The sequence below is a fragment of the Somniosus microcephalus genome, chromosome 5 (genome assembly GCF_052327205.1).
Source record: "Somniosus microcephalus isolate GS21.2 chromosome 5, FLI_Smic_1.0, whole genome shotgun sequence".
NCBI lineage: Eukaryota > Metazoa > Chordata > Chondrichthyes > Squaliformes > Somniosidae > Somniosus > Somniosus microcephalus.
This window is the reverse complement of record NC_140991.1, coordinates 69267530-69339326: the sequence shown is the minus strand read 5'-3', so window position 1 is coordinate 69339326 and position 71797 is coordinate 69267530. Positions and strand designations below refer to the sequence as shown.

The following is a 71797-nucleotide window of genomic DNA, read 5'->3' as shown; positions in this document are numbered from 1 at the left end:
CATTACAGGAACGATGGGTGTGGCCCACTCACTCCAGTCCACCTTGGACAGCACACCCGAACGCTCCAGACTCTCCAGCTCTGCTTCAACGGCTGGGCGGATCGCGTACGGTACCGGTCTGGCCTTAAAAAAATTTGGGTTTGCGTTATCTTCGATTTTTATCGTTGCTGTTACTCCTTTTAGAGTCCCAAGTCCTTGTTGGAACACCTCTTTCGCGTCAGTTAGAATTTTTGACAGTCGTCCAGGTGTGACGTCGTCATCCTTTTTGTCAGCCACAGTTAGCGCCTGAATGGAATGCCAATCCAATTGTATTTTTCAGATCCATTCACGTCCCAATAATGGTGGTCCTCCATCTTGTAGTATATATAGATACAGTTTCTGTGTTTCCTTGCCGTTGTATTTAACTGGCACCCTTATTTTTCCTCTGGGGTAGACTTTTTGCCCCGTGTATGTCTTCAATACAATGGACGTGTTCTTCAAGGGTATGTGTGAGAATAGCCGCTCATTGTCTCATCGATTCATGACAGTTAGGGCTGATCCTGTGTCCAATTCCATCTTTACTTGGGACCCTGCTATCATGAGGGTGACCCAAATGGTTTGGTGATCCTCCTTTGTGATCATGTTGTGTAACTTTAGACAACTTAGTCTCCTGCTCCCGGAGTCATTATCACTCTCCTGACCTTCTGAACTACTGTCTGTCATTTTTTTTACTTTCTTGTACTTTTCCTTAGTAGTTCTTTTAGTGTTGGTTTTCTTTACCGGCCTGCAGACTCTTGCTATGTGTCCCATTTTCCCACATTGCCTGCATACTTTGTCCTTAAACCAGCAGTCCTTCTGATCATGGGTTGTCCTGCCGCAGCGATAGCACTTTTCTGGTCCATACGCCATTTCGTTAGCGCTGTATTCTTGTGGTTTCTGTTGTATTTCCGCAGCTCCCCGTGCTGCTGCTTCGTAGGATACTGCCACGCTGAAAGCCTGTTCTAGCGTCAGGTCCTTTTCCGAAAGTAGTTGTTTCTGGGTTCCTTCACTCTGGAGCCCGCAGACAAACTTATCCCTTAAGGTGTCTGCCAGTCCTGCTCCGAACTGGCATTGCTTCGATAACTTGCGTAGTTCCGTAAGATAGTCAGCATTGCTCTCATCTTTGTGCTGGTTTCTTTTATGGAACTTGAATCTTTCTGCTATCAGCAGCGGTGTAGGGTTTAGGTGTTCCTGTAAGATATTAACAATCTCTTCAAAACTTTTCTCCATTGGTTTAGCTGGGGTAATTAAATTCCGCAATAGGCCGTACGTTCTCGCGCCCATCAAATTTAATAATACCGACGTCTTCTTTCCATCGGCCAGCTCATTTGCCTTGCAGTACACTTCAATTCTTTCCACATACATGGCCCAGTCTTCTACCTCGTTGTCGAAAGCAGTGATACTGCCACTCTTCGGCATCTTGGGTGGTTTAAAATGGCGCCTCCCACGCTTTTTCTTCTTCCCCAATGGATTAAAATGGCACCTCCTGCGCTTTTCCTTCTTCCCCAATGGAATAAAATGGCGCCTCCCGCGCTTTTCCTTCTTCCCCTTGCTGCCACGCTGCTCCAAGCGTTCTACAGGGTAATGGCGGCGACCTGCGGCTTTGGTGCGTCTCACTTTTCCTTCCCCTCGTTTTATTTTCTCTACGCTGCCCGGTTCTTGAGCACCGACCGCGCCTTGTGCGCTCCACCCCCTCTCTCTCTCTTTTCCTCCCGACGACGCTGCACGGCCCCTTTGCAGAGCCGCTCGATCGAGCTCGAGCCCGCTGCAGTCCGGAAGGGTCAGCGCACTACCTGCTACCAGCACGATTTGCTGGAACACCTTGACTGGGGAGCCAAGCCCAGTTCTCCACAGCCTCCCCTGCAATTCTCCGAAATCCGATGGATCCCTGGGCGGTTGCCCGCGGTCGACGCCCGTTGCTCTGACTTTGACCTCCAAGAAGCTTCTTTTCAGGGAAAGATCCCCGTGAGGTGATGCAGTAGTGCAGGTGAGTTCGAACCTGCTCGTCGCCAGTGTAGTGTCCACGTATCAATAATACACGGACTGCAGGAGAACAATCATAACAGGTATTTACTGAACAGAGGGTAAGCTTAAACTGAAAGTACAGAAGCCTGCTATGGCTTTATATACAGGTGTGGTCACTGCCGGTACTACAGTATAAAGTCAGTTCTCTCTTAAAGGTACATACACAACACATGGCACAATTTTGAAGACGAGCAGGGGTGCTTTCTTCAGTGTCCTGGCCAATATTTATCCCTCAAGCAACACCTAAAAACAGATTATCTGTTCATTATCACATTGCTGTTTGTGGGACTTTTCCGTGCACAAAATGGCAGTTGCATTCCCTACATTACAATAATGACTGCACTTTAAAAGACCTTAATTGGCTCTAAAGAGCTTTGTCGTGAAGTCGTGAAAGGTGCTATATAAATGCAAGTCTTTATTTTGTTCTTTCTTCTGTCAACTCCCCAGTCAATTGGAGTTTGATTGCTCCTAATGTTTTTGTTCTCTAATATTCCATCTGGGAGATTACTTCCGACAGTTACCACCCTTTGTAAAGCAGTTCTTCATAATATCTGCTCCAAATGTATTTTCCACTATTCTAGACTATGTCTTCCGCTCCTACTAGCCTGACCTACTTTGAAGTCTAGGTTTACTCTATCTAACTGATAACGTGCAGTACCTCTTAATTCAAAGTCACTTAATTCAACTTAATCCCATATGTTCTTATGTTCTTAACTCAATATTTTTCAGCACTAAATTTCCATTTTGCTGTTATATTTACATTGCTTAATTCAAATGATTGGATATTTAAAACATTTTCAGTGCAAAATAAATGACTTCCCATTATCAGGAGTAGATTGTAAACCTCAGTGAGCTCATCTCTTCTCTCCAGACTTCTGAGATGTAACTTTGCTAATCTTACCTCATAACTCAACCCCCTTTACATGTGGGATCATTCCTGTTGCTCTTCTCTGCCCCTTCCCGACAGATGTGTGTCCTTTTGTAGCATGGTGTCCGGGAATGAACACAGTATTGTAAATGAGGTTGGACCAGTGCACTCTAAAACCTTAGCATATTCCAGATGTTGTCCTTCCAAACCAGGAATGTGTCTGAAGTGAGCATTTTAAGTTATATAACACACAGTGAATGTCACTGGCATCGGTAATGATGGGGGCAATTTAGGGTGATGAATTAAACACCTCAATGAAGCATATTAGCTTAAGTGCCTTTTTGTACAGCATTTTAAAAAAGTTATTAGAACCCTTAGCCTCTAATTGCTCCGATGTAACTTCAGTGGATATCTGACAGAAAGAAAGAACTTGCATTTTGCAGTGTATGTGCTTTAAGTCAGAACTACTTTTTACAGCTCCTGTATACTGTAGTACCGGCAGTGACCACACCGGTATATAAGCTGTGCGCATGCCTCTGTACCCCAGTCTAGAGATTACCCTCCTCCAGTAAAGACCTGTTATTTGTTTATGTACAGCATCCGTGTAATTATTTATCCACTGAACCACGGATTTAACAGTGGCGACGAGTGTTGATGCGAATCTACCTGCAACATAAAAAAAAAGTCGAGTCCAGGAACACGGGCGTCGACTGCGAGCAACCGCCCAGCAGTCAGGCAGAGGTCCAACTTCGCTGGGGAGGCTGTGGAGAGCCGGGCTTGGTTCCCCAGCCACAACGAGCAGTAAGAGACCGACGACAGGTCCAGAGCAGGCCCTTCCCAAGCAGCGGCGGCTGGAGCTGACCGATGGCAGAGAGAGAGAGCCGGGCAGCGTCGACGGGGTAAGAAAGAGGGTGAAGAGAGCAGGGCGCAGCAGGGGGTTGATCACCGAGTGGCGTCGAGGGAAAATACTGCAAACCGGAGAGAGAGAGGGTAAGAAACAGCCGGGTTCTAGACTGAGCGGCGTCGACAAATACCAAGAGAAGAACGCGCAGAGCACAGCCAGGGATCACGGGCTGATCAGGGTCCGCGGGGCGAAGCAAGGGGAGACGCCATTGAGCCGCGGAGAAGCAGGGAGAGTGCGGGAGACGCCATTGAGCCGCGGAGAAGCAGGGAGAGCGCGGGAGGCGCCATTGAGCCGCGGAGAAGAAGCAAGAGCGCGGGAGACGCCATTTTGCGAAGCCGCAGCAGAGAAGACGGGCGAGCGCGGGAAGGAAGGAAAGCACGGGAGACGCCATTTTGTGCCAGCGGAGAAGAAGGGGAAGCGCGGGAGGCGCCATTGGTGATAGTTAACGCACAACCAAGGATGCCGAAGAGTGGCAGTATCTCTACGTTCGACAATGAAGTCGAAGATTGGGCGACATATGTGGAACATATTGAGGTGTACTGCAGGGCGAATGAAGTGCCAGATGCTAATAAAGCACTGGTTCTGTTAAATTCCATGGGTGCAAAAACTTATGGGTTACTGTGAAATCTAATAACCCCAGAGAAGCCGGTAAACAAGAATTTTGAAAGCATAGTAGAAATCCTACAGGACCACTTAAACCCCACACCGCTGCTGATAGCAGAACGATTTAAGTTCCATAAAAGGAACCAACACAAAGACGAAAGCAATGCTGAGTACCTAACGGAACTGCGCAAGCTATCGAAATACTGCCAGTTTGGAGCAGGACTAGCAGACACGGTAAGGGACAAGTTTGTGTGTGGGCTACAAAGTGAAAGAACCCAGAAACGGCTTCTATCAGAAAAGGACCTTACGCTGGACAAAGCTTTTATTATGTCCGTGTATAATTGAGACACGGACTGCAGGAGTTGATTATAACAAGTCTTTACTGAATGGGGACAACCTGGAAACTGAAACTACAGAAGCCTGCTAGGGCCTTTTATACAGGGGTGGTCACTGCCGGTACTGCAGTCTGAGACCAGTTATTTCCTTAAAGGTACATACACAACAATTCCTCCCCTTTTAGATAAACAGTACATAACATTCATTTAACAACTAAATAATAACTAATTACAATTACAATTATGGTTGCTAGATACATTGGTTGAAGTTAAGCAATTATAAGTTCAGTCTTTGAGGAGACTTCCTGATTCTGTCTGGATAACGCCTCTTTGGGATATCAGGTTCTTCTGGCATCCTGTACAGCTCTTGGTCATCTCCTCGATTTCTCTATCGATTCCCGGCCACCACACAAACGCTCTGGCTAAGTTCTTCATTTTTACCCCTCCCAGATGACCCTCATGAAGCTCATTGAGCACTCTATCCTTCAATTTGGGTGGAATTACTACTCTGGATCCACACATCAAGGTTCCTCTGCACACTGACAGCTGTTCTCTTCTCGGCGAGAATGCTGGCAGCAGTGGTTCACCATGTGCTGGCCAACCCTTCACCGTTAAATCATAGACCCAGGAGAGTGTCGGGTCATTTCGTGTTTCCTTTTCTATGTTTGCATTCGTCACAGGGAGACATTCAACTATAGTCGAGTGGAATAACTCCACTGGATCCACTGCCAGTTCTTCTTCCACCGTCGGCAACGGTAGGCGTGACAATCCATCAGCATTCCCATGCTGTTTAGTTCCTTTGTACTCGATGTCATATTGGTGTGCCCCTAGGAAAAGGGACCACCTCTGTAGCCGTTGTGCCGTCATTATCGGTACGCCCTTCTGAGGGTTGAAAATGGAGACGAGAGGTTGATGATCAGTTAGTAGAGTAAATTTCTGACTGTGCAGGTAGTGATTGAACTTCTTCACCCCCCACACCAGGCTGAGGGCCTCTGTCAATCTGGGTGTATTTACGCTCGGCTGAAGTTAACGAGCGTGACACAAAAGCTATCGGCCTCTCTGAACCATCAAGGAATTTGTGTGACAGTGCCGCCCCAATGCCGTAGGGAGACGCATCACACGCCAGTCTTATCGGTAGTGATGGGTTGTAGTGAGCCAATACTTCTCTTGAAGTGATTAAGTCCTTACTCTTCTGAAAGGCCCGCTTACATTCATCGCTCCATTTCCATGCTACCCCCGTTCGTAGTAGGGCGTTCAGTGGATGCAGAATTGTGGACAAATTCGGCAAAAACTTATGGTAGTAATTCACCAAACCGAGGAATGACCTCAGTTGCGACACATTTTCAGGCGCTGGAGCCTTAACTACCGCTTCAATTTTGTCAGGGGACTTATGCAACCCCTCTTCATCAATCACGTGGCCACAATACGATATCTGTTTCTTAAAAAACTCGCACTTGGGGCGATTGGCTCGTAGCCCATGTTCACGTAGTCTAGTGAGCACCTGCTCTAGGTTGGCAAGGTGTTCACTGTCATCTTCACCTGTCACTAGGATGTCGTCCAAGTAACACTGAGTCCCCGGAATTCCTTGCAGGACTTGTTCCATCGTTCTTTGCCATATCGCCGGAGCTGATGCTACTCCGAATACCAGTCAATTATACTGGTAAAGACCTTTGTGAGTGTTTATCGTGAGATACTTCCTAGAGGATTCTTCAACCTCCATCTGCAAATATGCTTGTGCTAGGTCAATTTTTGTAAAACGCTTCCCTCCAGATAGTGAGGCGAAGATATCTTCTATCTTTGGAAGAGGATATTGTACTGTGTGAAGGACTGGGTTCACCGTCACCTTGACGTCCCCACAGATGCGAACCTTCCTTGGCTCCTCAGACTTATTGTTTAACGTTTTCTTCATGACAGGAACGATGGGTGTCGCCCACTCGCTCCAGTCTACCTTAGATAACACGCCTGCATTCTCCAGATTCTCCAGCTCTGCCTCGACGGCTGGGCGAATTGCATATGGTACCGGTCTTGCTTTGAAAACTTGGGAATTGCATTCTCCTCTATTTTTATCGAGGCGGTTATGCCTTTAAGAGTGCCCAGTTCTTGTTGAAATACCTCTTTGGCGTCAGCTAAGATTGTTGACAATCATCCAGGAGTGACGTCATCATCCTTTTTACCAGCCACCGTCAGTGCCTGAATGGAGTGCCAGTCTAAACTTATCTTTCTGATCCATTCACATCCCAATAACTGTGGTCCACCATCTTGCAGAATGTAGAGATACAATTTCCGTATTTTCTTGCCGTTGTATTCGACAGGCACCCTTATTTTTCCTCTGGGGTATACTTTTTGCCCCGTATATGTCCTCAAGACAATGGATGTCTCTCTCAAGGGTATGTGTGAGAATAGCCGCTCATAGTCTCGTTGATTCATGACGGTTAGAGCTGATCCTGTATCCAATTCCATTTTGACTTGGGACCCTGCTATCATGAGGGTGACCCAAATGGTTCAGTGATCCTCTTTTGCGATTACGTTGTGAAGTTTGAGACAGCTTAGTCTCTTGTTCCCAGATTCACTATCGCTCATCTGTTCTTCGGAACTACTGTCCGTCATCTTTTGTACTTTCCTGTACGGTTCCTTTGCAGCCTTTTTGTTGTCGTTGGTCTTCTTCCCAGACCTGCAAACTCATGCAATGTGTCCCATCTTTCCGCATTGCCTGCATATTTTGTCCTTGTACCAGCAGTCCTTCTGGTCATGGTTTGTTCTGCCGCAGCGATAACATTTTGCAAATCCCCGTGTCATTTCATGGGTGCCGTATTCCTGTGGCTTTTGTTGTATTTCCGCAGCTCCCCTTGCTGCTGCTTCGTACGATACTGCCACGCTGAAAGCCTTATCTAGCGTCAGCTCTTTCTCTGAGAGTAACCTCTTCTGGGTTCCTTCACTCAGGAGTCCACAGACAAATTTGTCCCGTAAGGTATCTGCCAGTCCTGCTCCGAACTGGCAGTGCTTTGATAGCTTGCGTAGTTCCGTAAGGTAATCAGCATTGCTCTCATTTTTATGCTGATTTCTCCTGTGGAATTTAAATCTTTCTGCTATCAGCAGCGGTGTAGGATTTAGGTGTTCCTGTAGGATAGCAACAATTTCGTTAAAACTCTTCGCCTTCGGTTTGGCTGGAGTAATCAGGTCCCGCAATAGGCCGTACGTTCTTGCGGCCATTAAATTTAGCAATACCGATCCCTTTTTCTCATCGGCTATTTCGTTTGCCTCGCAATATACCTCGACTCTTTCCACATACGTGGTCCAGTCTTCATTTGCATTATCGAAGGCAGTGATATCACCAGTCTTTGGCATCTTGAAAATCTAAGATGGCACCTCCCGCGCTTTGCATTAGTTCCCGATGGATCAAAATGGCGCCTCCCGCGCTTTTCCTTCTTCCCCGCCGAGTTAAGATGGCGCCTCCCGTGCTTTCCCGCCGCTGCCGCTGCTGCCAACACTGTTGCTGGCGATTATATTTATTTTACTATCCTGTAATGGCGACGCCCTATGGTCTTCGCGCCTCCCCGATCGCTGCTGCCAACGCCGCTCTCCGCGGTATTTTTATTTTTCTATCGCGCTTCAAATTTTGCTCTGTTAATTGAAGAACCGTTCCCGTCGTGGAGCGGACCCTCTGGGACACTTCCCTACCTCTACTTAGGTCCGAACGCTGCCCGGATTCGAAGCACCGGCCGTGCCCTGTGTGCTCCACCCTCTCTCTCTCTCTTTGCTTCCCGACTCGCTGCCCGGCCCCGTTGCAGAGCCACCCGATCGAACTCTAGCCCGCCGCAGCCCAGGAAGGATCAGTGCACTACCTGCCACCAGCCCAATTAGCTGGGAAACCACAGACTGGAGAACCAAGCCTGGCTCTCGACAGTCTCTCCTGCACTTTTCAATTCGATGATTTGGAGGGCGGTTGCCCACGGTCGACGCCCGTTCCTCGAGTTTCTTTGTATTATTTTTTTTTCTTTCTTCTGGCTTCGACCTTCAATAACGTCGTCTGAGGTGCTGCCGAGTTGCAGGTAAGTTCATTTCTTACTCGTCGCCAGTATTATGTCCGTGTATAATTGAGACACGGACTGCAGGAGTTGATTATAACAAGTCTTTACTGAATGGAGACAACCTGGAAACTGAAACTACAGAAGCCTGCTAGGGCCTTTTATACAGGGGTGGTCACTGCCGGTACTGCAGTCTGAGACCAGTTATTCCCTTAAAGGTACATACACAACAGCTTTCAGTATGGCAGTATCACACGAAGCAGCCGCAAGGGGCGCTGCAGAGATACAACGGAGACCGCAAGAATATGGCACCAACGAAATGACCTATGGAACAGGGAAGTGCTATCGCTGTGGCAGAACAACACATGACCAGAAAGATTGTTGGCTCAAGGACCAAGTGTGCAGACAGTGTGGGAAAGCAGGACACATAGCAAGAGTCTGCAGGTCTGGGAAGAAAACCAACAGTAAGAAATCTCCACAGGAGAAGTACAAAAAGGTACACCAGGTGATGGACAGTGGTTCAGACGAACAGAAAAGTGACACAGACTCCGGAAGCAAGGAGCTGGGTTGTCTGAACCTACATAATGTAACTGAAATGGAGGATCACCAGACTATCTGGGTTACATTCAAGATAGACGGAGTCCAAGTGGAAATGGAATTGGACACAGGGTCAGCTCTAACAGTCATAAATCAAAGAGACTACAAGCGGCTATTTTCACACATACCCTTGAAAGCTACAGAGATTGTCTTGAAGACGTATACGTCTACCCCAAAGGAAAAATAAGGGTGAAAGTGACATATAAAGGTCAGGAAATACCTAAAATGGATATATATGTATTACCAAATGGAGGACCACCACTGCTAGGACGTGAATGGATCCGGAAGATACAGTTAGATTGGCATTCCATACAGGCACTGAAGGTGGAGGCCAAAAAGGATGACGACGTCACACCTGGACGACTGTCAAAAATGCTAACTGACGCAAAAGAAGTGTTCCAGGAGGGACTAGGAACACTAAAAGGAATAACAGCAACAATTAAAATAGAGGATAATGCAAGCCCAAAGTTTCTGAAGGCCAGACCAGTGCCTTATGCGATCAGACCAGCGGTTGAAGCAGAGCTGGAAGGGTTGGAACGTTCAGGAGTACTGTCCAAAGTGGACTGGAGCGAGTGGGCTACACCCATCATTCCTGTAATGAAGAGGTCGTTGAGTAATACGCCTGGGGAACCAAAGAAGGTCCGCATCTGTGGGGATTTTAAGGTGAGAGTGAACCCAGTCCTTCACACGGTGCAATATCCGCTTCCACGAATTGAGGATATTTTCGCCTCGCTATCTGGTGGTAAACGCTTCACCAAAATTGATCTAGCCCAGGCGTACTTGCAAATGGAGGTAGAAGATGCTTCGAAACATTACCTTACGATCAACACCCATAAAGGTCTCTATCAATACAACCGGCTGGTGTTTGGAGTAGCCTTGGCTCCGGCTATCTGGCAAAGGGCGATGGATCAGGTCCTGCAAGGGATTCCAGGGACCCAGTGTTATTTGGACGACATCTTGGTCACGGGCGAAAATGACGGTGATCACCTCGCTAACTTGGAGAAGGTGCTCGCCAGATTAAAGGAATATGGGCTACGAGCTAATCACCACAAGTGCGAGTTTTTCCAGAAACAGATCTCGTATTGCGGCCACGTCATCGATGAAGAGGGGTTACATAAGTCCCCTGACAAGATAGAGGCAGTAGTCACGGCTCCAGCACCGGAAAATGTGTCACAACTGAGGTCGTTCCTCGGGCTGGTAAACTATTACCACAAGTTCTTACCAAATTTGTCTACGGTATTACACCCGCTGAACACCCTACTGCAAACAGGGGTACCATGGAAGTGGGATGACGAACGTAGATGAGCTTTCCAGAAGTGTAAAGAATTGATCACACCAAAAGAGGTGTTGGCCCATTTCAACCCAGCACTACCAATTTGTTTGGCATGTGATGCATCACCCTACGGCATTGGAGCGGTGCTGTCGCACAAATTCCCAGACGGGTTGGAGAGGCCAGTAGCCTTTGCGTCTCGGTCACTAACCTCAGCCGAGCGCAACTACGCCCAGAATGACAGGGAGGCCCTCAGCCTAGTATGGGGAGTAAAAAAATTCAACCACTATCTGCATGGACAGAAGTTCACCTTGCTGACTGACCACCAACCACTTGTCTCCATCTTTAATCCTAAGAAGGGCGTGCCAGTAATGACTGCACAGCGGTTACAAAGATGGTCCCTGTTTCTAGGGGCGAATCAATATGAAATAGAATATAAAGGCATGAGACAGCATGGGAATGCTGATGGGCTATCGCGCCTGCCACTGCCTACTGTGGAGGAAGCACCAGCAGTGGACTCTATCGAGATATTTTATTCGTCGATAATTGAACGATTGCCAGTAACAAACGCGGATATAGAGAAGGAGACCCGCAATGATCCGACGCTGTCACAGGTATATGAATTGACGGTGAGGGGATGGCCAACACATGGCAACTCACTGTTGCCAGCATTCTCATCCAGAAGAGAACAGCTGTCAGTATGCCAGGGAACAGTGATGTGTGGATCCAGAGTGGTGATTCCACCCAGGTTAAGGGAGAGAGTGCTAAATGAGCTACATGAAGGTCATCTGGGGGGAGTGAAAAGGAAAAGCCTAGCTAGGGCTTATGTGTGTTGGCCGGGAATCGATCAACAAATCGAAGACCTAACTAAGAGCTGCTTAGGATGCCAGAAGGTCCATGATGCACCACCACATGCCCCTCTACACCCATGAGAGTGGCCCTCCTCTCCATGGCAATGGGTGCACATTGATTTCGCTGGTCCATTCATGGACTCAATGTACTTAATAGCAGTGGATGCTCATTCAAAGTGCCCTGAGGTGATAAAGATGTCTTCAACCACTACAGAGAAAACGATTGCAGTCCTACGGACCATATTTGCCAGAAACGGATTACCAGAGCAGATCTGCTCTGCTAATGGACCACAGTTTGTGTCCGACGAGTTCGTACAAACCTTTAAGAAGGCAATAAAGGCCATGTGCGTCGAGGAAATTCCACTACAACATAAGATGGACAATTTCTTATTAGCCTACCAAAACGCGACACATGCAGTTACCAACCAAACCCCGGCCATGATGTTCTTTAACCGAAGGTTGAGATCTCGTCTGGACTTGCTCAGACCAAATGTGCGAAGAAATGTTGAGGACTAACAATTCCAGCACATCAACGAGAAGCCGACAAGGAGCTTCAATGTAGGGCAACCAGTCTTGGCCCGGGACTATCGAACAGAGAAGTGGCAACCCGGAACGATATGTACAAGGCAGGGGCCATTAATGTACACAGTGGATGTCGGGGAGAACATTGTGAGACGCCACGTCGATCAGATCTTAGCATCACAGGAATGCGTCAACCCCATGTCTCGAGTACCTGGGGATGAACCCGACATACCGGTAGTATCTACTTCAGACCCAGTAGCAGTGGAACCCGATGAACTACCCGATGAAAGGGGGTCAGAATCGCCTCTGCACCAAGAACAAGAACCTCCGGAAAGGCGCTATCCCGAAAGGCTGAATCTATAAATGGACTTTTGTTATTGAATGTACATGTAAAAATGTAATTGTTATTTGAATATTAAGGGGGTAGTATTAATCTAAAAAGGGAGGAATTATAGTGTATGTGCTTTAAGTCAGAACTACTTTTTACAGCTCCTGTATACTGTAGTACCGGCAGTGACCACACCGGTATATAAGCTGTGCGCATGCCTCTGTACCCCAGTCTAGAGATTACCCTCCTCCAGTAAAGACCTGTTATTTGTTTATGTACAGCATCCGTGTAATTATTTATCCACTGAACCACGGATCTAACACATTTATATAGCATCTGAGGTCAGCAGCCAATTTGTGCCGACTCAGTTTAATGTCTCATTTGAAAGGCGACACCTCCGACAGTGTAGTACTCCATCAGTAGTGCACAGCCTAAATTATGTGTTCAAGTCTCGAGCGGGAATTGAACCCCCAACCTTCTGACTCAGAGCCTTCAGGAGAAGGGAAAATATCTTGAACTGCATTAGCGTTTGTTCTCTGAAGTTACAATCCTAATTTAGAAATTTAAACACAGCAATAACATCAGCCACAAATATATTGCGTCAGTTTACAAAACACTTGAATCATTTAAAATTAGATGACCAGGCTCGACTACATAGGAATTGGTAGACGAGAAACACCGAGGTTCATCATGTTTGCCGTCTGCCATCCTGGTAGTCACATGATACAATGATACTGGAGCTGTTGACTAGTTCAGTTTCTCTTTCATTTTGGCTCTCTGTTCTGGAAATATATTCTTTAAATCAATTAAGTAAATTTGTTTGCTCATACTTCAAGAAAATCACATATTGATTACACAAGCTTTTCAGCCCAGTAGTGAAATTCTTATGGTTGGACTTGTTCTAGTTATAGCTGAGCAAATTTGTTGGAATATCCAAAAGGTCGCTGTGGAATTTGTCTCCTCTCTTCAGCACACATTGTACAAAAGACAATGACCTCCATTCTATTACATGATACTTTTAGCCAAGTATTCTGGTCTCTGATATAGAAAACAAGTATAATAAGTTCACAAGCCAGTTCAGAACTGGTTTAGGAAAATATTTCCTCTGGCTATAGTAGAATATCAGCAGAAGTGAAATACAATGGGGTCGATTTTCCTGGAGCCGTCAGGCGGGGTTTCAGGCGTGTAGGGGGGGGGGGGAAAAAAAAAAATCGCAAAAATAGGGGGTCGCGACCCCCCCGCCCGATTCCCCGCCCCGTCCGACTTTCACCCCGGCGTTTCAATCCGACCCGAATCAGTCCCGCCCGCAGCAGGCAGGACTGGTCATCGGGAGCCTAATCACCAATAATTGGCATCTATAATGCCATTTTAAGGGGCCCTTGCTATTTTCAGCCTTTCCCCACGTTAAACACGCCTGGTGGGAACCCCGCTGATGAAACCTGGCGTGAACAATGTCGGCTTGCTTACTTTCAGCTGCAGGTCAATCAGGAAAGAAGATATTTAATCAGACAGCATTTGTAGGTTGCAGGACCTTGTTGTTTCAGGCTTGGGGCAACTTGTTCAAGGCTTAGGCACAGCTGTGGATGGTTGGAGCCTCACAAACTTCTCCTGGGAAGCCCCTCTCGCCACCCTCACTCAGCGCTTCCTCAACGGAGGCATCTACCAGAAGCATGGGAGGCCTTTTTTCCCTTCCCTTCTTGGCATTAGAGGATCTCCAACAGCAGAGGAGGCAGCAGCAGATCCAGCAACAACAGCAGCACCAGCAACAGCAGCAGCAGCAGCAGCGACAGGCTGCGGCTCACCCACTTGAGGCAGCACAGGCCAGAAGGGGCCAGCACCATTACGCGAGAACATTGCTGGCCGGAATGCAAGGAACGCACTCATCCTGTCCAGATTTGCTTAGCCTGGTACATCAAACACTGTAGCCTCGCTGCTTCTTACCTGAGCATGGACAATGGCCAATCCTTGCGCATTTCTACCTATTTGATCAGCTTGCTGACAACTGCAAGTAATCATAGAAACATAGAAGATAGGAGCAGGAGTAGGCCATTCGGCCCTTTGAGCCTGCTCCACCATTCAATGAGATCATGGCTGATCATTCAAATTCAGTACCCTGTCCCTGCCTTCTCCCCATATCCCTTGATCCCTTTAGCCTCAAGAAATATATCCAACTCTTTCTTGAATATATTTAATGAACTGGCCTCCACCACCCTCTGTGGCAGAGAATTCCACAGGTTCACCACTCTCTGGGTGAAGAAATTCCTCCTCATTTCAGTCCTAAATGGCTTACCCTTTATCCTTAGACTATGACCCCTGGTTCTGGACTCTAGCATTTTCCCCACTACCGATGTCAGGCTTACCGGTCTATAATTCCCTGCTTTTTCTCTACCACCTTTTTTGAATAGTGGGGTAACATTAGCTACCCTCCAATCCATAGGTACTGTTCCAGAGTCTATCGAGTTCTGGAAGATGACCAGCAATGCATCTACTATCTCTAGGGCCACTTCCTTAAGTACCCTGGGATGTAGACCATCAGGCCCTGGGGATTTATCGGCCTTCCGTCCCATCAATTTTCCTAAAACCATTTCCCTACAAATCTGATTTCTTTCAGTTCCTCCCTCTCATTAGACCCTATGTTCCCCGGCATCTCTGGGAGGTTATTTATGTCCTCCTTTGTGAAGACAGAACCAAAGTATGTATTTAGTTGGTCTGCCATTTCCTTGTTTCCCATTATAAATCCCCCTGATTCTGACTGTAAGGGACCTACGCTTGACTTCACCAATCTTTTTCTCTTCACATAGCTATAAAAGCTTTTAGTCAGTTTTTATGTTCCCAGCTAGCTTACTCTCATATTCTATTTTCCCTTTTTTAATTAATCCCTTTGTCCTCCTTTGTTGACTCATAAACTGCTCCCAATCCTCAGGATTATTGCTTTTTCTAGCCAATTTATATGTCCTCTCCTTGGATCTTATGCTATCCCTAATTTCCCTTGTTAGCCATGGTTCAGTCACCTTTTTTGTTTTATTTTTATGCCAAACTGGGTTGAACAAATTCTGTAGCTCATCCATTCGGTCTTTGAATGTTTGCCATTGCCTATCCACCGTCAACCCTTTGAGTGCCATTCCCCAATCAATCCTACCCAACTTGCTCCTCAGACCATCGTAGTTTCCTTTATTTAAATTGAGGACCCTTGTCTCTGAGTCAACTACTTCATTCTCCATCTTAATGAAGAATTTGATCATATTATGATCGCTCCGACCCAAGGGGCCTCGTACAACAAGATTGCTAATTAATCCTTTCTCATTACATAATACCCAGTCTAAAATGGCCTGATCTCTGGTTGGTTCCTCGACATATTGGTCCAGGAAACCATCCCGTAAACACTCCAGGAATTTCTCCTCCACAGTATTGTTACTAATTTGGTTGGCCCAATCTATATGTAGATTAAAGTCACCCATGATGACTGCTGTGCCCTTATTGCACGCTTCTTTAATTTCCCTTTTAATGCCATCCCCAACCTCCGCCTTACTGTTTGGAGGTCTATATACCACCCCCACTAATGTTTTTTTCCCCTTAGTATTTCTCAATTCTACCCATACAGATTCCACATCATCAGAGCTAATATCCTTCATTGCAATTGTATTAATCCCTTCTTTAACCAGTAATGCTACCCCACCTCCCTTTCCTTTTTGCCTATCTTTCCTGACTATCGAATACCCCTGGATGTTGAGTTCCCAGTCTTGGCCATCCTTGAGCCACGTTTCCGTAATCCCAACCAAATCATATTCGTTTACCTCTATTTGCGCAGCCAATTCATCCACCTTATTACAAATGCTCCTCGCATTAAGATACAAAGGCCTAGAAATTCGGTATGGCCCCGCCAGGTCTTTTGCGCCCGAAATTTAGCGCTCGCCAGGATTCCCGTAGCGCCCGCCTAAAATTCAGTTGCGACGGGCCAAGACGGCGGCGGGCGCTATTGCAGGGTTTGGCCGCCTCGCTAGGGGCGTTAAATGTCACTTTCAGGCGTTCAGCTCCCGCTGCGGCACCCGATGCGGTGCGGCAGGCTGGGGTACTGCAGGCCTCCTCCTTCTCTTAAGGAGGAGCTGCCTGCAGCCGTCAGGTCACCGGTGGATTCCCCTGGCAAATGAGCCCGGCACCATGGAGAAGTGCCGGGCTCGCGGGACACAGACATCAGTGCCGCGGGGGGGTGGTGCAGGAGTCCGGGGAGGGAGGTGCGGGCAGGCGCCGCCGGGAAAGCGGCCGGCCGCCGCTCCACCTTTATGCGCCGGCCTTTCGGAGCTGCAAGACCCCGTTTCACAAATGCTGTTTGCGGCTGCCACGGGCGAGGCGGCCGCAACTGAATTTGGCCATCGGGCCGGAATAGCATTGCAACCGGGGCGCTGCGCACACCGATGATGTCATCGGTGCCGGCGCAGCGCTACCGGCTAACGCCGATGTTAGGGTCCATCTGAATTTCAGGCGGTAAAAAACTTTAGGCGCAAACCACTTTATAGCCAATAAGTGGGCGCAAACGCAACTGAATTTCTAGGCCAAAGCCTTCAGGCTTGTTTTTTTAACGCTCTTAGACCTATTAGAATTATTATTTACTGTGGCCACATTTGATTTAAACCGTTGATTTCTCTGACTGCCACTTTTGTTTTTCTCCTTCCTATCTTTTGCTTTTATCCCTGTTTTCCTTTCCTCTGTCTCCCTGCTCAGGTTCCCAACCCCCTGCCATTTTAGTTTAAACCCCCCCGAACAGTGCTAGCAAACCTCCCCGCAAGAATATTTGTCCCGCTCTGGTTCAGGTGCAACCCGTCCGACTTGTACAAGTCCCACCTTCCCCAGAAGCAGGCCCAGTGATCCAGGAAACTAAAGCCCTCTCTACTGCACCAACTCATTAGCCACGCATTCATCTGTTCTATCCTCCTATTCCTATACTCACTAGCACGTGGCACCGGGAGTAATCCAGAGATTACAACCTTTGAGGCCCTACTCTTTAATCTGCTACCTAGCTCCCTAAATTCTTGCTGCAGGACCTCATCCCTCCTCCTACCTATGTCGTTGGTCCCAATGTGAACCACGACCTCTGCCTGTTCGCCCTCCCCCTTCAAAATGCCCTGCAGCCGTTCAGTGACATCCTTGACCCTGGCACCAGGGAGGCAACAAACCATCCTGGAGTCACGTCTACGGCCACAGAAACGCCTATCTGTTCCCCTTACGATAGAATCCCCTACCACTATTGCTCTCCCACTCTTTTTCCTCCCTTCCTGAGCAGCAGAAGCACCCGTGGTGCCAGGAAGTTGGCTGCTGCTGCCCTCCCCTGGTGAGTCATCCCCCTCAACAGTATCCAAACTGGTATACCTGTTTGAAAGGGGGATGGCCACAGGGGTCCCCTGCACTACCTGCCTGCTTCTATTGCTCCGCCTGGTGGTCACCCATTTCCCTTCTGCTTGTGCAGAATCCTAAGGCCTCTATGTGAAATCCCCATTCACCAAATGACAGACACCACAACTGCAGCAGTTGCCATCAGATTTTTAATGTACAAGATACTGATGACATTAAAACTATATACAAAACTTTTCACCCAAGTGACTACCCTTTGATTAGTGGTGCTTTATTTTTCTCTTACGCGTGCACCTACGTAGTGGTGCCCCTGTGGCTTCAGCAGATGTGGAGGCCCCTTGCTCACTTTCCTGCTGCTCCTGTCTCGACACCTTTGGCGGGCGTCCTCTGGGGTGGCAAGCCTGTGAGGGCTCGCCAGCAGTCTGCTGCTCCTGCGGCTGTGCAGGGGTTGAGACGCCTATCTCACTTGGGTGTGGACTCCAGCGATGCTCTGACCAAGGGCTCTGCAGTGGCATGGAAGTGTGAGCGCGTGGAGAGGAGCCCCCACTTCCTTGAGGTGTGCCAACAACCTCCCTCTCATGGGTCAGGTCCCCCTCAGCGCCTGCAAGTGGCTGGAGAGCACCTTGCTGCACATCAGAGGGGCCATGGGGACCCGTATCTGCACTGGAAGTCCTGCTCAGAAGGACTTCCATGAAGGTCTGGTTTCTGTGCTCAATAGATGCCCATCGCTCCTCAAGAGATGTCATTCTATTCTGAGCACTCACAATGTTTTCCATACCCTGGCGACTAAGCTCCTCCATGGCCGTAGCCCTCCTCTCCTCGGCCGTAGCCCTCCTCTCCTCGGCCATAGCCCTTCTCTCCTCGGCGGCAGCCAGCCTTACCACGGAGGTAGCCATCCTTTCCATGGTGATGCGTTCATGCGCCAATGACTCCACTAAGGCTCTGCTCATGTTCACTATGGACTCCTCCATTCGCTCCACACTCGCAGTGACCCTGGAGACAAAACCTGCCAGAGACTCCTGCATCTTTGCATGGAGATCCATCACCTCTTCTCTTGCGGATGGACCCAGAGGCAGAGGGCCGACATGCAGCTGAGCTGAGCTGGCAGAGGCCTGCGCCCTCTGACGAGGACTCTCCACTGCTGTCCCTGTCTCCACAATCTGCTGATGCTCACTTGTGAGCTGTGAAACACCAGGTGACAACACTACTCTATGTCCCGAAGGTCCCCCCGAGGTGTGAGTGTCTGCGCTGGTGCTGGGTGCGCTTACTTCTGCTGACGCTACGCCCTCAGAGGTTGGAGCTTCCTCTGAGGAGTCTGGATGCACAGCCTCTTCCTCCTCCACAGTTGGGACAGGGGCTCTGGATGGTCCTGTGGGGGAGTAAAGGAAAGAGTTAGAGATGTGATGCCAAGGCTACATGCACATTGGATTTTGCAGATGCTCATAAGTCCAAATGATGTACCTTCAGAATCCTAACAGCGACTCATGCTATGTCGATGAGAGAGATGGAAAACTATTCTGTCACCAGCTTGCGGGGATGCCCCTGTCTCTCCTTCCTCAGCTTCCAGCCACATCAGCCCCGACAATCTCTAGCACTCCTTCCTCCCAAGGGGTCAGGTGGGCTACTGAGGGTGGTCCTCCTCCAGTCCTGGCTCACTCTCTGTTGTTGTGAGCTCTCTTTTCCTGCAATGAGGGAGACAAGTGGAGTTTGAGTGAGAGTGCAGGAGTGAGTGTAGAGATTGCACAGCATAGATACTTAGAGGGAGACAAAGATGGTGTGAGGCTGCAAGACCAAGGGCCCTCCCTGTGTGTTGTCAGTTGTGTTCCAAGCATCAGAGTGAGAGGCAGTGTGAGGGCTGCATGGTGGAATAGTTATGTGAATGTGAGCATAGAGAGAGAGGGAATAGGTAAGAGTGCATGGATGTGACTGTGAAGTGGGATGTGGAGGAATAGAGTGCTGAAGCTGAGTGCTGTTGGGGAAAGGCAATGGGGATCAGGTTGAGGGTGATGGAAACTTCACACTTACTTTTCCTGTACGGTGAAGGTCATGGAATCGCTTCCTGCACTGCATCCATGTTCTTCTGGTGACTCCCAGAGAATTGACATCTGCTGCTACCTGAATCCATGCAGCCTTGGTCTCAGTGGGAGGCCTCTTCCTCCCTGACCTAGGGAAGAGGACCTCCCTGTGGGCCCTAACCCCATCCAGTAATGTCTGTAGTGACGACTCGTCGAATTTGACGGCAGCTCGGGGTCTGGCACTGGCCACAGCTGCGGCAGGCTCCTCTGCCATACTGAACGGCTCGTTGGGAAGCCTGCAGAGGTTGCAATGCTTGCTATAGACTTTAAAAGCACCACGAATGATGACATCATACTGTGGGGCTTTCTGACTGGAAAGAGTCAATTAGCAAGGGTGCCCACACGCTGGAAATGAATTGGCCAATTGAGGGAAAATTGCATCAATCTGCCAGACCCATTTAGATTCGTGTGGGAACCCCGACATTCGGGGAACCCGACAATTCCCCACACCTGCGGGAAAATCGGCCCCAGTGTCTACATTACAGACATTTACTGGGGCAAAAATAGGCTCATTTTAGGAATATTGGAGCAGATATTTGGACTGTCAGTAATTTTCATACTAATTTACTGTCATGAGGAAAATGACAGTGACGACGCTTAGGTTACTTTGGGAAGTATGCATATTCTGAACTTGAAAAAGCCACACTCACCAATGTTGTAAGCCCAATTAGACCAGGCTTGAGCAACATCAGCTAACTAAACAAACTGACAGCATGGCCACAAATAGTGCTCTGCGAGAAGGGTAGAGTAGTTAGTATATATGGGTCCTTGCCTCACTTCTTTAGGTGCTTGATGTGATTACTACAACTGTGGAATGATTGGTATTTCTTAATTTACTATAGATGGAACAGCAACAACAACTTGCATTTTTATAGTGCCTTTCCCTTCTTAGGCAGTCCCTCGGAACCGAGGATGACTTGCTTCCACATTAAAAATGAGTTTGCAGGTGACTGATGAGTCCAATGCGGGACCGACAGTCTCTGTCACAGGTGGGACAGACGGTGGTTGAAGGGGCGGGTGGGTGGGGTGCTTGTGTTGATGTGCGCTCCTTGTGCTGTATAGTAATCGGGGATGTTATGATTAAGGTTATCCACCAGGTGGTGCTGTAGCCAAAGCTGCTGCTAAGGTCAGGGGTTTGCTTCCTGTTAAGGTCAGGGGTTGCTTCCTGCTAAGGTCAGCAAAGGTGAAATGCCTGGATGCAGGCCTGCCTGGTTGTTTCGCAGTCGTTTAATAAAGTACTCGTATTAATCCTAATACCTCGCCTCTTCGAGTTCCTTGTCTCACTACATGGATTTATCACATGCTGCTTGCGCTTGGCTTCCGCTTGCTCCCGGCGAAGAGACTCAAGGTGTTCGGCGCCTTCCCGGATGCTTTTCCTTCACTTTGTGCAGTCTTGGGTCAGGGATTCCCAGGTGTTGGTGGGGATGTTACACTTTCTCAAGGAGGTTTTGAGGATGTCCTTGAAGAGTTTCCTCCGAGTAGAGCGCTTGTTTTGGGAGTCTCGTATCGGGCATGCGGACAATGTGACCCATCCATCGGAGCTGATCGAGCGTGGTCAAAGCTTCAATGCTGGGGATGTTGGCCTGAGCAAGAACACTGACGTTGGTGTGCTTATCCTGCCAATGGATTTGCAGGATCTTGCGGAGGCAGCGTTGGTGGTACCTCTCCAGTGCTTTGAGGTGCCTGCTGTACATGGTCCATGTCTCTGAGGCATACAGCAGGGCGGGTATTGCTGCTGCTCTGTAGACCATGAGCTTAGTGCCGGGTTTGAGGTCCTGGTCTTCAAACACTCTCTTCCTCAGGCGACCGAAGGCTGTACTGGCACACTGAAGGCAGTGTTGGACTTAGTCGTCGATGTCTGCCCTTGTTGACAGTAGGCTCCCGAGGTATGGAAAGTGGTCCACGTTGTCCAAGGCCTTGTCGTGGATTTTGATAATCAGGGGGCAGTACTGTGTGGCGGGGGCAGGTTGGTAGAGGACCTTTGTCTTACAGATGTTTAGTGTAAGGCCCATGCTCTCGTACTCTTCGGTGAAGGTGTTGACGATGGCTTGGAGTTCGACCCTTTAAAATGAAATTCGGGACCTGGAACGTCAGGACCCTCATGGACAGTGCCTTTAACGTAGTAATACAATCCAAAGCATTTTACAGGTGCATTAACAGACAAAAGTTGACACTGAGTCACATAAGGAGCTAATAAGACAGGTGACGAAAAACTTGGTCAAAGAGGTAGGTTTTAAGGAGCATCATATAGGAGGAGAGAGAGGTAGCATAGGCAGAGAAGTTTAGGGAGGGAATTCTCGTGCTTGGGGCCTAGATAGCTAAAGGCACGGCTGCTAATGGTGGGGCAAAGGAAATTGGAGATGCAAAATGGCCAGAATTGGAGGAATGTAGAATTCTTGGAGGGTTGTAGGGCTGGAGGAGGTTAGAGAGATATGGAGGAGTGAAGCTATGGAGGGCTTTGAACACAAGGATGAGAATTTTAAATTTGAGCCGTTGTTGGACCTGGAGCCAGTGTAAGTCAGCGAGAACGAGGCTGATGGGAGAACGGGACTTGGTGTGAGTTAGGATATGGGCAGCCGAGTTTTGGGTAAGCTCAAGTTTACGGAAGGTGGACGATCAGAGCATTGGAATAGTTGAGTTTGGAGGTAACAAAGGCATGGATGAGTGTTCCAGCAGAAGATGAACTGAGGCAGAGGCAGAGGCAGAGACGGATGATATTACGGAGGTGGAAGTAAGCAGTCTTGGCTTCGGTCTTCCCAATATATAATTGGAGGTATTTTTTGGTCATCCAATATTGGATGTTGTACAAGCAGTGTGACAAATCATAGGTGGTGGATGGGTCAAGAGAGGTGATGGAGAAATAGAGCTGGGTGTTGTCACCGTACAATTGGAATCTGAAGTTGTGTTTTTGGTTGATGTCGCCAAGGGGCAGCATGTAGATGAGAAATAGAAAGGGGCCAAGGATGGATCCTTGGAGGACTCCAGAAGTAAATGTGTGGGAGTGGGAAGAGAAGCTATTGCAGGTGATTCTCTGACTACGACCGATTCGTAAGAATGGAACCAGGCGAGGCCAGTCCCACTTGGCTGGACAATGGAGGCGAGGCTTTGGAGGAAGATGGTGCAGTCAACCGTGTCAAACGTTGCAGACAGGTCAAGAAGGATCTGAGCAATAGTTTACCATGGTCACTGTCATATAGGATGGAATTTGTGACTTTGATAAGGGCCGTTTCAATGGTGTGGCAGGGGCGGAACCTTGATTGGAGAGGTTCATACATGGGTTTGTGGGAAAGATGGGCATGGATTTGGGAGGCAACAACACATTCAAATACTTGGGAGAGGAAAGGGAGGTTGGAGATGGGATGGTAGTTTGCAAGGACAGAAAGGTCATGGATGGGTTTTTTGAGGAGGGGGGTGATGATGGCAGATTTGAAAGGGAGAGGGACAGTACCAGAGGAGAGGGAACCATATAAGATATCAGCTGGCATGAGGACCAGGAAGGGAAGTTGCATGGCCAGCAATTTAATGGGAATAGGGTCGAGGGAGCAGGAGGTTGGTTTCATGGACAAGATGAGCTTGGAGAGGGTTTGAGGGGAAATAGGAAATAAAAGAGAAAGATGCAACTTCAGGGCTATGACAGGGGGAAACCTTGGGGGAAGTTTGGCCCGGTGAGCTAGGAAAAGGAAAGGATGCGGCAGAGACATCTGAATGGATGGTCTCATTCTTAATGATAAAGAAGTCCATGAGCTCCTCGCACTTGTTGTTGGAGGTGAGGATGAAGCAGGCAAGGGAGAGGGTTTAAGAAGACGGTTGGTAGTGGAGAAGAGAAGCTGAGGGTTTTCTTTACATTGCAGGATGATCCTGGAATAGTGAACAGTTTGGGCAGAGGAGAGCAGGACCCAATAGTGCTTTATGTGGTCCAGCCGGATCTGGCGATGAATGGCTAAACCAGTTGTCCGCTATAAACGTTCAAGTTTGCGTCCCTTGGACCTAAGGGAGCAGAGATGGGGGCTGTACCAGGGGGGAATGACCAGGCTGAGAGAGAGTAAAGGTTTTACAAGGACAAGGGCATCAAAAGTGGAGGTGAGGGTGTAATTGAGCAGAAATGATTAACGCTGTGTGTGTGAGCATGCAATGTTCACAACTGGGAGGTAAGTCCATGCACTTAAATGACTGCCTAGTGTGCCCCATTACTTGATAGCCTGAAAACAGATCCTCTTATCTCATTGTTATAGAAAGCGTATTATGGCTTTGTTTGAAATTAGGCAATACCATAATTCCAAAGCTGGTGAGGAAACTGCCTTTCTGGTATGTGAAATGATTCAGGATTTCAGACCTGTCTTAAGCTTCTTATTTTTGCAGAGAGGTGTTTGAAGACACGAAGCTGAGCACGAAACATGCCACAATCATACCGAAGGGCTGCCACAAAATGTTTGCAATATGTAAGGAAAAGTGAGCAAAACAGTGAGGAGTAGAATTTTTTTTTTCCCCTGAGGTTTGTGTCCTAGATGTGAAAACAAGCAATCGAGCATATGATTTTAGCTTTTTAAAAGAAGGCTAAGCCCTCCGTCATTGTGTGTCAAAAGGAGGAATTTTGTTCAGACATTAATTTTTGTTTTTGTGAAATAGATATTTTCATTCCAACAGCATTTTTAAAAAAGGGGACACTTTTTCAGGGTTCTGTAACTAAAATTAATGCACATTGTGCAGAGACTGCTTACAATCTCTTTTGATCAGTCTGTGTACAATATTCAAACTGATCACTATATATTTGTTTTGTTTTCATTTTTATTTGGGAATTCTTAATTTATATCAGGCATGGATTTATTGCAATTGTATCACAAATGTTTGACTCTGACCTTTGTGACTTAGAATATATTTCCATAAAAAGTGGTAATAAATAGATTTAAAAAAAGACTTAAAATGCTAATTGAATACGCAGCATTGCATTCAGAGACATGGTATATATGAAATATGAAGAAAATGATGGGAATTTTCACTCCCCTTTAAGGGCGGAGTGCTTTGTAAAATAAAAATGTAAACAATGACTTGCCCTCATCACATGCTGCCTCTGGGTTAGGTTACAGTGACAGATGTGATAGTGAGCTTATTGCTTCTGTCCCTGTAGGTTATGCTGCCTAGGAAACGGGTCAGACTGCAGGCACAGAGAAATGATCAACCACAGTTCTTTCCACCTGCTCGCACTGAAATCTGCTCCTGGCAGAGTAGGAGTTCTCTTCTGATTCCCATTAACTTTTGTTCAAATTCGGAAAGACTTAAAGAGAAATAAAAAACAAATGTACTTTCATTTGACAGATTGTTAGAAATGGAATTGCATAATTTATGATCTCACCACTAGCAGATGATTGCAAAGACGTACTGGGGAAGATTACCTCTGCGTGCAATTCTTTATAAACAGGTTTACGATTTTGTTAATATATAATAAATAAAGAACAGGCACCGAATGTAGGTACAATAAGACCCACAAGTGCCTAATCCTCATGTCCGTGGTGAGGGAACTCAAACTTTGCAATAAAAAACAGAAAATGCTGGAAATACTCAGCGGGTCAGGCAGCATCTGTTGAGAGAGAAACAGAGTTAACGTTTCAGGTCGATGACCCTTCACCACAACTCTCGCAATACTGCTTCACCATAGTGGGAGAGATGCATTTTTTTGCCGCTACCATTGAGATTTGTGCTTGTCTGAGATCTTGGAAAACATCTTGGATTCCAGCAGACAGGCCGAGCAGACAGGAGAGTGGGCCTGAGGGGACATCAATGCAAGGCATGGTATTTGTGGTATCCTGAATCACTTCCCCAAAAAGGTTGAATTTGAGGGCAGGAGCAGAAAGTGGGTATGAATTTGGCACCCTGGTTACATTGTATGTGTTGGACACATGAAATACCATAGCAGTGTCCATACAGTATTCCATACTATATAAGCCAATAATGTTTTGTATAGTGTGGTTAATCCTCACATATAATGTCCCCAGTGTACAACTGGTTTCTGTGTTTCCAATAAACAAGTTCGTGGCTCTGAGTAATACCCACATGGCAGTAACGTAATGACATTACAATTATGCAATTTGGCTCTGAAGTGAATTTTGCATACTAGAAAAGTGAGAAATCAACAACCTTCCTCTCTGTAGCTCCATCAAGAGCTCCCTCGAGTACTCTGAAGGCCATTCTGTGGAGCTAGCAACCACTTCTTTGGTGGTTGGTGTGTCGCCAAATCTAGTGTTTTCTCTGTGGAGGATCCTTTGAGTGATGATGCCTTTCAAAGTTCAGCTGCACATCCTTCTTAACAAATTTAAAACAAATATATAGTTTTACAATACAAGTAATGTATAAATTGATCATATTCTTCAAACAGTATTCTTTCATTTGTCACTTTTGCTGTTGCGCAAAGTGTCAAAAGAGTAAATAGAACAACTTTCACATTATGAAGTGAGACTAAGGGGTGAATTTTAACCCCCCTCCCGCAAAAAATGGGTGGGTTAGGGTTGGATGACATGTTAAAACTTTTTAAATCTCAAACCCGACCTGAACCTGCCTCCAACCCGCCCACTTCCGGGCTTAACGGAGGGGGGACAAGGGGCGGGCAGTCAACCTGCTCTCATAAGTGGGTCGGCCATTTAAATAATATAATGAGGCTGGCAGCCTCAGATTTAGCCAGTTTTGTAGGTTTAACCCTGGCGGCCGTGTTTCCCAGGCCTCGGGAATCCTGGCAGCTGAAGGGAGGCGAGGACAGTTCGGGGGGAAGTTAAGTGCCATTACAGCACTGCTTGTGAGCCCCCTCCCCATGCCGGGGTGAGGAATCGAACCCCCCCCCCACCCCGCACGCTCCCAGCAACAGCTGCAGGCTCCCTCTCTGGGGCTGCGACCTCCTCTGGAGTGCTCTCTGCCCATCTGGAAGCCAAGCTTATCAATCAGGCTCTCTTCCGGGCTGGGATCCTGGCAAAAAAAAAACCCACACTGTAGAGTCAAAAGTACACAGCATTCGGGAAAGGGTTTCCCGACCGAAACTCTGCCCCCTTGCCTATGCTACCTACCTCTGTGAAGATCGGGGCCTTAAGGTGAACTACACATTTCTATATATTTGTTTTGAATTATATGGAAGTTTTTCTTTTACTTACCACTGTTCTTTCTCTGATACTTTAAATAAAAGGTTATTTTTTATTTCTTCTTTAATTAAGAAGGGAGGGAACGATAAACTGGGTAACTATAGACCTGTTAGTCTAATGTCAGTTGTGAGAAAACTCTTAAGAGTTCATAATTCAAGATAAAATTAGCAAATATTTAGAAAATGTACACATTTAGAAGGACAGACAGCTAATATACCAGGGAGAACAAGTGATAGAAGGATCCTGTAATTAAAAAAAATTGTTCTCAGGATGTGAGATTAAGCAAGGACTTAGCATGGATTTGTTAAAGACAAGCTGTGTTTGGAAAACTTAATAGAGCTCTTTGAAGAAGTAATCAATTGGATAGCTAAAGGGAATGCAGTGGTGTGCATGCATTTTCAGAAGCCATTCAATAAAGTGTCTTACAAGAGGCTTGTTCGAGAAATTCAGGCACATAGTGTAAGAAGAAATGTAACAGCATGGAGAGAAAGTTGGTAGATGACCAGGAAACAAACACTTTGGGTAAATGGATGATATTCAGCCTGGAGAAGGGTTGCAAGTGGCCTTTCCCATTGGTCAATGCTGGGTCCAGTTTCGTTCTTGGTTTACATAGATGATTCAGACTTGGGTATAAGGAACACAATTTGCTGATGACATAAAAGGAATTTGTTTGTTAAAAACCAAGGAGGATTGTAAAAGACTTCAGGAAGACATAGACAGGCTAGGGGATTGGGCAGACAAGCGGCAGATGGAACTTGCTGTTGATAAGTGTGAGGTAACACATTTGGGAGAAAAAGCACAAGAATTGGGAGTATAGGAACAGGAGTAGTCCATTCTTTTTAAAAAATTCACTCACAGGATGTGGGCGTCGCTGGCAAGGCCAGCATTTATTGCCCATTCCTAATTTCCCTTGAGAAGGTGGCGGTGAGCTGACTTCTTGACAATTGAGTGACTTGCTCGGCCATTTCAGAGGGGCAGTTCAGAGTCAACCACATTCCTGTGGGTCTGGAGTCACATATAGGTCAGCTTTCCTTCCCTAAAGGACATTAGTGAACCAGATTGTGTTTACAACAATCCGGTAGTTTCATGGTCGCCATTACTGATACTAGCTTTTTATTCCAGATTTATTTAATTAACGGAATTTAAATTCACCAGCTGTTGTGGTGGAATTTGAACGTATGTCTCTGGATTACTAGCCCAGGCCTCTGGATTACTAGTCCAGTAACATAACCACTATGACACTGTTCCCATGGCCATTCAATCCCTCGAGCCTGTTCCGCCATTCAATTAGATCATGGCTGATTTGTATCATGACTCCATCTACCCGCCTTCGTTCCACATTAATACCCTTACCTAACAAAAATCTATCAATCTCAGTTTTGAAATTTTCAGTTGACCTAGCCTCAATAGCTTTCTGGGGGAGCGAGCTCCAGATTTCCACCACCTTTTGTGTGAATAAGTGCTCCCTGAGGTCACCCCTGAATGGCCGAGCTCTAATTTTAAGGTTAGGTCCCTTTGTTCTATACTCTCCCATCAGTGGAAATAGTTTAATCGTTATCTACTCCCACAAATCAGTTAATCATCTTGAACACCCTAATTTGATCACCCCTTAATCTTCTATACTCAAGGAAATACAAGCCTAGTATATACAACTTGTCCTCAAAATGTAATTCTTTTAGCCCCGGTATCATTCTGGTGAATCTGTGCTGCAACCTCCCCAAGGCCAATATATCCTTCCCGAGGTGCGGTGCCCAGAACTGAACGCAGTGCTCCAGATGTGGTCTCACCAGAGCTCTGTACAGCTGTAACATCACTTCCACCCCTTTGTGTTCCGGCCCTCTTGAGATAAAGGCCAACATTCCATTAGCCTTTTTAATTATTTTTTGTACCTGTCCCCTAGCTTTTAGTGATTTATGTACATGGACTCCTAAATCTCTCTTTTAAGAAAAAACTGGCTCAAACAGCAGTTCAACACCTCTTAGTACAGCTTAGAAGCAAAATTAGTGAAGACAAGATCATCTGCCCTACCGGCTCCAGAATCAGGAGAAATTAAGTGCATAGGCAAAGAAATGGCTGAAAATGGAAGGCAATTCACATTGATACAGGAAACATGAAATTTATATCAAATGGATTGATGGCCATTAACAAAGGAAAAATCTGATTATTGTGCAATAGTATCCAGTTAATGTGCTGCGTTCTCTCTCCTTGTCCTCCTGAACCTCTCTGCAGTGTTTGACACAATCAACTAATCCTCCTCCTCCATCATTATTCCTCTGAGCTCCATCTCCATGGTACAGTTGTTTGGCTCTATTCTCACCTGTCCCAATGAAGACAGGAGATTTCTTACAGTGGTTTCTCCCACTTCTGCATGGTCATTGCAGTTGTGCTTCAGGGTTTCATCTTCAGCTCCTTCTTTTCCTAGTCTACATGGTGCCCCCTAATGACATCAATTTTAGGTATGGGGTCAGCTTTAATATAAAAGAAAGACTTATATTTACATAGCGTCTTTCACGATGTCATGATGTTCCAAAGCGCTTTACAGCCAATGAAGTACTTTTGAATGGAGTCACTGTTGTACTGTAGAAAATGCAGTAGCCAAGGAGTTAGATATATTTCTTAAGGCTAAAGGGATCAAGGGATATGGGGAGAAAGCAGGGACAGGGTACTGAATTTGGATGATCAGCCATGATCTCATTAAATGGCGGAACAGGCTCGAGGGGGCCGAATGGCCTACTCCTGCACCTATCTTCTATGTTTCTATGTATAACTAGGTCCTACAAACAGCAATGTGATAATGACCGGTTAATATGTTTTTTAGTGATGTTGGTTGAGGGATAAATGTTGGCCAGGACACCAGGGAAGAACTTCCCTGCTCTTCTTCAAATAGTGCCGTGAGATCTTTTACGTCGTAGATGGGGCCTCAGTTTAATGAGTAATCCAAAGACGGCACCTCCGACAGTGCAGCATTCCCTCAGTACTGCACTGAAGTGTCAGCCTAGATTTTGTGCTCAACTCTCTGAAGTAGAAGTTGAACTCACAACCTTCTAATTCAGAGTCAAGAGTGCTACCCACTGAGTCACAGCTGACACCCAGCATATGTTAGGCTCTCCTGCATTCTTCACAAGCACTGATTGCAATTGTCACTGATGCTGCTGCCTTTAACTCACTCGAGTCCTTGATGAGTCCCAAAAGTGTCTCTAACATAGGCTGGGAGGGACTTTCAAGTATTTTGGGGAATTTTGTGCTTCCCAAATAAATTCACAATTCTCTTTTTATATTCTACCAGCTATTTCACTCCAAACGTTCCTACTATGTGTAGGTTTTATCTTTAAAAGTATAGGCCACTAAATTCGTCTCTGTAGCGCCTGGTTTTTCGGCGGTATGGTGCTGTTTTACGTCCAAAATGGTACCTGCGCTGCGCGTGCACACTGCGCTGCGCCGGACGCCATTTTGGGTAGGTCATTAGTGCGGGTGCTGGGAGCGTGCCCCAAAAGTATGTAGAGTATGCAGATTGTGACGTCAATCAGTGTGCAATGCTGATTTGATACTAGCAGTGCCAATTTCGACCTCAACACTTCTGCTAATGCCCTCTCTTAAACACGCACAGCTGAACATGCGCTCAGCAGCATGAAGGACCCCCACCAATGCTATTTAAAGGGATCATCAACTGCTTTCAGGTTAGTTGCTGATTGATTTCTACTGGCTCTTGGTGAGTTTGTAGAGGTGTTTCTTGGTTTGGTGTCTTATTTGAAGTTGCTGAAGTATCCAGGGAGTGCTGAGGCAGGTTACTTCAAGGCTTCTGCTCAGACCAGTTGCTCCCAGACATGGGTGTTGTAGCTCGTATCCCCCTTGGCCGGCGGCATCACAGGGAGAATGAGAAGAGGCGACACAGAAGAGGACAAACTGCTCGATGAGGGAGGAGGGAGCAGAGGAGGAGGAAGGGAGGAGGCAACCAACACAGCCCCATTCTGGCCGCGCTGTCCTTGATCGACTCATCCAACTGTGGTACCAGTGAACACAACCCCAATTCCCCATTCACCAACAGTCCCACACCTTGGGGGAGAAATTAGGTACCTTTGTGCCTCCCGCTATTGCCTCTGTGGAGCGCTAACGGGGCGGTAATCACCGGGCACGGTGCGAAGATCGACTCCCGCGATATTCGGCAGGAGGTTTGCGGTGGTGGTATGGCGATGCCCCCCAATCTCCTTTGCCCGGAGATCGTGATGTCATCGCCGTGTGCATCATCCCCGACCCAAACTTCGGTTCCGCCCCCTGCAGCATCGCTGGGCGAAAACACCGGCAGCTGCAGGAGGCATTCATCGGGAGGCCGGGCGCTTTGGGGGCAATACTTAAAGGCGAAGAGGCCGAGGTAAGTAACAAAAAATCTGAAATGCTGCTTCTGTTTTTTTTCCAGTTTTCTTCTTTAGCGATGGATCAGCCTGGCACTCTGCTGCAGTGCATCGGCTGATCGGACCAGATCGCAGCTGCCGTCGTGGACCAGGTAAGTCTTTTCCTTGCAGAGCCTGTAGTGATGGCCCTTCCCTTTAAGGGAGGAAAGGAGCCTTGCAACGCGGCAGCGCTGCACGGACAATTGTGCAGCGCTGCTCACCTACCACCCCCGTCTGCTGCCTGTTGTGCTCCAGGAAGGAAGTGGAGCGCTTGATTTAGCATTCCACTTCCTTCCTGGAGCACAAAACCAAATTTTTTAAAAGTTGAAAGACATTAGCGCCTGGCACTAATTTTTTCAACTTTTAAAACTTAGCGCCCAAACGGGGCTATAGGGAATTTCTCCCCCCTAATCTTCCCTCTGTTACTGACCATCACAGCGTCCATTTGGCCACAATGCTACAATAAAAGCCACTACAAAACATTCCAAAACAATTTCATAAATCAAACCATCCAACATTACATACCAAAGTCAACTAATTACCCACGTGCATTTCCTTAGTGTCTGTCTTCCGTGTGCCTTTGCCTGGCCTAGTGCTCCTCCGCAGTGCTACCCCATGGCTGCAGCATGGCTGTTGCAAGGCTGCTGAATTTCAGTGGGGGAGACTGTAGATGGCCTTGCAGGATGACCTCGAGAAGCTCTGGGCCTAGAAGGCTCTGCTTTGGACTGCACCACCTCGGCATGGGCGGCAGCAGTCCGGGCTGGCTGGCTGACAGGCAAAAGCAAGGGCACTGGCGGAGTGGCAATGGTGGGAGGACGAATGCTTTCATCCTGCGAGAGGACAGCAGGTGCCGAGTTGGCACCTGAACCACCCTTTCCCCCTGCCCTGGCTGCAGGCCACTCGTGCCCACTGACTCACCACGTGCTGATCCCGCCTCTATGCTACCCTCTAAATTACGTGCAGTGTCAGTACCTGAACTGGTGGCTGCGAGTGTGAAATCAAGTGACAGTGCAGTGTCTTCAGCATCACTGCCTTCTTCCTCTTGCAGTCTCTGCTCCTGCACCAGTGCCTGGCCAGGTTGCCGTTCTTGGCTATTTGAAAGGAGAAAGGCACAAGGGTAGGGTGGCAGTGAAGTGAAAGCGGGGGGTGGCGGGGAAGCATGAGGTGCATGCTTACACCATCTGCAGCTTGTAAATCAGAAGAGATTGTGGGATGAGGGAAAAGTGGGATGTGAGAAGGAGGATTAGGTATGAGGATACCGTCGTCTTATATTGTTTCAGCCCCACCGCTGGCCACGGGCTCAGCGATGGCTGTTCCAATAATCTCCAGCACCACCTCCTCCATGGGTGTAAGGTCATGCAGGCGTGCCTGTCCCCCAGCAAGTAGGCCCTTTTGCTTCCGGATATGTGCCACCTTGTCCTGCAAGAGAGAGGGAAGTGTGTCAGTGGATGTGGTGCAATGTGTTTGGGTGATGTGCCTGTCATGGTTGAATAACTGGCAGTGTGTGCAAGCTGCGAGATGTGGGTGTGAGGCTTGCAGAATTGCTAAGTGTGTGAGGGTGAGGTGAAGCTATGAATGTGAGGCATGAGTCATGATTGACAGAGATTGCTGGTAGGTGAACAAAGGGGTGGTGAATTGAGCAGTGGCTGAGCCGAGTGGTTCAGTTGTAAGGATATGGCATTTGAAGATGAATTCACTGACCTTGACCACTCGTGTGAGGTCATTCCCAGTTCCTCGGGGATACACTGCTGGCAATGACCTGGACAGCTATCTGCTCCCATTGCCTTCTCAGAGTTTGTTTGGAGGGCCTCCTGGCCCTGTGGATACAGGACCTCTTTACTCCTGCCCACCTCCTGCACCAAGAACTCCAGTGCTGCGTCAGAGAACCTTGGAGCATGCTCTCTGCCCTGTTGTGCCATTACTCAGTGTTGTTCCTGCTCAGACTCTGTTCCCCAGCCACTTCCAGCACCTGCTGCAGCCAGAATGCACCTCCCCTTTAAGAGGTGCAGGCTAGCTTTAAGTGGTGCTAACCTCACACAAACTTGGGTCTCGTGCTGAGGCATGCAACCACTCAGCAGCGTGTCAGTGCTGGGCTGCATGCTACTATTATTTAAATTAGCAGGCAGCACGAAGTTTGCATGCTGCCTGCATCGGAAAGTATGGGCGCGGGTTGATCGCGCATTGCGATCTCCGCGCCAGTTTTCGGGCCTTGTCCAATTTCTAGGCCAAGAACTGTGTGGACTAAGACAAGGTAATCTGATCCAGGGAAATTTGCTCCTGCAGATTGTTCTGTTTGTCATCATGGCATGTGTAATATAATTGTACTGTTTTCCTTTCTATATCTTTTTAACATTTCTCTGTGCAAGGTCAATATTCTTCACATGCCCATATATGTCCTGTGCTGCAATTTTACAGTAATATTCTTACCTTGCTTCTGTGATCTTTTCCATTAAGTTCCTTTGAATGGCCAGCACCAAGTTCACTTTCTCTATTACATATTGCATCGTTCATCCCATTTTTCCCTTTACCAATGAGGTGGTGACTTTAACAGTGCAAACCTTCAATCAGTTGGGTCTGCTGTGCCAAAACTTACTTCTCTAAATGCAAAACCAGTGACAATTTCTCAGAATAAATCATTGTTATTGATACAGAATATGAGTATTTAACATTTTTATACAATACAAAATATCAATTGTTTTCTTGTCATTTAAAACAATTTCTTGTCAAATGAAATAAAAGGAAAATCGTGATAAAAATGCACTTAAATTGTAACTTTGTTGTCCACTTGTCACTTAACAATTTCTCTATTTTTGTGCTTACATACATGCATCTTCTAAGTATGAAATCTGTAGATATACTTTATACGAGCAACAACTTCTAGGACCAAAAATGTAACAAGGTTTGCATAATAATACTTTACTTTTTCCAAAACAGATACATAACAAATTTATGATTGAAAAAGAAAAGTTATGATGGTCTTTAATTGCGTGGAATGTAGATAAATTTATGTCTCTCAATCAGGCCAATGTCTTGTTCTAGTTTTTTCATTTTGTTTTCAAGTCTTTGCTTGTGGAGTTGCTTAGAAAGAGTATCTATCAAAATGGAAAGGCCTTGATACGAATGATTCAGCTCCTCCCAGTTCTGCTTTAGTCCCTGAAAGAAAAGAAAAAGAAAGGTTACCAGAAATAGAAAAGCAAACGGGTCAACACTGCGTAGCTCAGTTTGAAACTAAAACGGTATTACACTTAAGCTACCTCTGTACAACAAAATATCAATTAGTAATCAAAATAAAATATCCTGAGTTTACTCTCCTTTAAGGGCAGGACAAATAAGGCATGCTAAGGAGAATGGTTTATGGTGATGGTGAAAAGATGCAAATGTTAAACTTCCTTACTTGTTGGCTGATATATCTGACTGAGCTAGTCAATGCATCCGTTGAAAGTAAAAAAAGAAACTGTACTGCTATTCATTTGATTTTCAAAACTTGTAACTGCTATTTGGGAATTGTTTTCATAAAAAGTTTATGCAAAATTAAAAATTCTGGGATATAGAAGTCAAATTCTGACTTCTTTTCTTTCATTCTTTTAAGGTAGAAGCATAGGACCACAAAAGGAAATCATTCTCCCTATTGTATGTGCTGTCTCTTTGCTAGGGCAATCCAAAACTAATCCAACTCGCTCCCTATTAAAATCATAGATGTTTGCAGACCAGAGGATGCCATTCAGCACAGGAGAAGAAATAAACAAAAAAAAATCAAAATTATTACTTCCCTTTATACTTATATTTTCTTAGGAAACTCAATGGCTTCAAATTTCAAACCTTATCCTATTCTACTCCTCTTTAAGGAGGAGTGAAAATTCAGATTGTTCGATTCCATATAGTTGTTAGTTGCTGTTAGATTTGGATACAATTACTAATGAAGGTTATGTGGTGCATGCACCCAAACTTTTTAATTTCCTGGGGCACGGAAAATGAGTGGCTCTTCCCACTACATTCCTGATGTGACCTCCTGTTGCTATAGGGCATCTAATACGGTTTTGTGAGATTGGGAATTGCTGATATCATGAGGATTCTACCCACAACAGCACCTCACTCCTCAGAGGAGTAGGAGATAAGAGCAGGAGAGTGGCACCAAGAGGGAAGGTGCAGAAGAGAAAATGCCAACAAAAACTGAAGGCATTGTGAAAAGTATCAGCGTGAATTGCATGAGGGGTAGCAAAGAACGAAGGAAAGTGCCAGCATAAACTAAGAAGAAGAATATCTAAATGAACTGTGGGTGGCAATGTGAACGGGGAGGGGCAAGGAGTGAAAGTATGAACTGGGAAGGGAGAGAAGAGTGCTGGAGTGAAGTGATGCCAGACAGCAAGAAGAACACCAACATAAACTGGGAAGGAGGAGACTAGTGCCAGCCAACGCTCCCTCTAAAATGCGCGGTCGTGTGGCTCTCTGCTGGTCCCGCACAGCCCGGGAATGGCATTTTTAATGTTAAGTTTCGTGCATTCGCGAAGCAGTGAATGGGCCATGAAGCCACTTAAAGGGGCCGCGCACCCAAAGAAAATTAGGGGGAACATTGGTATCAGTGTGAATTGAGGAGTAGGGGAGAAGAGTGCCATCTTGAATTCACATGGGAGATGGAGAAGGCAGCCAGTATGAACTGCATTGGGGGAGCCATGATATAACAGAATGGTGAGACAAGCTTGACGGGCTGAATGGCCTATTCATGTTCCTATGTTTACCTCTCTGTTTTGGAATTTTAGCCAGATATATGATTCTTTTGCACATATTATGGAAGTAGATAATCGTTGCTAACCAATAACACACTGTCTCGCTCAGCTTCAGTCAACAGTTTCATGGAACCTTGCTTCATACGCTCCTGTACATAGGCATCATATTCTTCTTGTGCTTTCTTCTCCTCTTCAGTCCGCTTGATTAGATAATCTGGAATTTTACCATAGTCCTACAAAGTGAAATGATCCAGATTAATCCACTGAATACTAAGTACGCTTTTTTGTTTTATTGTTGAATTAATATTAGATATAATTAGAATTACATAAATATAGGTGTTAAATTTCATGCACAGAGTTCCTGGGCTCATTGGAGTCACAGAAGTAGGATTCTGGAAGGGTATATGTTGACTTTAAACAGATCTCGTATTATTAAAAGTTTTTTGCATGGCATGCAGTTCCTGTCTACAAACCCTTACTTCTTGGGTCACGATTTTACATTGTAAAATGTTATTTAAACATTTCTAATTGGAATTCCAATGTTAAAATGTCAACCCTTATCTGTCATACTTACTTATAACAATTACCTATCAGCCACTATGAGACGCTCTAATGGTACTACAAGAAACTTTGGGCTAGATTTTCAGTTGCTTGCGCCAGCAGTTAGCGCCTTAAGAGAAGTGATTTTTGGGCGCTATGCGTGTAGCGCCCGGGTGCAGCACAGTTTGCGCCCCGCCCCAAATTAAGTTGCCCGTTAGCGCCGGCGCAAAGTTTAGCGGCCGCCTGGATGCGCGCGCAGAAAATGACGTCACATCCTCGTGCAACGCCCTTTGGCCGCCCCGAATCCAAACTTCAGTCGGACCGCCCCATTGTGCAGTTGGCGTCCAGAGCGTTTGTAAAATGGAACGCAACACACCCTGGGGAGCGCAAATTAAAGGGCACTCCTCCTGCACTATAAAAGGCAGTCTGCATGTGTTGTGTGGAAGGCTCCAGTGTGTTGTTGTGAACGGTGTACGTATGTTTCCGGCCGCCGCCGCCGCCGCCACCACCGCCACCACCACCACCCTCCTCCTCCTCCTCCTCCTCCTCCTCCTTCTTTCCCCCCCAGACTCTGCCTTTGAAAAAAACACATGGACCCTTCCCCTTTAAGAGCTCACTGGCACCAGAGTGTCTGCCGTGCGCTGCGCCCGAGCTCGGGTGTTGCGCTCTGCACCGCCGGCTTAGCGCCTAAAGATAGTAGTGGAACGCCTCTTTTAGCGCTCCACCAACCTCTTAGGGCGAAGCCACTGAATTTCCGGCAACGGGGCGCTACTTTGGGGCGGGCGCTAACTTCGGGCGGGCGCTAAGGTTAGCGCCCCAAAACTGTCTATACTGAAAATCTAGCCCTTTGTGTTATCCAGAGGCTAAATGTCCGGCAAGCTCGAGCCACCGGCAAAAATCAGGAGCCGTTTTGTTAGTTTTTTTTTCTTCTCGTGGCTTTTTTTTCCAACAGTCAGGCTCTGCAAAGTCTCTGTAGCTTAGCAACAGCTTCAGACAGATGCTTCCAAGGTACGGGCCGACTGTTTAGAAGCTGTTGCTAAGCAACAGTGTTTGTTGTCAGATACGGAGATGAAAAGCTCCGTATGCTTCAACATTAACGCTGGTGTGTCCGGCAGTTTTGAGGGAACGGCAACAGCTCGGTCCCGTCGGTGCCGGATAGCACAAAGTTTCCTGTACTATGACGAAATGAGAACACTGACCTGTAATAATTACTTGATATACCACTAGGTGGCACTGTATTATCTTTGCCCTATAAATCACTCAAATGCTTTCTGAAAAAAATTTCTGTCGACATTTCTTTTCCTCAGTAACTAAAATTTCTAATGTCCAAAATATGGCTTTAAATAGGATACAATTTCAAATAATTACATATTTCACAATAATAATTCAATTTATTCATTTGTTTTTTCTGTCTCTTTTAATGTCCTCATTAAAGTTTTTACTTGAAGGCCTCACTTGGCCTTTAACTTGATTTTTTTTGCTTAGTGCTAAGGCTTGGTTAGCTGAAGGCAGATTGTGAATATTGAGCAGGTGCAGTGTGCCAAATTTCCCAGAATGCATCAACAGTCCGTCAAACTGCTGCAATATTTTTCTTCAGCTTCTAGCTGTTTCAGCCCACTTATTTTTCAAAATTATTTGATGGTAGAGAACAAATTTCAAAGCTTTATTCGGGTAACGTTTACTTTGAGTTTGTGTGTGTATATATATGAGACAGAGAGAGAGTGGAGCAGAGAGAGAATGATAAATGGCAGATTGAACGGATTACACACTTGGTGTAGCTTTTGTTTCATGTTCTATAAACTTCAGAAGACATATTAAGCTGAGAGACGTGCACAATGTTTTTTCCAATATTAAATGCACCTTGGAGCTAGAGCTCAAGTAACAACTGCAACATCAGTAGGGTCAGCATGGTCGAAGCCCAAGATTTTCTGAAGTTGTGGGTGAAGTCATAGTGGCAGGGAATAAGGGCAAGAGCAGAAAGACTCTGACAACCAGGAAAAAATTACCCGGAAAAAAGGAGATTCAGGCAGTTTGGAGAGAAATGGCCAAGGTAAGTGAATGCATTAGTGCCTATACATGCTAGAAGCATGACTTTTTTTATTTGTTTATGGGATGTGGGCATCGCAGCAAGGCCAGCATTTATTGCCCATCCCTAGATGCCCTTGAGAAGGTGGTGGTGAGCCACCTTCTTGAACCGCTGCAGTCCGTGTGGTGAAGGTCTCCCACAGTGCTGTTAGGGAGGGAGTTCCAGGACTTTGACCCAGCGACGATGAAGGATTGGCGATATACTTCTAAGTCAGGATGGTGTGTGACTTGGAGGGGAACTTGGAGGTGGTGGTGTTCCATGCGCCTGCTACCCTTGTCCTTCTAGGTGGAAGAGTTTGCGGGTTTGGGAGTTGCTGCTGAAGGAGCCTTGGCGAGTTGCTGCAGTGCATCTTACTGTAGATGGTACACACTGCAACCACGGTACGCCGGTGGTGGAGGGAGTGAATGTTTAAGGTGGTGGATGGGGTGCCAATCAAGCGGGCTGCTTTGTCCTGGACGGTGTCGAGCTTCTTGAGTGTTGTTGGAGCTGCACTCATCCAGGCAAGTGTAGAGTATTCCATCACACTCCTTACTTATGCCTTGTAGATGGTGCCCACACCATCGGTATTCACACCATCAAGGACCACAAAGTGTAAAAGAGATGAATGAGACAGTTATTAAAGAAATAAAGAACAATTTTGCATTTATATACTGCCTCACAACCTCAGGACATTCCAATAATGTACTTATTGTAGGGTACTACTTTACAATAATGTAGGGAAACACGGTAGCCAATTTCACACAGCACGATCCCACAAACAGCATAAGAACTTAAGAAATAGGAGCAGGAGTATGCCATTTGGCCCCTCGAGCCTGCTCCGCCATTCAACAAGATCATGACAGATCTTCTACGTCAACTCCACCTTCCCGCACCATCCCTATATCCCTTAATTCATTTTGTTCCCAAAAATTTATCGACCTCTGTCTTGAATATACTCAACGACTGAGCATCCACAGCCCTCTGGGGTAGAGAATTCCAAAGATCCTTTGAGTGAAGAAATTTCTCATCTCAGTCCTAAATAGCCTACCCCTTATTCTGTGACTGTGACCCCATGTTCTAGATTCCCCAGCCAGGGGAAACATTTTCCCAACATGAGCCCCGTCAAACCCCTTGAGAATTTTATATGTTTCAATTAGATCACCTCTCATTCTTCTAAACTCTAAGGAATATAGGCCTAATCTACTCAATCTCTCTTCATCGGGCAATACCCTCATCCCAGGAACCAGTCTAATGAACCTTCGCTGCACTCCCTCTAAGGCAAGTATGTTTTTCTTTGGGTAAGGAGACCAGAACTGTTCACAGTACTCCAGGTGTGGCCTCACCAATGCCCTGTATAATTGTAGTAAGACTTCTTTACTCTTATACTCTAATCTCTTTGTAACAAAAGCTAATGTATCATTTGCTGTACCTGCATGTTAACTTTCTGTGATTCATGTACAAGGACACCCAGGTCCCTCTGAGTGCAAACATTTCCCAGTCTCTCACTATTCAAAAAATATTCTGCTTTTTTATTTTTCCTACCAAAGTGGTTAACTTCACACTGCCTCACATTGTATTCCATTTGCCATGTTCTTGCCCACTCAGTCAACCTGTCTATATCTCACTGCAGCCTCTTTGCATCCTCCTCACAGTTTACTTTCCCACCTAACTTTGTATCATCAGCAAACTTGGATACGTTACACTCAATCCCTTCATCTAAGTCATTATTGTAGATTGTAAATAGCTGAGGCCCAAGCACTGATCCTTGTGGTACCCCACTAGTTACAGCCTACCAACCTGAAAAAGTCCCGTTTATTCCTACTCTAGGTTTTCTGTCCATTAACCAATCTTCAATCCATGCTAATATATTACCCCAATCCCATGAGTCCTAATTTTGTGTAATAACCTCTTGTGTTTGCACCTTATCGAATGCTTTTTGAAAATCCAAATACACTACTTCCACTGGTTCCCCCTTATCCATCCTACTAGTTACATCTTCAAAAAACTCTAACAGATTTGTTAAACACGATTTCCCTTTCATAAAACCATGTTGACTCTGCCTAATCATATTATGATTTTTTAAATGCCCTGTTACCACTTCCCTAAGAATAGATGCTAGCATTTTGCCTACTACTGATGTCAGACTAACTGGCCTATAGTTTCCCGTTTTTTCTCTTCCTCCTTTCTTAAATAGCGGGGATATGTTTGCTACCTTCCAATCCTTGGGGACTGTTCTAGAATCTAGCGAATTCTGGAAGATTAATACCAGTGCATCCACTATCTCTGCAGCTACCTCTTTTAAAACCCTGGGATGCAGATCCAGGGGATTTGTTGCCACTTAGTCCCATTAATTTCCCCAGTACTATGTCTTTACTTATACTGATTTCTTTAAGTTCCTCATTGAAATAAGTGAGCAGATTATCCATTTTAATGATGTTGATTGAGGGATAAATACTGGCCAGGACACCGGGACAACTTCTTCTTCAAAAGCAGTCACGGAATCTTTTGCGTCCACCTGAGAGAGCAAACTTGGTTTAGTGTCTCATTCAAAAGATGGCATCTCCGATATAGCATTTCTTTAGTACTACACTGAAGTGTCGGCCTAGATTATGTCTTCAAATCTCTGGAGTGGGGCTTGAATCCATGATCTTCTGATTCAGAGGCAAAAGGACTAGCTGTGAGCCAAGGTCGTCACATCGACAACCTCATCTCCCCCAGCAGCCACACATCCCTCTCCTATCATTCCATTTTGTTCCACATCACATTTCCCACAGTGTTTGTGAAAAGTGAAGAGGTTGTTGCATTAACTGTATCTGAAAGAAATTATCACAATAGAATGCCTCACAGCGCCAGGGACCCGGGTTCAAATCCGGCCTCGGGCGACTGTCTGTGTGGAGTTTGCACATTCTCCCCGTGTCTGCGTGGGTTTTCTCCGGGTGCTCCGGTTTCCTCCCACAGTCCAAAGATGTGCGGGTTAGGTTGATTTGGCTATGATAAAATTGACCCTTAGTGTTAGGGGATTAAATACATGGGGTTACGGGGATAGGGTGAGATATGTGTCGGTGCAGGCTCGATGGGCCGAAATGGCCTCTATCTGCACTGTGGGGATTCTGTGATTCTGTGACCTGGGTGGAATGAAATGATTAATTAGTTAGTAGCTTGTCTAAATCTTTGTATTCTTTGCCGAGGAGAAACATGTGCACAACCAAAGGCAAAGTAGTGCCATTTGTGGAAGAATAGGAACCATCAGGCCTGAGTAGACATGAGGAGGAAGCTCTACAACTCCTCGCAGACAAACCACAGAGGAAGTGGGAGGAGTGTGGTTAGGTTCAAGCTGGTAATGAGATGAATTGCTCATAGTGCTGAGTGTTTACAGTCTTCAGACATTCTGGTTACTTGACAAATCTCCCATCATTACTCAGTCACACATTATTCACAATTTAGAGTGCACTCTCCTAAAATAAATGTTCTGTCTATATCTCACCGAGAAAGAAACATCTGATGAGAAGCTTGACAGCGCCACAATATCCATTCCTGTTCCTGAGTCACCAACTCCGTCATGACACCTTACTTATTCCAGCACCAGCCCACACATACCCACTTGGGAAAAGGTAAAAATGAGATCATAGACACAGATCTACTTATGAAAGCTATCTTTTGCTATGAATATGAATAAAAAGAGCTATTGAAAGGTTGAGTATTGGTGATTACGGTGATATAGTTCTTTGAAAACGATTAATACTTAGTATAGATTTTCAGGCTCTACATCACAAGCACAATAGCAAACTTGTTAAGTCTTTTGATAGTAGAGCATTAAGTCGTAAGAATTACATTAGTGTAACAGAATTATTTTAACATCCAAGATTGCACTGTAGCTGTGTCAGCTGTGGCTCAGTGGGTAGCACTCTCGCCTCTGAGTCAGAAGGTTGTGGGTTCAAGTCCCACTCCAGGGACTTGAGCACAAAAATCTAGGCTGACACTCCAGTGCAGTGCTGAGGGGGTGCTGCACTGTCGGAGGTGCCGTCTTTTGGATGAGACGTTAAACCGAGGACCCATCTGCGTAAAAGATCCCATGGCACTATTTTGAAGAAGAGCAGGGGAGTTATCCCCGGTGTCCTGGTTAATACTTATCCCTCAATCAACATAACAAGAACAGATTATCTGGTCATTATCACGTTACTGTTTGTGAGAGCTTGCTGTGTGCAAATTGCTGATTTTCCTACTTTACAACAGTGAGTAGACTCCAAAAAAATGTACTTCATTGGCTGTAAAGCGCTTTGGGACGTCCAGTGGTCATGAAAGCGCTATATAAATGCAAGTCTTTCTTTCTTTTATACCTTAGTTCACAGTCTGTATTGCAAGATGGTGCTGGGACTGCCTTTTCAGTGGTTGCATAAATACATGCATGCTCTCTCCTCGGGTAGCAGGTTAACTGTGGTATTGAACAGTTCAGTCTCCCCTGTGCTGCTCCAGTTCCATCTCCATCTCCAAGGTATATCAGTTGCAAGCTATTCTCTTAACTGGCTTGTTAGATGTCCATTTCCTTTCCAGATTTTCTAGCTAACAGCTTGCATTTATCATTATCTAATTTGCTTGATGCTTTGAAAACTAGTTCTACTAGTGAATTAACATTTGGAAGATACTTTATGCTCTCCATGTCTATGTTGATCTAAATAAATTAGTCTTTCAGAAAATGTTCTCTTAAATCGCTTAACTCTTCTAGCAGCTTTTCATGAACTTCCCTCAACTTTACAGCACCTTCTAATTTAGGTGACGGATGTGCACCTTACTATAATTCAACATCACTTCAAGTAATCTGACCAATCAGAGCAAGCAATTCATCTGTGGAAGTTATTTTAAAAGATGCATTTCAGATTAGAAACCATTGTGTATCTTTTCCTATAGAAAACCTTGCACTTACCCTTTAAATATATGGGGACATTAGTGTAATAGAAAACTGTGCTGATAATTTTGTCTTAAGGATCTTGGGGGAGAAATTTGGTGGCACCCCCTTTGGGGCGTTAACTTTGCTGGGGCACTACTTTTAGCACCCTGAAAAAGTTGCACCCCTGCGCCGTAAATTCAGTGGTAGCACCCCAAACAAGAGGTGGGGCGCTACTGGAAGTGCTCCCCCTCCTTCTTGGGGCGCTACCAGTGAATTTCGCGACGCTACTTGCAACAGTGCCACCCGCATCGGCACCTAGCGCCGCGTCATTGCAGGCCTCCCTCCCCTGTTTAAAGGGAAGGGGCCTAGCACTGCGCACACTGGGGCCCTGCTGGACTGCCGGGGAGTGGGGTGCTGGGAAAACAGCCTAGCACTCAAGAGGAGCGCCGGGCTGAGCAATCGTGGCCAGCACCCTGAAGAAAAAAGGGGAAGGGGGCAGGTGCTGGCAGTCGGCCAAAACAAAATGGCCACCTGATACCTGCCCTTTAACTTGCGCCGCTGCAGCTGCAAAAACACCACCCAGACCCTGTCGGCCATATCGTCCGGCGATAGGTCAGGGGGCGCAACCAAAGTTTGCGACTGGGGCGCTAATGGGAGGCGCAAAGCAACCAAATTTCAGCCCCTTAATATATAAAGCTATCGGTTTGAAGAGCAGAAAAAAATGCCTGTGTATCTTAGTTCTACTGCTTGTTGATCACTTGTGCTAGTACAGAATCAGCACTGTGCATCAGTATCAAATAACATAATTAACTCTATACTTCACTCTCCAGTTCAATTTCTTACACATCCAAGGACTCATTTTCTTGTGCTTTGTTTCTGGGGAATGCTTATTCACGAGGCATAAAGGAATACAGTAATAAAGATCTGCAAAAGATCCCACTGTTATAGGTCATACTACTGCATTTGATTCCCTATTCAGAAGACAAAATAAATAATATATACTGTTCTATCAAAGTCCCACAAATGGCATCATTTTAAAAATTGGTCTAAAATATTAATGTTTTATGGCACTTCTTGAGATGTAATTATTTACCATTCCTAATACTTACCCAGAAGCAGTTCCCTTTTAATGATATTCATTTACTGGAACCTTTTTTGGGATTATATTAGTAATCACATACACTCTAATGGAAAATTCCCATTGGGTAATTTTCTTAAACTAACTATGTCTTGTTCCAGAAAGTTGATATGTTTTACTAAAATTGACCAAAGTACAGTGAAAAGTTTATTTTAAATATTTTACAGCTATTAAGATGATACGTTAGGAGTGTTAAAGGCCCATGCTTCAATACAGTGTAAGTTTCTAGCATATTCTTTTCAGAAAATAATCAGAAGGATAAAGGGAAGAAATTACTTGTCAAGTTCTGTGATATGATCAGATATTTTTAGATTGTCATGGTAACACATGGCTTCAAAAGCAGAGTAGAGTTTTGGGTAAAAATAAGCAGAGGGGGTCAGGATGGGACAGAGAGAGTAACAAAGGTAATAAGGCATTAGTGACTAAGGTGGCATCAGGGAAAAATAGAAATAAGTCAAAGATAAAGACACTGGGGGAGGAATTCAGTATCGCCCCGTTTGGGGCGCGATTATCAGCCGGGCGCAAAGTTTAGCGCCTGGCGTTAATTATCGCCTCCGACTGCAAACTTGGCTTTTATCGCCCCTGGAGTTGATTGGAGCGCTAAATCAGGCGCTGCACACCTGTCTGAAGGTGCAAAGACCGAGGAGCGAGGCGCTAACTCAGAGCATGAGCGCAGCGAAGGTGATGTCAGTTAGCGATGGAACACAGACACACTGGCGCCGGACAGTTCTTAAAGGGGAGGCTCTATCTTGCTCTCCAGCCACACCCTGCTCATTGGAGCCTTGAATCTCGGCCTGGAACGACCTGTGACTACATTTTCCAGCCAAGGACTATGGAGAGGGTGAGAGAACGAACTCAGCGCTTCAGCGAGCGGGCCTTGGAGGCTCTGGTTGGCGCGGTGGAGCGCAGAAGATCTATACTCTACCCCGAGAGTGGCAGGAGGCCTTTGCTGCGCGACTACAGAAGAGTGTGGAGGGAGGTGGCTCAGCGCGTCTCCTCCAGGAGCATGGCGACTAGGACCCATACTCAATGTCGCAAAAAATTCAACGACCTCACTCGGGTCGTCAGGGTGAGTGGCTTTTTTTCAATACCTCTCCATCCCTCCATCTCAACCTCACTCTATGGCCAGAGGGTCTTAAAACCCCAATGCCCAACACTCATCCAACACCTATGGCCCTCTCATGAAACACACACGCACATTCCACACTTTGCATACATTAAGGGCTATTCAACTATGGGAGGCACATCAGGCAAGACCATGGCTGTATATTGACTCAGACGCTGTCCTTTTTCTTGCAGGCCAAGCTAGCTCATGATAGGAGACAGCAGCAATGGACTGGTGGAGGGCGGCCTCAGCTGCAACCCCTCAGCGATCTTGAGGCGCATGTCCACAGGATTGTGGCAAGCCAGGTGATCGGTCCTGTCGCCCCTAGAGAGGCCGACCCCGTTCTGGACAGCAATGGTAAGGTCATCACCTTTTTCTCCTCTCTCATTTCATTTGTCCCTCACAACACCAGCCTTTGACACTTTCAATCTAACTTATTAAATCGCTGCACTCCTTCCTCCCTTACTGCCCCCCTGTCCTCACGCTAAAGCCACTCTTGTACCTCCCTGCTTTCAGATGGTGATTCACCAGCTGAGGAGGTGGGCTCTCAAGCTGCCAGTGGGAGTGAAGCTGCAGGCGAGGAGGAAGAGGAAGCCGGAGCATCAGCACCACCCTCTCCCGAGGAAGCCCATGCCCACACTGGGAACACGTTTTCCCTGGAGGGGAGCAGGGGGGAAGGGTCTGATGAGGGTGAAGCTCCAGGACCCAGTGGGCTGCAGCTACGTGATGGGGGTAGGGAAGCTCGGGGGCCTTCTCCCCGGAGGGAGAGTAGGCCAGCGAGTCCTGCTGCACTGGACGCAGAGGAGGAGTGACTCATCGCTGAAATGAACACCCAGGCGGTGGACATGCACACTCAGCTCATGGGTGCAGTGGGAAGGATGCCCGAATGCACTGATGCACTGGCAAGGAGTGTGGATCACTTCGCTGTAGCTACAGGTGGATGCCACGCTAAAGTTTAGTGCTGCAATTCAGTCACTGGCTGCCGTGATCCCATCTCAGACTGCTCTCATGCAAACTCAGATTGAGGCCACGCAAGCACTGACTGCTGCCATTGTCGCTGGTTCAGACACATTTCCCCGGGGCTCTCCGTGCCGCAGCAGGCCAGCAATCTGTGCTCCAGTAGATTGCTCCGGATGCTGATGTGCTGCCCCGTGGGAGTGCCAGTGTGTCGGTCGAGCAGGGAGTTGCTATCCTCTCTCAAGATGACAGCATTCCTGCTGCCACCACTGTCACTTCCCCATTGCACTTGCCACCGCCTGTAGCCCAGACTGCTGCCGCCCATGCAGAGTTGGTGCAGTCTGCAGCCGGGCCCTCCAGGCCCAGAGCTGGTCGAGGCTGTCCTTCAAGGGCATCTGCAGTCTCAGGTTCTGACCATCAGCAGCCTTCCACCAGCCTCGCTGCAGCCACTGGGGCCCCATTACGGAGGAGCAGTAGGGTGGGAAGGGGGAAAGTGCGCAAGGGAAAGAGATCACCCTCGAAGGGCAAAAAGTAGGAGGTGTGACGAAATGTTGGTCAATTTTTTATTAAAGGCCGAGGTTCGTGTTCAAACTTTTGTTTAGTGGTTTGGACATTATCTCCAGGTTGTGAGAACCAGTTATGTTAATGAATGATTTTTTGTGCTTGTTTCTATTAGTTTGTCATGAAGAAATGACACACACAGATTTTGTAAAATAAATAAGTTTTTGTATTCAAAATGTACGTTTGGTCTTTGGAATCATTCATGTTGCTCTCCATGGCAGAAGCCATTTCCTCAGTTGGGGCCTAGAAGCAGCTTGCTATCAGCCATTGACGGACGGCCCTTGCAGTTTCAACATTGTGGGCCTCCCTCCCGCCTTGGTGCTGCTGATGATCATCCTCCCCCTTTTCTTCCTCCTCCTCTGGTGGTGCTCCAAGGCCTGGTGGCATTGGCTGGGTCCTGAGGATTGCCAGATTATGCAGCATGCAGCACACAACTATGAAGAGGGAGACTCGCTCAGGCGAGTACTGCAGGGCTCCTCCTGAGTGGTCCAGACAGCGGAACCGTTGCTTGAGCAGGCCGATCGTCTGCTCAACAATGTTCCTGGTGGTGAGATGGCTCTCGTTGTATCGCAGCTCAGCAGGGGTGTTGGGGTTACACAGCAGTGTCATCAGCCAGGTGCACAGTGGATAACCCTTGTCCCCGAGGGGCCAACCACTTGGCTGATGCGATGCCTGGAAAAGTTCTGGCACAGCAGTCTGGCGCAGGATGAAAGCGTCGTGGCTGCTGCCAGGATAGCGGGCATTGACAGCGAGTATCAGCTGTCTGTGGTCACAGACCAACTGGACGTTTAAGGAGTGGAACATCTTACGGTGCGGAAATCCTCTGCAATGCCACATGCGTGCAGTCAATGGCGCCCTGTACCATGGGGAAGGCCGCTATCCTTGCAAAGTCCAATGCGCGTTCATGCTGTTTGGCCCGGGTCATCGGGAAAGAGATGTACTGGCATCTCCTTTTATAGAGGTCATTTGTGACCTGACGGATGCAGCAATGGACCGTGAACTGGGAGATATTGGCGATGTCCCCAGTAGCTGCTTGAAATGAGCCGGTGGCATGAAAGTTCAAAGCCACTGTGACCTTCACTGCCACCGACAGAGACGTCCTGCTCCTCAGTTGAGGCTGCAGATCTGGCTGCAGCAGGTGGCAGAGCTCAGTGACTACCTCCTTGCTGAAGCGCAGCCTTCGCAAACACTGCTCCTCAGACAAATTAATGTAGGAGAACTGTTGGCGAAATACCCTGGGAAGGTAAGGTCTCCTGAACAGAGGCCTGTTGGCCCTCCTCCGTCTGGCCATGATTGCCATTCTCTCTGCGTCTCTGTTGCCTCCGATTTTGCAGGCGCAGGACGGTGCCCCGAATCAGTGCAGCCCCCATAGTTTCTTGGAAATCAAAGTAATGAAGGTCAAATCCAAAAGTACCTGCAAAGTGATGCTCAGTAGCCAAAACTACTTCACAGAAGTCTCTCCTTCTCTCTCTCAGAATCTCTCTCTCTCTCTCTCTGTCAGAATGAGTGGTGCAAAAATGTCTACCACAGAAAAAGCCAGGAAGAGGCCGCCTTTAAATAGCACCCCACCAGCCCAAAACCGATTGGGAAATGTTCCAGTCTACCAGTCGTTGCTTGCGCCAGGCGGAAAGGAGGGGGTCGCCACTCAATATCTGGTCCGGGGCACCACAAGGGCATTGCATGCTCGACTGATGTCAAGATCTGCGGGCGCAGGAGATCGGGGCGGTATTGTTTAGTGCCGCCGCAAAATGTCTGCTCAATTTTGCGAACGGCGCAGACATCGCCGCGCCCGGGCGCTAGTTGCTTTGCGCCCCATTAGCGCCCTCTTAAGGCGCTAACGGGAGGCGCAAACCAACTGAATTTTTCCCCCCACTATATCTGAATGCGCGAAGCATTCACGACAAAATAGATGAATTAATAGCGCAGATAGAAATTAATAGGTTTGATCTAATAGCCATTACAGAGACGTGGTTGCAATGTGGCTAAGGTTGGGAACTAAATATTCCAGGATACTTAACTTTTAGAAGAGATAGGTAAAATGGAAAAGGAGGAGGGGTAGCCCTGATAATAAAGGATGGGATAAAGACAGTAGAAAGAAAGGATCTTAGCTCCGAAAATCAAGAAATAGAATCAGTTTGGGTGAAGCTAAGAAACAGCAAGGGGCAGAAAACATTGGTGGGAGTTGTTTATAGGCCCCCAAACAGTAGTTGTAATGTAGGGCAGATTATAAATCATGAAATTAGAGGTGCATGTAACAAGGGTAATACAGTAATCATGAGGGACTTTAATCTACATATAGACTGGCAGTAATAGTGGACGTCGAATTAATGGAATGTATGCAAGATAGTTTTCTAGATCAGTATGTTGAGGAACCAACTAGGGAACAGGCTATTTTAGGTCCAGTATTGTGCAACGAGAAAGGGTTAATTAATAACTTTGTAGTAAAGGGGCCTTTAGGGAAGAGTGACCATAATAGGATAGAATTTTATATTGAGTTTGACAGTGATTAAGTTAAATCCGAAACTAGGGTCTTAAATCTAAACAAAGCAAATTACGTAGGTCTGAGGGGCGAGTTGGCTAAGGTAGATTGGGAAACTACATTAAAAGGTATGATGGTAGAGAAGCATTGGCTAGCATTTAAAGAATTAACACATAATTTACACCAAATATACATTCCGTTAAGGAATAAAAACCCCACAGGAAAAGTGGTCCATCCGTGGCTAACAACAGAAGTTAAAGATAGTGTTAGATCAAAGGAAGAGGCTTATAATGTTGCCAAAAAGAGTAGTAAGCTTGAGGATTGGGAGAATTTTAGAATTCAGCAAAGGAGGACCAAGAAATTGATAAAGAAAGGGAAAATAGAATTTGAGAGTAAACTAGCGAGAGACATAAAAACAGATTGTAAAAGCTACTACAGGAATGTAAAAAGGAAAAGATAAGTGAAAGTAAATGTGGGTCCCTTACAGGCTGAGACAGGAGAAATTATAATGGGGAATAAGGAAATGGCAGAGAAATTAAACAAATACGTTGACTGCAAATTTAATTGCGCTGAGGGGGTGGGTTTGGAGGCGGGACCGCTGTCAAAATCGCAAAGATTGACCGGGTAGGAAACCCACTGTCAACCCGCCTCCATGTGAGTCTCCCAGGTGTCGGGTCTGTCAGTGCAGAACTGACCTGACACCAAGCGGCGGGGGAGACAATTCTGGTACTTGCATGGCTTGTTAAGAGCCAATTTAAGAGGATTTTGAGGCTTACCTGTAATTTTAGATTCTAACCCACTGGATACCCGCTGTTTGGGGAACACGCCAAGCTCAACCTGGTGTGTTGTAAGTCTGTTCTGATGTTTGTGTAAAGATGACAGCTGCAGAAGTGGTGTCAATGATGCCATGTTGCAGATGGTGAGTTTCAGAGCAAAGAAAATGTTGGTAACTGCATTTTTAATACATCTAGAGATTTCTTTAGCTTTCAAGTTTTTAAATCTATCTGTGTGTCCAGTGCCACCTCATTGGGAGAAACTCTCTCACCAGTGACAGTTTGCTTCTGTCATCTCACCTGCAGCTGCCATCTATTCCAGTAACATCGGAGCCAATGAAACAATCAGACCTTGGTCCTCCGAATCTTTCCACGATCAGCCCCAACACCAACATCACCAACCTCATCACCAACCTTCTCCGCCATCACTTGATGCTGCACTGGACACAGGGCATCAGCCCCTGACAAAATTGCTGTCCGGGAGGCCAGCGATGGCATCACCATGGCCAGATTTACTTCACTTGACACTGTAAACCCTGGCTGCCACATGATGCGCCAGGTTGACACCATCCCACACCAGCACCGTGAAGCATCCCTTTAATGTTCAAGCCATTCCATGCACACACATCACTATAGTGGGGAGGGGGGTGGGGGGAGTTATGACTGAACAATCACTGGAACTCAGTAAGACACTTCCCAAGGTGTGTTCAGATCTGTCCAATAAGGGGCACTTTTGGAAAAAGATATTACACTGTATGACAACACATTACCAGAAACTTCACATGGACATTGGCTAAACCTCTCAAGTGCCTATCCTTATGTGTTGTTAGTTGGTATGCTTGCAGTAAGATGAGGGTAAGTGTGAGGGGTGGCTAGCGAGATGGGGAAGTGATAAAGTAGATAGAGAAGGTTGGGTGGAGGTGCAAGGTAAGTTGGTATCCTGGGGAGGTCTCTTCCACCCTTGGAAGGGAAGAGAACCTCCCTGCGTGCTGTGACTCACGCCATAAGCATATGGAGGGAGTGATTGGAGAGCTTGGGTGCAAGTGTTCACCTTTGTGCAGTGATTATCAGTGTTTGCTGCACCTCAGTGCTGTCAAGCACTGACAGATCAACTGTCAAAATAAAATTGTGCATGGTCCCTTTAAGGAAACCGGCAGATGACGTGTTATCAAATGACATCATCAGACCTGCTTCCTGTTAATTGGCTGGTAAGCCCGCAGGGCGGGCTTATCAAGACCAATCAAGGGATAATCACGTCTGCAGAGCAGAGGCAGCTGGGGGCGGGACCAGAACCTGGAAACCAGCTGACCTGCCCTCCATCCTGCCTCCAGAATTAAAGTTGCAGCCTAAGTGTCTGTTTTCACGGAAGAAGATGCAAAAAACTTCCCGGAAATAGTGGAGAACCAAGTGTCTAGTGAGAATGAGGAACCAAAAGAAATTAGAATTAGTAAAAAAATAGTACTGGAGAAATTAATGGAACTGAAAGCTGATAAATCCCTTGGACCTGATGGCCTACATCCTAGGATTTTGAAAGAGGTGGCTATAGAGATAGTGCATGCATTGGTTGTCATTTTCCAAAATTCCATAGATTCTAGAACGGTTCCTACGGATTGGAAGGTAGCAAATGTACGCCCACCTTTTAAGAAAGGAGGGAGAGAGAAAACGGGGAACTACAGACCAGTTAGCCTGACATCAATAGTAGGGAAAATGCTAGAATCTATTATTAAGGATGTGGTAACAGGGCACTTAGAAAAATAATAATAGGATTGGGCAGAGTCAACGCGTATTTGTGAAAGGGAAATCGTGTTTGACAAATCTGTTTTTGAGGTTGTAATAGATAAGGGGGAACCAGTGGATGTGGTCTATTTGGATTTTCAGAAGGCATTCGATAAGGTGCCATACAAGAGGTTATTAAACAAAATTAGGGCTCATGGGATTGGGGGTAATATACTAGCATAGATTGAGGATTGTTTAACGGACAGAAAACAGAGTAGGAATAAACAGATAACTTTCGGGTTGGCAGGCTGTAACTAGTGGATCAGTACTTGGGCCTCAGCGATTCACAATCTATATCAATGATTTGGATGAGGGGACCAAATGTAATATATCCAAGTTTGCTGATGATACAAAGCTGGGTGGGAATGTAAGTTGTGAGGAGGATGCAAAGAGGCTTCAAGGGGATATGGACAAGCTAAGCGAGTGGGCACGAACATGGCAAATGGAATATAATGTGGAGAAATGTGAAGTTATCCACTTTGGTAGAAAAATAGAAAATCTGAGTATTTTTTAAATGGTGAGAGATTGGGAAATGTTGGTGTTCAGAGGGACCTGGGTGGCCTTGTACACGAATCACTGAAAGTTAACATGCAGGTACAGCAAGCAATTAGGAAAGCAAATGGTATGTTGGCCTTTATTACAAGAGGATTTGAGTATAAAAGTAAAGACGTCTTTCTGCAATTATATAAGGCTCTGGTGAGACCACACCAGGAATATTGTGTAGTTTTGGTCTCCTTACCTAAGGAAGGATGTACTTGCCATAGAGGGAGTGCAACGCAAGTCCACCAGACTGATTCCTGGGATGCGGGGATTGTCCTCTGAGGAGAGATTGAGCAGCCTAGGCCTATATTCTCTAGAGTTTAGAAGAATAAGAGGTGATCTCATTGAAACATACAAAATTCTTATGGGGCTTGACAGGGTAGATGCAGGGAGGGTGTTTCCCCTGTCTGGGGAGTCTAGAACCAGGGGTCACAATCTCAGATTAAGGCGTTGGTGATTTAGGACTGAGAGGAGGAGAAATTTCTTCACTCAGAGGGTGGTGAATCTTTGGAATTCTCTATCCCAGAGGGCTGTGGAGGTTCAGTCATTGAATATATTCAAGACAGAGATTGATAGATTTTTGGATATTGAGGGAATCAAGGGATATGTGGATAGTGCAGAAAAGTGGAGTTGAGGTATGATGCACTATCAATAACTCAAAAGACTGAGATTAAGCGAGTAACTAACAGGCTTTTATTAACAAGAGAATGAAGGTGTGCCTCGAGTGGTCGACCGGTCCAGAATACAGAGGGACTGTGGAGCAGTCACCTTTATACCTGGACTCGTGGGAGGAGTCAGCCGAGGCATGTACAGGCATGTACACAGTGGAATACAAACAGTGGTTTACCACATTCACTCCTTGTTTAAAAATGAGTCTGGCGGGGTGAAGTGTATTAAAAGTTAGTGTATTGTAGTCTCTCCGGAGGTCTTGTCTGCCGCTGTGATCGACGTGGCGACGGCAGGGGTAGTGAAGCTTCCGGCGTCGAGTCCCGCGTAGGCTGGGGCACTGGTGTGTAGTCCTCGTGGGTGTCGAGCGGGTCGCGGGGACCAAGCCTGCCGTCTACTGGGGCTGGATATTGGATCGTGGGGGGGGGGGGGGTGGTAGTGGGTTGTGGGTTACTGCGGCCCCCGAGGGTGCGAGGTCTCGTATGGAGACTGTGTCCTCCCGCCCGTCCGGGTACGCAATGTAAGCATACTGGGGGTTGGCATGGAGGAGGTCGACCCTCTCGACCAGGGGGTCTGTTTTATGGGTCCTCACGTGTCTTCTAAGTAGGACCGGCCCTGGGGACGTCAGCCATGGCGGTAGCGATGTCCCCGATGTGGACTTCCTTGGGAAGACAAACATTTTCTCATGAGGGGTGGCGTTAGTGGCAGTGCAGAGCAGTGACCGAATAGAGTGGAGCGCATCGGGGAGCACATCCTGCCAGCGGGAGGTCGGAAGGCCCCTAGACTTTAAGGCTAGCAGGGCGGCCTTCCAAACTGTCGCATTCTCTCTTTCCACCTGTCCGTTCCCCCGGGGGTTGTAACTGGTGGTCCTGCTTGTGGCAATACCCCTAGCGAGCAGGTACTGGCGGAGTTCGTCGCTCATAAACGATGCGCCCCGGTCGCTATGGATATAGCTGGGGAAACCGAACAGGGTGAAGAGGTCGTTCAGACATTTAATGACCGTGGCACTGGTCATGTCCGGGCAGGGGATGGCGAACGGGAAATGGGAGTACTCATCAATAATGTTGAGGAAGTACACATTGCGGTCGGAGGAGGGGAGAGGCCCTTTAAAATCGACGCTCAGGCGCTCGAAGGGGCGAGTGGCTTTTATCAGGTGAGCCCTGTCTGGTCTATAAAAGTGCGGTTTGCACTCAGCGCAGACTTGGCAGTTCCTGGTCATGGTCCTGACCTCCTCAATGGAGTAAGGCAGGTTGCGGGCCTTGATGAAGTGGAAGAACCTGGTGACCCCCGGGTGGCAGAGGTCATTGTGGAGGGCCCGCAGTCTATCGATCTGCGCGCTGGCGCAGGTGCCACGCGATAGAGCATCCGGGGGTTCATTGAGCTTCCCGGGTCGGTACACGATCTCGTAATTGTAGGTGGAAAGTTCGATTCTCCACCTCAAGATCTTGTCGTTTTTGATTTTGCCCCTCTGCTTGTTGTTAAACATAAAAGCAACTGAACGCTGGTCAGTGAGCAGGGTAAATCGTTTTCCGGCCAGGTAGTGCCTCCAATGACGCACGGCCTCCACAATAGCCTGGGCCTCCTTCTCAACAGCGGAGTGTCTGGTCTCCGGGCCCTGGAGGGTTCGTGAAAAGAAGGCCACGGGTCTCCCCGCCTGATTAAGGGTAGCGGCCAGGGCAAAGTCGGACGCGTCGCTTTCCACCTGGAAGGGGATGGATTCGTCCACTGCGTGCATGGTGGCTTTGGCAATGTCTTCCTTGATACGGTGGAAGGCTAAGCGGGCCTCTGCCATCACGGGAAAGGAGGTGGACTTGGATCAGTGGACAGGCCTTGTCCGCATAGTAGGGGACCCACTGGGCGTAATAGGAGAAAAACCCTAGGCACCTCTTCAGGGCCTTGAGGCAGTGGGGCAGTGGGAGTTCCATAAGGGGACGCATCCGGTCGGGGTCGGGACCGATGACTCCGTGTCCCACAACACAGCCAAGGATGGCGAGGCGGGTTGTGCGGAATATGCACTTCTCCTTGTTATACGTCAGGTTGAGGAGTTTGGCGGTGCAGAGGAATTTTTCGAGGTTTGCGTCATGGTCCTGCAAGTCATGGCCGCAGATGGTCACATTGTCCAGATATGGGAAAGTGGCCTGCAACGCATTTTGATCGACCATCCGGTCCATCTCCCTTTGGAAGACAGAGACCCCGTTGGTGACGCCAAAGGGAACCCTAAGGAAGTGATAGAGGCGGCCGTTTGCCTCAAAGGCAGTATACTGGCGGTCCTCAGGGCGGATAGGGAGCTGGTGGTACGCTGATTTCAGGTCAATGGTCGAGAAGACGCGGTACTGCGCGATCTGGTTGACCATATCAGCTATGCGGGGGAGTGGGTAAGCGTCCAGCAGGGTGTAGCGATTTATTGTCTGGCTGTAGTCGATGACCAGGCGCTGCTTCTCGCCGGTCTTAACGACCACAACCTGGGCTCGCCAGGGGCTGGTGCTGCCCTCAATAATCCCCTCCTTCAGGAGCCGCTCCACTTCGGTTTTAATGAAAACCCTGTCCCCGGCACTGTATCGCCTGCTGTTTGTGGCGATGGGCTTACAGTCGGGGGTGAGGTTAGCAAACAGTGGGGGGGGGGGGTGACTCTGAGTGTGGAGAGGTTGCACCTGGTGCGCGGCGGGCAATTTTGAAGCTGCTGGCTGCGGACTGTGAGTGGGGGGAGGGGTCCACCGTACGCCATCGTAACACTTTTAAGGTGGCACTGAAAATCTAACCCCAGTAGAACGGCAGCGCAGAGGTGGGGCAGGACCAGAAGTTTAAAATTATCGTACACAGTCCCGTCTACTACGAGTGTCACCACGCAGTAGCCGCCAATGTCTGCCGACTGGGACTCGGAGGCCATAGAAATCCGCTGGTGCGCAGGCAGGACTGGGAGAGAGCAACGCCGCACCGTGTTGGGCTGGATGAAGCTCTCCGTGCTCCCAGAGTCAAAAAGGCAGATTGTTTCGTGACCATTTACCTTAATGTCCATTGTGGACCGGGCCAGTTGGTGTGGTCTCGCTTGGTCCAGCGTAACAGAGGCCAGCGTAGGGGTCGGTGTGTCGCTGCGGGTATCAGATGAGGCGGTGTTGGGGGCCTGTTGTGTCCCGGCTGTCGTCCAAGATGGCGGCGTCCATAATCCCCATGTGGCTGGAGGTGTCCAAAATGGCTGCTGTTCCGGTGGTTCGCACATGGCTGGGGAGGCCCAAGATGGCGGCCCGCACGGCCCACACGCGGCGCTGCTGGGGTTCGGGGTGGCTTTGGCTCTGCAGACGCTGGCGTAGTGTCCCTTCTTCCCGCAGCCCGAGCAGATCGCATTTTTCGCCGGGCAGCGCGCTCTGGGGTGTTTGGCCTGGCCACAGAAGTAGCATTTCTGGCCTTGGGGCACTGCTGTCTGGCCTTGGGACACTGCTGCGGTAGTTGGGCCGTTGCTGGGATGTGGCTGGGGTGGCACGGCGCTATGAGACGGTCCTACCGTGTCCCAGGCTGTCGTTCCCCACGGCATCCACGGTGCAGAGGAGTAGGCATCCATGCCCCGGTAGGCTGCGTCCAATGATAGTGCGAGTTCAGAGGCCTTGTTGAGATCGAGGTCACTCTGCTCCAACAGTCGCTGTCGGGTGTAATTGGACCTGTGGCCCGCTACAAAAGCGTCCCGGATAAGTTCCTCTGTGTACACGGCGGCCTTTACATCCTTACAACCACAGGCCCGGCCAAGCACAGACAGTGCCTGAAGGTATTCCTCGGTCGATTCCCCAGGTTGTTGTTTACGACTCCCCAGGAGGTGCCTAGCGTACACCTCGTTCACTGGGCGCGTGTACTGGTCCTTGAGGAGCTTGATAGCATCCGCGTACGAGGTCGCGTCCTGGATGACCGAGTACACTCGGTGGTTCACTTTGGAGGTCAGGACATCCAGTTTGTCCTCGTCCGATTTGACCGTGGCAGCGGAGACGATCAGGAATTTTTCAAAACACCTAAGCCAGTGAGTAAACTTGGTGGATGAGTCCGCCTCCCGATGATCTAAGTCCAGGCATGCTGGTGTGAGGATCTTCTCCATTATAAAAATCTTGTTAATAAAATTGATGCGCTATCAATAACTCAAAAGACTGAGATTAAGCGAGTAACTAACAGGCTTTTATTAACAAGAGAATGAAGGTGTGCCTCGAGTGGTCGACCGGTCCAGAATACAGAGGGACTGTGGAGCAGTCACCTTTATACCTGGACTCGTGGGAGGAGTCAGCCGAGGCATGTACAGGCATGTACACAGTGGAATACAAACAGTGGTTTACCACAAGGTAGAAGATCAGCCATGATCTTATTGAATGGTGGAACAGGCTCGAAGGGGCAAATGGCCTACTCCTGCTCCTATTTCTTATGTTCAGATGAATGGGATACTTGAATAGTTGGAAGAAAGACTATTTTCTTTTAAGGGACTGAAAATGTTTGGTGCATGACAAACACGTATAAAGTTTCCTTTATATCTGGTGAAGGATTTGAAAGTTGATATGAAAGGTTAATCTTCATAGAAAAACAGCAAACATTTATTCCACTCCATTAACACACAAATACTGGTATCTACCTTTCTGTACAGGAGTGTCGGAAGAAGCCCTGATGGTTCCAATAAGTTTTTATTTCCTCTTCTGGTATCGACATAGATGGGCACAGGTTTCTTGGGCACTGACATCTTAACGTCAACTATATTGGCTTGAACAAAGTTTTTCTTAGTGTGGAGTCCCATTATTGGCTTCTCAGACGGGATAGAGGATTTTATTCCATCTACAGGGACTTTGTAAGGTTTTCCTGTGGAATGAAACATATTGAGTTCTTGAGATGATCTAGGCTGCAGATTCCTCTGCGACCATCACTGTTCAGTGAAGACCCAGAATGAGACCCAGATATGATGGTTTCCTCCTAATCCACTGACTGACTGAGAACAGACACAACCCAGCTACCCATGGCACCTACAGACCGATTCTGCAGTTCTACACTATCAATAGGGATCACAACGTGAGCACACAGCCTGTGATTTTTGATCCATTAAAATTAATGTACGGAAATCACGGGCTGTGCACTCGCAATTTCCCATGGTACCAGACCTACAAGCACCGCTCCATCGGGAGCACTGAGTTGGCCCTCTGACAAGTAGAGGCACTGCCTGATGTAACACTAAGCAATGTGAAGGTCCCAGTCTAAGCTAAGTTAGCTGATCTCAGCTGCAGCAGCAGTTGGGTCACTACAATTGGTCCCTGCACCCCTGGAGTAGAGGGAATAAAACCCAGTAAAAAGCAGAAGTGTGGAGGAACTTTGATTCCACAAGTAAGTAATTGTAACTCACTGAAATTGCACCAATAGCTAATGCTGGTAACACTCAGATTCCCCTCATAACCAACAGTAATAGAATAACTAACCGATAGTTTATATGTAGTTGGTAGTAATAGGTGTAATGCCCCAATATTCTACCTGTAACTAGTAGTAATGCTATAATCTGCTGATATTCATCCTGTAACTACAGTCAGAATCCTCCTGCACTGCACAAGGCTCCTCAGTCAATGCCATTTTTAACAGGCCTGATCTCTCGCCCTATCTCCTTGGACTCTGGTTTGGACTCAGCTGTGTGAAGGTAACAACTCTGAACTGGGAATCTCAGTCATATATCAAAACCGGCTGGCACAGACCGACCTGAACCAAACTGAGAGATTGCATAAAGGGCAGCTGGCACGCTGTTTGTAGCTCTTTTCACAGGGCACATCATCCTAAACTCAGCACCAACATGTCTAAACCACTCCCTGGCCTCAGACTCAATAAAGGAGAGTTGTCATAGAATAATAGAAATTACAGCACAGGACGAGGCCATTCGGCCCGCGGTGCTAACTCTCTCTCCTGTAACCCCACTCCCCTCCAGATCCTTTTATATTCCTCCTTTTCAAATATTTATCCCATCCCCTTTTACATGATGTCTCTACCTCAATAGCTAATTGTGCTGAAGCATCTTGTGGTCTAATAGCCCTCAGTGCAAAAACCTTCCTTCTCCCTTAGTTCTTCCAGTGAGAATCCTCAGTCTTCGTCTCCTTGTTCCCCATTCACCCACCAGTGGAAACAATCTATTTACCCACAGTAAAGTCAGCAGATTTCACTCACTTTGGCTGCTCCTCTCTGGGTGCCACTCCCACTCACCACGGTACGGCTGCTGCTCCCGGTTCTGCAAAAAATGTTGGTTCCCACGCCCACCCTATTTCCCTGTCTGCCTCTCTCTGGCCTTCCACTCCCCCGCCACCGCCCCCCATGAGCCCCAATCCTCGCGACCTTTAGTCCCCCGACCCCATTCCCTAGTCTCCCTCTTGTCCCCACCGAGCCCCATTTCACAGTCTTCCTCGCTCCCACGACCCCCCGATTCCCCAGACTCCTTCTCGAGTCACCAGCCCTGATCTCATTCTCCAGTCGCCCTCTCCCTTCCAGACCCTCATCGCCTGACCCCCTTTCCCTCTCTCTCCATCTGTCGACCACACCCCCCACCACCCCCATGCGCCTGACCCCCATTCCCATTTTCTCAAAGGCAGGTATATGGAGTTAGTTCGCAGATCAACCATGATCTCATTGAATAGTGGAAGAGGCTCGAGGGGCTAAATGGCCTACTCCTGTTCCTATGTTCCACTCACCCGACCCCCATTCCCACTCTTTCTACCAACCCTGATGCCCATTCCAACTCTCTCTGACCCCACATCCCCCTTTTCTCTCCCCCCAGCCCCACCATTCCCTAGCACCAATTCCCCCTCTCTCCCTGACCCCCATTTAATTCTCCCTTTCTTCCTCGATCCCCATTCTTGTCTCCCTTTCTTCCCCCTCCCTGGCCCCCATTCCCCAGTCTCCTTCTCTCCCCATCATCCCCAGTTTTCCCTCTACTGCCCAAGCTGCATTCTCTAGTTTCCCTCTCTCCTCCCGACTCCAGAATCTAAATGTCGCGTGGATAGGATCAGACTCTATTGTGATGCCCTGCATGGCTAAATAGTCTATCAACACATGGAAAGGCAAACCGGCTTGGGCGTACAAGGGATGGCTTATGCAATACTGCCAGTTTTCTAGCCCCACCAAAACTGAAAGTTACCCCCACTCAGTCTAGGCTATTTAATGAAGACTAACCACTTCAGCAAGGCACCAGAGTGTTGACTGAGAACTGCCACTAGGGATGGGCAATAAATGCTGGCCTTGCCAGCGAAGCCCACATCCCGTGAATGAATAAAAAATGCCCAACTCAGCCAACACTGTAGCCTAGGGCTGATTCCACACTCGTACACCCCCAACAAGGAGTGCATTATAGGCATACAGACCGGTGATCGTCCAACCATTAAAATTAATGTGTGAAAAATCACGTGCTGTGGGTTAGCTTCTGGAATCATCCCCAACTTTCAGTACAGCAAGGGTGAAAATGAAACGACCCTCCACTTCAAAGTGAGTTGAACCTTTTAAAAGGAAACTGAAGTATGTAAAAGTATGTGTTGAATATCACACAGACACTAATAAAATATTTATTTTAGTTTATACAGTTAGATATTGCAAGTTATAAAATATTTTGCAATATTTTACAGAGGCTTACGTTCTGGTAGTTTTTGTTCCTTGGAATGCTTCAACAAATGTTTGTTTGGGCAAGGTGGCTCGACTTTGGGTAAACCCATTGTTTTGTATGAAGATTTCTTATTATCCCAGTCTTGCTGTACAATTTTCCGTTGCACTGAATGATACCTGAAAAAAAATCAAAAACTTTCTAAATATTTCTGAGCACTTTCACATGAACAAAGTAGCTAGCTGTTGTTTTGGCATAAGCAACATTTATTTTATTTTAAAAAGTAAAAACCAGTTGATAGGTAGCACAACTATTAATTCTAATACATGGTTCTTGAAACTATAAAATAGAATGTTGCAGTGCAGAGAATAGTTACAGGAAACTTTGTGCTATCCGGCACCCACGGGACCGAGCTGCTGCCGTTGCCTCAAAACTGCCGTACTCTCCAGAGTTATCAAAACTGCTGTACTCTCCAGAGTTAATGTTGAGAGATACGGAGATTCTTATCTCTGTATTTGACAACAAACACTGTTGCTTAGCAACAGCTTCTAAACACTCGGGTGTGGCCCTAAAGCTCTGTAGCTGAAGCTGTTGCTATAGCTACAGACCTTGCACAGCTTGACTGTTCAAACAAAGCAAAAAAAACAAACAAAAAGAATAAAAAACGGCTGCTGATTTTTGCCGGTGGCTCCAGATTGCCGGATAGCTCACCTCCGGATAGCACAAAGTTTCCTGTATTTGAATTGTACCTTCTATTAGTCTACTTTATACAGAAATTCATTGCAATCCCAGTAAGAAGATTGTTTTACAAATTGTCAAGCCATTTCTAAACCGTCTTTCTTGCATTTTCTATCTTTTGCTGCTGTCACTTACGTATTTAGAAGCCTTTGTGCCAATTGTTCTGTTGCAGTCTTTTTTCCCTCCAACAACTGCAACAGGATTTCCTCGTAAGAATCTCCCTATATTGGGGAAATTGGTGTTGGGGAAATTGATGGGATTGAAGGCCGATAAATCCCCAGGGCCTGATAATCTACATCCTAAGGTACTTAAGGAAGTGGCCCTAGAAATAGTAGATGCATTGCTGATCATCTTCCAAAATTCGCTGGAATCTGGAACTGTACCCACGGATTGGAGGGTAGCAAATGTTACCCCACTATTCAAGCGCGCTGAGTATTTCCGTGACCGGTGGGCGCCGCGGGGACTGGAGTGCATTATCAACCCGGAAAACCAAATTTTAATTTGATGTGTTAAGTTTTAGTTGAACTTTTGTTTATTTACAGTCCAATTGTTTTTTTTTGGGTCCAAACAAAAGAGTACCCCACTATTCAAAAAGGGTGGTAGAGAGAAAGCGGGGAATTACAGACCGGTAAGCCTGACATTGGTAGTGGGGAAAATGCTAGAGTCCATTATAAAGGATGTAATAGCTGAGCACTTGGAAAACAGTGACAGGATCGGACAAAGTCAACATGGATTTACAAAAGGTAAATCGTGCTTGACTAATCTACTGGAATTTTTTGAGGATGTAACTGGGAAAATAGATAAGGGAGAACCAGTAGATGTGGTGTATTTGGACTTTCAAAAGGCTTTCGATAAGGTCCAGCATAAGAGATTAGCGTGTAAAGTTAAGGCACATGGGATTGGGGGCAAGGTATTGACTTGGATAGAGAACTGGTTGGCGGACAGAAAGCAAAGAGTAGGAATTAACGGGTCTTTTTCCGAGTGGCAGGCAGTGACTAGTGGGGTACCGCAGGGATCGGTCCTTGGGCCCCAGCTATTCACAATATACATTAATGATCTAGATAAGGGAACTAGATGTAATATCTCCAAATTTGCAGACGACACAAAGCTGGGTGGGCATGTGTGCTGCGAGGAGGATACCGAGAAACTCCAGGATGATTTGGACAGGTTGGGTGATTGGGCAGAAGCGTGGCAGATGCAATATAACGTGGATAAATGCGAGGTTATCCACTTTGGTGTCAAAAACAGGAAGGCAGACTATTATCTGAATGGCAATAGATTGGGAGAAGGGGAAGTGCAACGAGACCTGGGTGTCCTTGTGCACCAGTCGCTGAAGGTAAGCATGCAGGTGCAGCAGGCGAAGAAGGCAAATGGTATGTTGGCCTTCATAGCAAAAGGGTTTGAGTACAGGAGCAAGGATGTCCTGCTGCAGTTGTACAGGGCTTTGGTGAGACCACATCTTGAGTAGTGTGTGCAGTTTTGGTCACCTTATCTGAGGAAGGATGTTCTTGCCATGGAAGGAGTTCAGCGAAGATTCACAAGGCTGATCCCTGGGATGGCAGGAATGACGTATGAGGAGAGATTGGGTCGATTGGGCTTACACTCGCTGGAGTTTAGAAGAATGAGAGGGGATCTCATCGAAACTTATAAAATTCTGACAGGTCTGGACAAACTAGATGCAGGTAGAATGTTCCCAATGGTCGGAGAGTCCAGAACCAGGGGTCATAGTCTAAGGATAAGGGGTAAGCCATTTAGGACAGAGATGAGGAAGAATTTCTTCACCCAGAGAGTGGTGAACCTGTGGAATTCTCTACCACAGAAGGCGGTTGAGGCCAAGTCTTTAAATATATTCAAGAAGGAGTTAGATATATTTCTTAGAGCTAAAGGTATCAAGGGATATGGGGAGAAGGCAGCTACGGGGTACTGAGTTTGGATGATCAGCCATGATCTCATCGAATGGCGGAGCAGGCTCGAGGGGCCGAATGGCCTACTCCTGCTCCTATCTTTCTATGTTTCTATATTCATGCTTTCTGGAGGAATCGGATGTCCAAAGGATGGATGCCAGGCAGGTCAGGCTGCACCAGAGACACTCTGCATCCACCTTGCAGAAGCCACATACCAGCATTTACAGATAGAGGTGCACAAACCTCTATTGGTTAGAGAAGCAGTGCCTGCAGAGGCTTCAATGCACAAGGGATGCCAAGCAAGATTTGTGCAGAATGCTTCATTTACCTCACTGATGCCATTAGGACTGATGCCATTCAGTGGCTATGGTGAGCAAGTACCGTGCAGCAGAGGTATGAATTGAAAGCACACAGATGATAGTGTTGTCTCTCAGGGCTCCAACATATCCAGACTCAGGGGCTGTCAAGGTTACAACTGCATTTAAGTTTTATATTTTGGGTTCATTCAAGGCTACCAATGTAGACATCGCCCTCCACTCATTCTCTCTCGGTCTCTCTCCTTCCCTCTCCCCTCCTTCCCAACCCTCCCCTTACGCATTTTCGCCTTCCCTCTCCCTCCTTTTCTCTCCTCCGCTCTCCCCCTTCCACTCAACTCACGCTCTCTCCCCTCTCCTCCACTCACCCACTCTCCCTAATATTTTGGGGCTTGGGCTAAAGTTGGGAGAGCTGTCGCGCAGGCTAGTCAAACAACAGTCTGACATAATCAAACTTACAGAATTATACCCTCACCCCAACGTCCCAGAATCCTCCATCACCATCCCTGGGTATATCTTGTCCAACTGGCAGGACAGACCCACCAAAGGTAGGGGCATAGCAGTATATACAGTCAGCTGGGAGCATTCCTGGGAGTATTCCTGGGAGTCCTCAACATTGACTCCAGACCCCAATGAAGTCACATGACATGGGGGCGGAAACTTCCTGCTAATTGCCACCTGCAGCCTTCCCTCAGCCCATGAATCAGTAGTCCTCCATATTGAACACCACTTGGGGGAAGCAATGAGGGTAGCAAGGGCATAGAATACACTCTGGGTGGGGGACTACAATGTCTATCAGTAAGAGTGGTTCGGTAGTACCACCACTGACCAAGCTGGCAGAGTCCTGAAAGGCATGGCTGCCAGACTGGGCTTGTGGCAGGTGGTGAGAGAGCCAACATGAGGTAATAACCTATGTGACCTTCTCCTCACCAATCTACCTGTCACAGATGCATCTGTCCTGGACAGTATTGGTAGGAGTGATCACTGCACAGTCCTTGTGGAGACCAAGTCCGGTCTTCACACTGAGGACACCCTCCATCATGTTGTGTGGCACTATCACTGTGCTAAGTGGGATACTGAACTGGCAGGTCAAAACTGGGCATCCAGAAGTGGCACACATTGACCTGAATTCCAGAGGTGAGAGTGATTGCCCATGATATCGAGGCAGCATTTGACTGAGTGTGACACCAAGGAGCCCTAGTAAAACTGAGTTTTAAAGGGGCATTTGGGGGGGAACTCTCCAGTGGCTAGAGTCATACCTAGCACAAAGGAAGATGGTGGCTGTTGGAGGCCGATCATCACAGCCCCAGGATATCGCTGCAGGAGTTCCTCAGGACAGTGTCCTAGGCCAATTATTTTCAGCTGCTTCATCAATGACCGTCCCTCCATCATAAGGTCAGAAGTGAGGTTGTTCTCTGATGATTGCACAGTGTTCAACTCCATTCGCAATTCCTCAGATAATGAAGTATACATGCAGCAAGACCTGGACAACTTGCAAGCTTGGGCTGATAAGTGGCAAGTAACATTCGTGCCACAAGTGCTAGGCAATGGTCATCTCCAACAAGAGAGAGTGTAACTACCTCGCCTTGACATTCAATGGCATTACCATGGGCAAATCCACAACCATCAACATCCTGGTGGTAGCCATTGGCCAGAAATCTCAATTGGACCAGCCACATAAATGCTGTGGCTACTAGAGCAGTCCAAGCTGGGTATTCCATGCCAAGTGACTCACCTCCTGACTCCCCAATGTCTGTTCACTACCTACAAGATACAAGTCAGAAATGTGCTGGAATACTCTCCACTTGCCTGGGTGGGTACCGCTCCAACAACATTCAAGAAGCTCAACACCATCCAGGACAAAGCAATCCGCTTGATCGGCAGCCCATTAAACATTCACTCCCACCACCACCGGCGCATTGTGTACTATCTACAGGATGCACTGCAGGAACTCATCGAGGCATCTTCGACAGCACCTCGCAAAACCTGGAAGCATAAGGGCAGCAGGTGTATGGGTACACCATCACTTCCAAATCACACACCATCTTGACTTGAACATATATTGCTGTTCCGGGATTTTGTCCCAGTACCAATGAAGGATCTCCCTACCCAACAGCACTGTAGGAGTACCTTCACCACATGGAGTGCAGCAGTTCATGAAGGCAGTCACCCCACCACCTTTTCAAGGCCAACTAGGGATGGGCAATAAACACTTGCTTTGCCAGAGAAGCCCACATCCCCAGATTAAAGTTTTTAAAACTCTCTCCTTCCTCTCCCCTTAACCTTCTCTCTTTCTCCTCCCTTCTCTGCCCTACCCTCCAATCACCCTGTCTCTCATTCCCTCCCTGTCCACTCACTCTCCTTCCCTCTCCCCTTCACCACTCATTCGCTCTCTCTCTTCTCCATTCTCTCCTTCCCTCCCTCTCACCCAATCCTGGGAGAGGTGAGCGGCTCCCGGTGACCTGGGGCCCGCCAGACACTCACTTGAGCGGGCGGCGAAGTGGCGGCTCCGGGTGGGGGAGCAGGTTGTAGATACACTCGGCTGGGGACTCTTCGTCCATCGCGGCTCAGGGAAAATGCTTGCAAACATTGGAATGAAAGACCCAGACAGACTGCGTTACCGTGGCGACCGTTACCAACAACAAGCTGGTTCCACGGAACGTCACTTCCGCCCCGCTTTCACGGGGCCTGTGATTGGTCAAACTATTGAAGGGGCGTTTCCAAAATGAGGCCCCGCGCGAGCGTAGCAGGTAGATAGAGAGAGTAATGGAGAGTGAGATAGAGAGAGTAATAGAGAGTGAGATAGAGAGTGAGATAGAGTAATAGAGAGTGAGATAGAGAGAGTAATAGAGATAGAGAGTAATAGAGAGTGAGATAGAGAGTAATAGAGTGAGATAGAGTGAGATAGAGAGAGTAATAGAGAGTGAGATAGAGAGAGTAATAGAGAGTGAGATAGAGAGTAATAGAGAGTGAGATAGAGTAATAGAGAGTGAGATAGAGAGAGTAATAGAGAGAGATAGAGAGTAATAGAGAGTAAGATAGAGAGTAATAGAGTGAGATAGAGTGAGTAATAGAGAGTGAGATAGAGAGTAATAGAGAGTGAGATAGAGTAATAGAGAGTGAGATAGAGAGTAATAGAGAGAGATAGAGAGTAATAGAGAGTGTGATAGAGAGTAATAGAGTGAGATAGAGTGAGATAGAGAGAGTAATAGAGAGTGAGAGTAATAGAGAGTGAGATAGAGAGAGTAATAGAGAGTGAGATAGAGTGAGATAGAGAGTAATAGAGAGAGATAGAGAGTAATAGAGAGTGTGATAGAGAGTAATAGAGTGAGATAGAGTGAGATAGAGAGAGTAATAGAGAGTGAGAGTAATAGTGAGATAGAGAGAGTAATAGAGAGTGAGATAGAGAGAGTAAAGGTAAAAGTAAAGGTAAAGAGAGTAAATGGTAAAGGATAGCAAACTGAGAACAACCTTGACAAGGTACAGACTTAGTGAACATAGCCTGGCGATCGAAAAAGGCAGACACAGACAGACCCGGCTGCCAAGAGAGGACAGGATATGCTCTCACTGCAGTCAGGGAGTGGTGGAGACAGAGATGCACTTCCTCACAGCTTGTGGAAAATATCAGGGCATCAGGGAGAATTTCTACCAAAAATTCACACAAATATGCCCTGAATTCAGAAATTTGAATGACGACCAAAAACTCCCATACCTACTAGGGGAACAGAGAAACTGTGTAACCTTAGCGGCACACTATGTTACAGCTTGCCATAAACAGAGGGACAACCAGTAAACCTAAGAAAAGAGTAAATGCAAATTATACGAATGTATATTTATACACTCAGGGATATATCTGTTTATACACTGTATGAATAGATCTGCGTTTATGTGTTCAACCATAAATGTTTTTTGATGATTTGGCAACATAAGATGTACCGTATCATGCCAATAAAGTGATTTGAATTGAATTGAGAGTAATAGAGAGTGAGATAGAGAGAGTAATAGAGTGAGATAGAGAGAGTGAGATAGAGAGAGTAATAGAGAGTGAGATAGAGAGAGTAATAGAGAGTGAGATAGAGACCAGTGACCATTAAATCTAAGAAAAGATCATATGTATATTATATGTGTGTATATTTATGTATGTCTAGATCTGCATTTAGGTGTTCAATCATACATGTTTTTCTGTGCTTTGGCAACATAAAATGTATCTTGTCATGCCAATAGAGCAATTTGAATTGAATTGAATAGAGAGACTGAGATAGAGAGAGTAATAGAGAGCGAGATAGAGAGAGTAATAGAGAGTGAGATAGAGAGAGTGATAGAGAGCCTGAGATAGAGTGAGTAATAGAGAGAGATAGAGTAATAGAGAGTGAGATAGAGAGAGTAATAGAGAGTGAGATAGAGAGAGTAATAGAGAGTGATAGAGAGAGTAATAAAGACTGAGATAGAGTGAGTAATAGAGAGTGAGATAGAGAGAGTAATAGAGAGTGATAGAGAGAGAGCCTGAGATAGAGATAGTAATAGAGAGCGAGATAGAGTAATAGAGAGTGAGATAGAGTGAGTAATAGAGAGAGATAGAGTAATAGAGAGTGAGATAGAGAGAGTAATAGAGAGTGAGATAGAGAGAGTAATAGAGAGTGATAGAGAGAGACTGAGATAGAGAGAGTAATACAGAGTGAGATAGAGAGAGTAATAGAGAGTGAGATAGAGTGAGTAATAGAGAGTGAGATAGAGAGAGTAATAGAGTGATAGAGAGAGATAGAGATAGAGAGAGTAACAGAGAGTTGGATAGAGTGAGTAATAGAGAGTGAGATAGAGTGAGTAATAGAGAGTGAGATAGAGAGAGTAACAGAGTGATAGAGAGAGCGTGAGATAGAGAGAGTAATGGAGAGTGAGATAGAGAGAGTGAGATAGAGTAATGGAGAGTGAGATAGAGAGAGTAATAGAGAGTGAGATAGAGTGAGTAATAGAGAGTGAGATAGAGTGAGTAATAGAGAGTGATAGAGAGAGTGAGATAGAGTAATGGAGAGTGAGATAGAGAGAGTGAGCTAGAGAGAGTAATAGAGACTGAGATAGAGAGAGTAATAGAGAGTGAGATAGAGACTGAGATAAAGTGAGTAATAGAGAGTGAGATAGAGAGAGTAATAGAGACTGAGATAGAGTGAGTAATAGAGAGTGAGATAGAGTAATAGAGAGTGAGATAGAGTAATAGAGAGTGAGATAGAGAGAGTGAGATAGAGAGAGTAATAGAGAGTGAGATAGAGAGAGTAATAGAGAGTGAGATAGAGAGAGTAATAGAGAGTGAGATAGAGAGAGAGTAATGGAGATGGAGATAGAGAGAGTAATAGAGAGTGACAGAGAGAGAGTGAGATAGAGTAATAGAGAGTGATAGAGAGAGTGAGATAGAGAGAGTAATAGAGAGTGAGATAGAGAGTAATAGAGACAGATAGAGAGAGTAATGGAGAGTGAGATAGAGAGAGTAATAGAGAGTGATAGAGAGAGAGAGTGAGATAGAGAGAGTAATAGAGAGTGAGATAGAGTAATGGAGAGTGAGATAGAGAGAGTGAGATAGAGAGAGTAATAGAGAGTGATAGAGAGAGAGTGAGATAGAGAGAGTAATAGAGAGTGAGAGTGATAGAGAGGGGGAGAGAGAGAGTAATAGTGAGATAGAGTGTGAGATAGAGAGAGTAATGGAGAGTGAGATAGAGAGAGTAATAGAGTGATAGAGAGAGAGAGTGAGATAGAGAGAGTAATAGAGAGTGAGATAGAGAGAGTAATAGAGAGTGAGATAGAGTGAGTAATAGAGAGTGAGATAGAGTGAGTAATAGAGTGAGATAGAGAGAGTAATAGAGAGTGATAGAGAGAGTGAGATAGAGAGAGTAATGGAGAGTGAGATAGAGAGAGTAATAGAGTGATAGAGAGAGAGAGTGAGATAGAGAGAGTAATAGAGAGTGAGATAGAGAGAGTAATAGAGAGTGAGATAGAGTGAGTAATAGAGAGTGAGATAGAGAGAGTAATAGAGAGTGATAGAGAGAGTGAGATAGAGAGAGTAATGGAGAGTGAGATAGAGAGAGTAATAGAGAGTGAGATAGAGAGAGTAATAGAGAGTGAGATAGAGTGAGTAATACAGAGTGAGATAGAGAGAGTAATAGAGAGTGAGATAGAGTGAGTAATAGAAAGTGAGATAGAGAGAGTAATAGAGAGTGAGATAGAGTGAGTAATAGAGAGTGAGATAGAGAGAGTGAGATAGAGAGAGTAATAGAGAGTGAGATAGAGTGAGAGTAATGGAGACTGAGATAGAGAGAGTAATAGAGAGTGATAGAGAGAGAGAGTGAGATACAGAGAGTAATAGAGAGTGATAGAGAGAGAGAGTGAGATAGAGAGAGTAATAGAGAGTGAGATAGAGAGAGTAATAGAGAGTGAGATAGAGTGAGTAATAGAGAGTGAGATAGAGTGAGTAACAGAGAGTGAGATAGAGAGAGTGAGATAGAGACAGTAATAGAGAGTGAGATAGAGTGAGAGTAATGGAGACTGAGATAGAGAGAGTAATAGAGAGTGATAGAGAGAGTGAGATACAGAGAGAGAGCCGGAGAAATTATTAATATTGTTATTTATCATTATCATTATTGTTATCTTATCAGTATTATTACTATTATTAGATAGATATATGTGCATGCCTCATGAAATTTATACTAAATCATCATTTAGCATTATAGAAAATAGTGTTCCCACACGCATCCCACAAAATAGGTCCATTTTATTTCGTTTTATTGAACTATATAAATGCGTTCTTTCCACATAAGCTGCTGGAATATCCAGGGCCTCCGCTCCTCAACTTTTGGGATGAAGAGTACAGACCCTGAATTCCTAAAAGCTATAAAAGACATTGATATAATTGTGTTAACAGAAACATGGTGCCAAAAGGACATGCCGACCCACTGTCCTCCAATGTACCATGAAATCATTGTGCCCTCAGTAAAGAACACTAAGACACGCAAGGGCAGAACCTCCGGGGGAATCCTGGTGTGGTATAAAGGAGAACTGAACAAACACATCTCACCGATAAAACAGGGAAAATCACACGTATGGCTAAAATTAGATAAAAATATAGGAATAGCAAAAAACGATGTTTACTTATGTGCGATCTACATACCTCCAATAGAATCGCCATATTTTGAAGAGGAGATATTTGACACTCTCCACATGGAAATCAGCCATTTCCAGGCCCAAGGAAAGGTGCTACTATGTGGGGACCTAAATGCAAGGACAGGATGTGAACCTGACTTCATAGACCCACAGGGCAACAACCATGTGTTTGGCCAGACCCCTCTATATGTCACACCAGCCATCGCAAACCGAAACAACCTCGATTGTGTAATAAATAAAAGCGGTAGGGAGGTAGTGCAACTCTGCCGAGCCTTAGGCCTGTACATAGTTAACGGTAGGTTCAGAGGGGACTCCTTAGGGAGACTCACATATTCCACAACTCTTGGGTCTAGTGTGGTGGATTATACAATCACTGACCTGGACCCCTGCGATATCAACGCATTCACTGTCAGGCAGCAATCCCCCCTCTCAGACCATAACCAAATAAATGTGTACCTTAAACTTTCTGCCCAAACTACAGACACAAAAAAGGAACCCATTAAGCTACATAAAATAAACCAGACATACAGATGGGCCCCAGACAGTGGAGATAAATTCATCACAGCACTAAATTCACCTGATCTCACAAGTAAAATTTCAAAATTTAAAGAAAATCTATATGAGATCACCA

At 46.7% G+C, this 71797-nt stretch overlaps 1 protein-coding gene across 3 annotated transcripts; it reads right to left on the bottom strand.

Annotated features, from left to right (window-relative positions):
* Positions 1-34176: 34176 nt before the first annotated feature.
* Positions 34177-66673, bottom strand: enkur (enkurin, TRPC channel interacting protein). 3 transcript variants are annotated; one of them, XM_085987748.1, is made up of 6 exons: positions 66505-66673; positions 61938-62023; positions 61098-61243; positions 58086-58306; positions 36087-36233; positions 34177-34429 (listed from the first exon to the last, which is right to left on the bottom strand). In XM_085987748.1, exons 3-6 carry the CDS (start codon positions 61174-61176, stop codon positions 34256-34258), a joined length of 621 nt encoding a protein of 206 aa, XP_085843874.1. In that variant the 5' UTR covers positions 61177-61243; positions 61938-62023; positions 66505-66673; the 3' UTR covers positions 34177-34255. The 3 variants fall into 3 exon arrangements, with proteins under 3 accessions (XP_085843874.1, XP_085843873.1, XP_085843872.1); XM_085987747.1 differs by lacking the exon at positions 61938-62023 and adding an exon at positions 64035-64166 and having other exon boundaries at positions 66505-66579; XM_085987746.1 differs by lacking the exon at positions 61938-62023 and having other exon boundaries at positions 66505-66671.
* Between the last annotated feature and the right edge of the window lie 5124 nt (positions 66674-71797).

What these genes read in the sequence shown, in the direction of transcription:
- enkur (XM_085987746.1), bottom strand. Translation starts at nt 66,581, where the DNA reads ATGGACGAAGAGTCCCCAGCCGAGTGTATCTACAACCTGCTCCCCCAC. An exon ending in CCACTTCGCCGCCCGCTCAA is followed by an intron (nt 61,244 to 66,504) that starts GTGAGTGTCTGG and finishes ATTTTTTTTCAG; the next exon opens with GTATCATTCAGTGCAACGGA. An exon ending in AGCGAGACAGTGTGTTATTG is followed by an intron (nt 34,430 to 36,086) that starts GTTAGCAACGAT and finishes CTTTTCTTTCAG; the next exon opens with GGACTAAAGCAGAACTGGGA.